Source organism: Amblyraja radiata, chromosome 7 (assembly GCF_010909765.2).
Source record: "Amblyraja radiata isolate CabotCenter1 chromosome 7, sAmbRad1.1.pri, whole genome shotgun sequence".
Classification (NCBI taxonomy): domain Eukaryota; kingdom Metazoa; phylum Chordata; class Chondrichthyes; order Rajiformes; family Rajidae; genus Amblyraja; species Amblyraja radiata.
Genome location: NC_045962.1, coordinates 59,087,537 through 59,159,625, shown reverse-complemented (window position 1 = coordinate 59,159,625; position 72,089 = coordinate 59,087,537). Strand labels below are relative to the sequence as shown.

Here is a 72,089-nt window from a genome sequence, read left to right as displayed (position 1 = left end):
AGTCAGAAGTACATAACGTGATGAACTATTTGCAACTATGTACAATATTTATTATCTGAATGGATTCACATCCACCTTCTTCAAGCCTGTCAAATGCATCTGGTGTACTCGATGTGAAATGGAATATGATATAAAAGGCATGGCATGAAATCTCCCTCTATTCCTTTCTCTTTTCTTATGACCCATCTGCCCTTCTATCTGCTCCTCTCTCTCTTTCCCTCTTTCTCTCTCTATCTCTCTCTCCTCTATCTCTCACACTCTCTCTTTCTCTTTCTCTCTCTCTGTCACAAACTCTCACACACTAATTCCTCTCAGACCCCTATTCCTTCTCTCCCCCCACTGTTCCCAAGTCTAGTTCCACTCATCACTTTCTGCCCTTTGTTGTCTCCACTAAGCACTTCCCACACCTCCCAGCCTCTGGCTCTCTCTCCATCTTCTCTCTCACATCTCTCTCCATCTGTCATCAACCCTCCCTCACCTGGTTCCACCTATTGCTTGCCAGCTCCTGCCTCACCCCTCCCTTCACCTGTTTTCATTGTCTATCTCTCCTTTACACTCTCACTCCCGATAGAGGGTCTCAACCCAAAATGTTGACTGACCTTTTGCTCCACGGATACTGCCAGACCTGCTAAGTTCCTCCAGCAGCTTGTTTACTGCTCTGGATCCTAACATATTTAATCTTTTGTGTCTCCAAATATTGCTAGATCACCTTTCCTTCATTTTAGTATAATTTAAACAGAACATGCATTAATGTCACTTAGCTAAATTTTGCACCATTGGCCTACAAATGAACACACTGAAGGGTGATGTGAATAGGTTTCATTTAATTACGCTGATACTTCGTGTGAGCATGAGAGCTTATATCATGCTGCAGGTTCATGTGGAGCAGAAATATTGTGGAATATGAAACAATAATGTTGTGCAAATATTATGCTATAAAAGAATGTATAACGGCTGCTGGTTAAAATGAACTTTATCAAGATATTACATTTACCCTAAGGCTAACAGAAACCAATATCTTTCATGGTGAATTCAAGAAGGAGTCCTCCATTTGGGTATGTTTTGTGCAGCTTAGTTCAATGCGGACTTCAATCGCACAGTTAATCCAGTAATTTTTAGTACACTGTCACAACCAATTTTCCTCTCAGAGCAATATGTAAAGACAATAACCTGTTGTAAATCAAGTAATCCTCAGTGGGCCAGGCACCATTTCTGGAGAACAGCGACAGAGTATATTTGTTATGCTCTGGCTAAATGCAATCCTGTAATTCAGCAATCTTATTAATCTAACAGGATCTGTCTGCAACATGGCTGAACAATTTGCAGAGAAAGAATGTATGCTACCTTCAAACAAGCTTACTTCTGAAAAATGATGGTACTATTAGGGCAGATTAAAAAAACATTAGGCAGAATCCTATTGAAACAAAATAACCGTTTTGATTAAATGCAAATTAACCAACAATTTAAGATAGATACTCTGAGATTCATATCAGCTGATAGATTTACACTCTTCCACTGCTTGTTGTGTACAATATGCATCTTCTTTCAGCTTTCCTATTAATTTTGTGAACGTGCTAGACTTGTGTATTGGACATATTGAAGAACTTTGGGGGAAATTATTAACAGCTCAGGTATACTTTTAACCATGTGATAATTATTAATGCAATTCCAATCGACCTCTCTGGTTTAGAAGGAGAAGTACAAATATTATTTTGTTTCATTGCAGAACATAATAAATCATCATTGTTAATTCAAATATCATCAATTTAAACATTATTTTTTTATTCTTGTATTTTATTCTTTACTCCTCTTTTACTATTCTTTCTCATAATCCAGTCTATTTATTTCTTATTCTGTAGCAGATGTAGCACAAATTCATTCTGTTTTGACCCCAGCAGTTTAGTTTAGGTTAGATTAGAGTTACAGTGCGGAAAAAAGGCACTTCGGCCCACTGAGTCTGTGCCAACCAACGATCAGCCATGATCACAGTGAATGATGGTGTTGGCTCGAAGGGCCAAATGGCCTACTCCTGCACCTAATGTCTATTGTCTATTGTCTATTGTCTATTGATCCCCACACATTAACATTATTCTATACACACTAGGGGCAATTTACTATTTTACCAAGTCAATTAACCTACATACCTGTACGTCTTTGGGATGTGAGAGGAAACCGGAGCACCCGGGGAAAACCCAGGCAGGTCAAGGGGAGAATGTACAAACTCTGTACAGACAAGCACCCGTAGTCAGGATCGAACCCAGGTCTCTGGCGCTGTAAGGCAGCAACTCTACCGCTGCGCCACCGTGCTGCCCAGTGTGAAGAGCATTGGTGAGTCCAATATCTATAGCCATCTATAGCTGTTATTAATTGTTCTTGAATAATTTTCTTGAATGGCTGCAGTCCTTTTGGTGAAGGCACACCAACAGTGTTGATATTTAGTGCATTTAGACACAATCACAGAGGAAGTAAGCATATTTAATCTAAGTAGTTATTATCATTTATCGTATCTGGTCTGAATGTGGCTCAGGATTTGCTGCAGTTGCAGACTGCTTCATTATCTAAGGTGAATGGAATTGAACAATCATCAATGGATAGATGATAATTAATGAAATCGGTGAAGATGATTTGATGGAGGATACTTCCTTCAAGAAAATATTCAGTGTCATCTTAGTTCTGTAATGATTGGTGTTCAACATACAATACAATACAATACAATACAATTCAATACAATTCAATTTATTGTCATTTGGATCCCTTGAGGTCCAAACGAAATGTCGTTTCTGCAGCCATACATTACAAAACAAAAAGACCCGAGACACAACACAGTTTACACAAACGTCCATCACATCGCTGTGATGGAAGGCAAAAAAAACTTATCTCTCCACTGCACTCTCCCCCCCGATGTCAGAGTCAGAGTCAAAGTCAAAGCCCCCGGCTGGCGATAGCGATTGTCCCACGGCCATTAAAGCCACGCCGGGTGATGCAAGGCCGGACACCGGGTATATTTGAAGTTAGAGAAGTCAATGTTCATACCACTGGGGTGTAGACTACCCAAGCGAAATATGAGATGCTGTTCCTCCAATTTGAGCTGTGCCTCACTCTGACAGTGGATGAGGCCCAGGTCAGATTGGGAATGGGAGGGAAATTGGAGTGCTGAGCAACCAGGAGATCAGGTGGGTCAAGGCGGACTGAGCGGAGGTGTTCGGTGAAACGATCGCCGAGCCTGTGCTTGGTCTCGCCGACCTACAAGAGTTGACACCTGGTACAGTTGATACAGTAAATGAGGTTGGAGGAGGTGCAAGTGAACCTTTGCCTCACCTGAAAGACTGTCGGGGTTCTTGGCATACATCTCCTGTGGTTGCAGGTGAGAGTACCTGGGGGGGGGGGTTTGGGAGGGAAGTGACAAATTGCCCTGGGAGTTGCGGAGGGAACTTACTCTGCGGAAAGCAGAAAGGGGTGGAGATGGGAAAATAAATTGGATAGTTATATGGACGGGAAAGGAATGGAGGGTTATGGTCTGAGTGCAGGTATATGGGACTAGGGGAGAATACGTGTTCGGCACGGACTAGAAGGGTCGAGATGGCTTGTTTCCGTGCTGTAATTGTTATATGGTTATATGGGTCTTGGTGTTAAAGCCCCGGCGGGCGCTCGCAAAGTCCCGCGGCTATTCCAAGCCGCGCAAGGCGATGGTGAGTACCCGCTCCAGGTGCTCTTCAACCCCGCAACTCGGGCGGGAGAAGTCGCCGTTGCGGAAGCCCCGAAAAGCGGTCCCCCAGCAGGGACCCGCGGGCTCCCGGTGCCGCCGTCCACCAGACACGCAGTTGCAGCCTCCGAATCTCCGGGGGTCGGGCCGCAGCAGCGCTCCACCACAGCTCCACCCGCTCCGGACTCAGCCAGCCCCGTGACGGTGAGTAGTCGGCAGCTCCACAGCTGGAACCCCAGGTCGTTCCTGTTGGAGGCCGCTCCACGTTGCAGCCCCAACGACAACGGAGACCCGACAAAGAAAAGGTCGGGTCTCCCGTGCAGGGGAAAGATTTTAAAGTTACCCCCTCCCCCCCACCCCCCCACACACATACCCCAACAAATAAAATAACAAAAACTACATAAAAACGAGACAAAAAATAACAAAACACAGACGGACTGCAGAGGCCGCTGCTGACGAGAGTCGCGCCGCCCACCGAACATGCACAACCAACTTATTTTACATAAGTTATGAAGCCAAACAGTGGTGCATTTTCCAGCTGATTTATATTTACTGTATTTATATTCAGGCTTTATGATACGCACTCAGTCAAATTATGCCTTTCCTTTAAAACCAATGACTCTCCCTCTGGAGCTAACTTCTTGCTACATATTTTGACGTAGACTGTGGTAATGTTTGGAGGCAAGTGGCCCTTGTGTAACTGAACTGATCAGATTAGTGAAAATAAGTGCAATGTGGCAGTATTGTTGAAGACACCTTCCATTATTTTGCTGAAGATAGAATATTGACCAATAAGGCAGCAATTTTCTACACAGCTTGGCAGCTTTCATTGCTATTATATTTTTGAACAGCTCAGCACTTTATTGTTCCAACATTACCTGTCATAAACTGAGATTAGTAAAATTTGTCCTTTAATATTTTGCTGGTTTGGTCTGTTTTAGGAGTATTAAGCTGAATTCGGTGAAGAACACCATTCATTTCCCACACAGTTTATTTAATTAACTGTGTGGTTGTGGTTGGATTGTTGTGGCCTGTGAACTTGTGCCAAGTCCAATAATTTAACTACTATATCTTTGCCCTGTAGTGTGATGTTGCACATTCAATGAATAGCAGCTCAAAGTATTCTTGAGCTGCGAAGGAAAGATAAATTCAACTAATGATACATACCATCAGATGCGCACTCCAGCAACATTTGGTCCATTAATGAATTTTGGAAGAATAAGCATTTGCACCACTCATGACCCATCTGTTACATAATGTTCATGCATAATGTAGTTGCTTGCACGACTTTGCTCTCAGAACTTTAATATAATATTGACCTCTGTCACTGAGTTATTTTGAGAAAATAATTAAATTCAATATATTCAAGACTTTATAATAACTCCTAATATCCCAAGAATGTGTCATGAGAATGTTTTAGTCTTTCTAAGCGTTATCGAAATGGATGTTTATGTTGCTGTTATTGATTTCATATGCATAACAACATAATGTATTTGGTGACAAATACTAATCATGCTTTGTTCAATTTTGCCCAAATCATTAATATAGATGATATACCTGTAGATATCTGTTGGCTCCATAAAACAAAGATGATTGCAGATTTTGTGACAAATTAAGCAGAATCAGTGTGATGATTTAATTTCAGGTTGGGTATTTAAAGGCAGATGGCATTGCATTGGCATTGTTCACACTGAAAACAATGACAGTGGATAGTCTTTTTTTAAATTTATTAGAAGCAAATGTACAAAAATACAACCAACGGCATATAAAATCAGTTATTGTACAGCAATTCTAACTTTTTAGCTTTGAATTAGAAGAGAGGGGAAAAAGCAAGATAGAGAAAAAGTGAGATGTGCAACGATAGAACCCCTAGACTACCAAAGTAGTGTAGCCAAAGAGTGAATAAAAGAAAGAAAGAAGAGTGAAATAGAAATAAAATAAAAGGACAAAAAGAAAAAGAGAGAAAAAAGTGGTGATATATCTGCTTCTCATGCCTCCCCACTCACCTCACCCAACCTGTAATTAGATTTAAATCCAAAGTTGTGTTGCACCATACTATCCTTGTAATAAATCAATGAATGGAGTCCATGTCTTGGAAAAATTATCTGGTTTTTCTGCCAAGACAAATCTAATACTTTCAAGATGTAGTGTGTCGGACATGTTTGTAATCCACATCTTAAGAGTAGGGACTGATGTATGTTTCCAAAATTTAAGTATTAGTTTTTTCGCCGTTATCAGGCCATAATTAAGGAAACGTCTTTGAAATAGTGATAGCTCAGAGCAGGTTTCTGAAGTCCCTAGAGTCATCAGTTCCGTGTCGAGATCCAATTTTATTTTTAGTGTTTTTGAAAATAATTCTAAAATTTCTCTCCAGAAATTATGTAACTTTATACAAGAGGCAAAGGAATGGGTTATAGTTGCTTCCTGAAGAAGACATTTATCGCAAATAGGAGATACATTTGGAAAGATCTTATTTAGTTTAGACTTTGAATAATAGAGTCTGTGCAGTATTTTAAATTGTATTAACGAATGTCTAACGTTAAGCGAACAGTTGTGTATATATGACAGTGGATAGTCAAGGTGCTTTGAGATTCACTGACACCTCACTGGATGCCATACTGAGGATTATAAGGGCATCAATAATCTGTAGAAGAAATCACTTTTCTGGATTTAATGCCACTCTACAGTTTAATGCAACTAATAATCCAAACTATTTATTGTATACTGTTAATTCTATTCCAGCACATATTGCATTGATAACATTCCTAGGTTGTTTCTTCCTTTCTTTATCCCCCCACCTCTTCTTTCTCTTTCTGTTTTCTGACAAAGGGTCTTCGATTTTATCATAACTCTGCTTGCTTCTCTTCCCATAGATGTGACATAGCCTAAGCATTTCCTGTATTTATTTTTTTAATTTTAGGCTTCTGGTACGAAAGGTAGGTAAGTTTTTCACCTGAAGGCTCCATTGTCCTGTCTGTCTGGAACAAGTGTGTGCACAAGTCGAGACCATGTACTCTACGCTTGGCACATCGTGCTAGTGAAAAAATATATAAAACATTTGAAGACTGGAAATCTGGAAACACGTGAAATGCTCAAAAAATTGTATCATCTAGTAGAAATTGACCGGCAACTGACCTGCAAGTAGTGCAGATGGAATATCTTTCATGATAGTTTCAATGCGTGATGTGTGGGAGCTGTTCTATAATCGCAGTAACACACAATCCATCCACTCTCAACACATTAAATGAGCATTGCGTGTACATGAACATGCATTTTTACCAGTATGGTGTTTGGTATGACAATCTTCATCAGATGTATATTGGAGGAAAATATAATCCTTAGTGTATTCAATATACATCAGCGACAGAGATTAATTTTGCAGCACCATTGTGTGAGGAGCAGTGAGCATAGTTTTCGTTCATGTGCAGGTCTGTTTATTTCTATAATCCTTAAATCTGTAATGAAGCAGATATTCATTTATTTAACAGAGCCTTTACATCACTTTGATGTGAGTGAAAAACATCTTCAAAATTCTCCTCTTGCATTGAACTTAACTTGCATTAAAATCAATGCTAAATTCAGTACCTCATGACAATGAAGCAGATATGATTAGTACATATCTGATAAATGGCAGTTGAATGGCATTCAAAAACCCAGTCTCTTCATTCATTCATCATAACACTTCAGTCACTGTTGACAGATTTAATTCTCTGAAGTCACATTGGTGAAATTTCAAATTGTTATTCTTACACAGTTCCAACAAGAACCAAGCCATGATGTTCGGCCATATTTTATTCTGCAGAACTATTTAATTTGGTTCATCGTTTTTATTTCTCCAAATGCTAATTTTCACTTTAGTTTAGTTTAGAGATACAGCGCGGAAACAGGTCCTTCGGCCCACCGGGTCTGCGCCGACCAGCGATCCCCGCATATTAACACTATCCTTCACCCACTAGGGACAATTTTTACATTTATCAACCAATTAACCTACATACCTGTAAGTCTTTGGAGTGTAGAATGTACAAACTCTGTACAGACAGCACCCATAGTCAGAATCGAACCCAGGTCTCCGGCACTGCATTTGCTGTAAGGCAGCAACTCTACCGCTGTGCCACCATGCCACCACTTATTTTAACAGGAAACTTTTATGCATTTCATAAACAAATACACTTTGGCAGTTGGAAACAAATCAACAACAAGACAAATCAAACAAAGATAAAGCTGAAAATTCAGACTCAAGGTATTAATAGTTAACTGTGATTGGAGTATAGAAGTCTAGAAAGTTTATATAATAATTTATAGGGCCCATTGTGATGTTTGATCAGAGTGGAAGGCGGCTAGGGGTGAATAACAGAATGATAGTATAACTCAGGCCTGACATGGATTATTTAAATCCACATATGTAGAAATAGAATTTCACCCTTTCCTGGTGTGATAAATACAGTATGTACTGTGTATGGTGCCAATACGCAATCAGAACCCACTGCAAACAAAACATGAATTTTCCCAAGTACTTTTGAAATAGTGTTATGGTAGTTTACATATAGAATCACTGCATTGAAGAGTACCTGTGAGGTTCCCAATGTCAATTCAAAACTATTTCTAATTTCCATGTCCTGGGTCTGAATGTAGCTCTTCCTCCTGCACAAGCTGCTGCTTTCAGGTTGTTGGGTTGTGCACTATATTGTGCAGCATAGTGAAGTCACTGTACCTACTGGGTTTACACTGCAGAACACCTCTGGATTAGTGCAGGCATTGCAATCTCAATTTGTGGAGATACATTTCATTTTCCATACTATTTCTGGTATTTCAATAGCTTTCATTGTGACCACAGTTAGCAATGAGCTTCCAATCTCTCTGCTAAGGGTGCTAGATTTTAAAGGCACATTTTCCTTGACAGTCAATTATCAGGAACACAGCATGTTTTATAGATTCCATGGAAGAGACAGACTGCAAGGAAGAGGGAGATAAACCTCTGATTATTGACCTGGTGCTCTCATCAGTGAAATAAATGCAGGGAGGAAATTTCTGTGCCCAAGTTTGGAGAGAGGATTGGGGTGTGAATGTGGGGAATGTTGATGGCGGGCAAGAGACAAACGAGCGCCACCAAAGAAAGAGCCTGGCAGGCGATAGCACCAGCTCTCTCCTCTGGCTAACATCAAGCAATGTAGAAGCAGATGTAATCTCCTCACAACATATGTCAGGGTGAGTTACCCTTCATTTCTGTAATTGGATCAAGGATTCATTCAAAGATGTGTTGCGATCAGTGCAGGTGGCTCTACACAGCAGGATGCGGGGGATTACTACGTGTCATTTGAACACTCTCTGCTGTTTACTGACAATCTGTGCTGGTGTTAATAAGGGTTATAGCTCAAAGGAGCTCATTTTGTCTGCATCATGGACTGTGATTTAACTGGCTCTTTATGAAAAGTATGAATCAGAAAATGTGTAATTGACAATGGAATGAATGTCTTGTCCACTCTGATCGGCATGGAAATAGGCACTTTGGCCTACTGAGTCTGTGCTGATAAGCGATCCCTGCACATTAACACTATCCTACACGCACTAGGGACAATTCACACATACACCAAGCCAATTAACCTACATACTTGTACGTCTTTTGAGTGTGTGAGGAAACCGAAGATCTCGGAGAAAACCCACGCGGTCACGTAGAGAATGTACGAACTCCGTACAGACAGCACCGTAGTCGGAATCAAACCCGGTTCCCTGGCACTGTAAGGCAGCAATACCGCTGCACAACTGTGCCACCACTGGGCTCACTCGACCTACACTGCAGGACACCCCTGGATTGATACATGCATTCAATCTCACTTTGCAGAGACAAATAGCATTTTCCACAATATTTCAATGGATTTCAATATGGCCACACTTCGCAGCGGTGAAAGGGCTACAAAATGGTGTCAAGAGTGAAATAGTAGCCCTTGATCACTAGGATTCCTCTATGCAGTGGTGGCCAAGAGCAGCTTCCAGCATTACCGTCTTCCTGGTGATGATCGTATCATGTTTGCTTCCCAGAATTGTGGCATTGATTATGAAGAAAATCTAATGGCATGCAGTCACCTGAATCTTGAGCCAGTGAAACCTTTCTTTTTGATATAAATATCTGGATCATTAACCTGGACTCACCTAACTGCAGTCTATGGCTGCCTGCAGTTGTGGGAAACTATTAATACTGGCAAATCACATTGTCTGAGGTAATACCAGTTCCACACTGAAATCAATAAAATCAACTATATGTGAAAGTATTGCTTGTGTCATGTCCTTAATGCTACTGTGTGCAACATATTTTGAGACATGAAGAAGGATCCTGATCCAAAGCATGTTCTCCAGAGATGGTGCCTGGCCCACTGAGTTACTCCAGCACTCTGTCTTTCTTTGGAAACCAGCATTTCCAGTTCCTTGTGTCTACAGGAATCTGCTGTAGCTGTCTTGAAAGATCCTATGAAGTTGAGCGTCTACATGATCTTGACCACCATGAAGAGAATTGTCCATGTGTAAAAGTCTGGCCAAGAATCTTCCTGCAACGTTTCGTCATGAAAAATCTGAGCCTGTAAATGCATTGATAAATGGAGAAGTTTAGATAGGATGTTGTTTCTCTGAAGACACTTCTCTGAAGAAGTATAATTTATTGACGGATGGGCTCGTGTTTTGCCTTATACCTTGAATTTTGCAATACATTCTCCAGGGCCAATCATTGCCAAAGCTTCCAGTTATAGATTTCTGCCAGCAGTGTCACCAGGAACACATTTAATTGAGTATTTCACCAGCTAAGCACTGTTGAAAACACTCCCTGCCAATTGTAGCACACTCTATAAACATTGGAAGGTATTTGAATAGCTTGCTGTTGGCTCTGAAGGTGCCTCATAAGGACTCCCAATGTGAGTAGGGTACCTTTAACATCAACATAACTATACAAGGTAAACTGGCACACTACTAATTGCATTGTGACTCTTGAACAAAATACATTATTTACACCCAAAAGCAGCCCTTCATGTAGATAATGTTGATTTCCTCAATTATTATAACTATATTTGAGGGAATATGTGATGTGAAACAGGAGGCCATGTGGTGCAAATCTGATTCTAAAAAATAAATAAATCACGTTCACTAAGATAAATTGCACGTGGAAACATGTGGGCATTTTCTATAAGGACTATTTCACTCTGGAATGATCATTGATGCAGTTTAAGTTCATTTATTTTTTGTTTATCCGTGACTTACACCTAAAAATTGGATGCTAATAGATCATATTTTCCGTAATTGTATTCCTTGGAGCACAGGATGATGGGGAGGAGTGGTGGGGTGATCTTATAGAGGTGTACAAGAACATAAGAGGAATCGATAAGGTAAACGCTTTAAAATAAATGTTTTTTACCCAAAATAGTGGAATCGAGAACCAGAAGACAAAGGTTTAGAATTAGAATTTCCTTTATTGTCATTCAGACCTTACGGTCTGAACGAAATGTCATGCCTGCAGCTATACATACAATAATACAATAATAAACAACAATAAACACAAATTAACATCCACCACAGTGAGTCCTCCAAGCACCTCCTCACTGTGGTGGAGGCAAAAATCTTAGGGCTGAAGTCTCTTCCTTCCTCTTCTCCCTCTGCGCTGAGGCGATACCCCACCGGGCGATGGTACAAACAGTCCCGCGGCTCACCGAACCCCGCAAACGGGCCAGCTCAAACACCGCGGCCCGGGGTGGTCGAAGCTGCCGCCCTCCAGTCCAGCGGACGCAGCCGCTGTCCCGCGGCTGAACCCCGGACTCAGGTCACCGCCGCCAGAACGCCGTCCCAGCCACCGGAGCACCGTTCCAGCCCCGAGCCGGATCGCCCTCACGTGAGTGCCGTACCTCCCTCGAGCTGGGCCGCCCCGACGGGAGCGCCGTACCTCCCTCGGGCTGGGCCGCCCTCACGGGAGCACCGTTCCACCCTCGAGCTGGGCCGCCCCGCCGGGAGCACCATTCCATCCTTGGGCTGGGCCGCCCTCACGGGAGCGCCGTTCCACCCTCGGGCTGGGCCACCCGACGGGAGCGCCACAGCCCCTCACGGGAGAGTCTCAGCCCCGCGCCAGGCTGCCCTCACGGAAGCATCACAGCCCCTCACGGGAGCGCCGTTCCAGCCCCGAGCTGGACCGCCATCACGGGAGCGAGCCCAGGGCAAGTCCTGACTGGCTCTTCCTCCGGAGACTCGAGGTCGCCAGCTCCGCCATTAGGCCTCAGCGCAGACGGAGGCAGAGAAGGGGGATACGACAAAAAAGTCGCATTCCCCCGAAGGGAGAGACAGCAAGCCCTGTTTCAACCCCCCACCCCCCCCCCCCACATAAACCCAACCTAAAAACCAAAAACTTAACTAGACAAAACGAAAAAAAAGAACACAAAAAAGTAAAAACAAACGGACTGCAGGCGAGCCGCTGCTGCCAGGGCAGCGCCGCCACTTCCGGATAAGATGAGGTGGAAAGGTTTCATAGGAACCTGATGGGCAACTTTTTTTACACAAAGGGTGGTAGGTATACAGAACAAACTTCCAAAGAAGGTAGTTGAGGCAGGTACTTTCACAATGTTTAAGAAACATTTAGATAGGCACATGGATAGATAGGTTTAGAGAGATATGGACCAAACGCAGGCAGGTGGGACTAGTGCAGATGGGGCATGTTGGTCATCGTGGGAAAGTTGGGCCGAAGGGCCTGTTTCCGCACTGTATGACTATGACTCAATTTCTAGGACATGATCCTTAACTAGGAGGCAATCAACCCAATAGTCAACTAATCTTGTGATACCAATGATTAATTAACTGTAATTAACAGAGGAAATTGTGTCACACTCTAATATGTTTCAAGTACAATTAAAATGATCTAAGAAGCACAGGCTTTAAAATTTACACTGTTATAGTTAATAGACTGATTAACAGATCAGATTAGATTTATTGTTAAGTGATAATCCTCAGATATTCACCCCCCCATATACCCATCTCCCCCACAACCCTTGCTGCCCACTCCCCCCGCGCACACACGCCTCCCCCCCACACCCCCCCATATACACCCTCCACACTCCCCTCCTGCATCCCCCTCCCACACAACCCCCTCCCACACCCCCCCCAACATACCCCACTCCCCCCACCCCCCTCGCCCACACCCCCCTCCCACACACAACCCCGCCCACACACACCTCTCCCCCACAACCCCACCCACACAAACCTCTCCCCCACATCACACCATTGAGTCTACTCTGCCATTCAATCATGGCTCCTGATCCTATTTTCCTGACACTGTTCTAATCAAGAATTTGTCTATATCTCCCTTAAAAATATCCATTGACTTGGCCTCCACAACCCTCTGTGGCAATGTTCCTATCATTATTCTGTAAGTTTCAATGTGGTCCCCCCTCAACCTTCGAAACTCCAGCGAGTACAGGTCCAGTATTGTCAAACGTTCCTATATGGATCTGCAACATTCTGTTGTGGTGTAGTTCTCCATGATAGGCTGGGGGAGGAATTTATCCTCATGCCAGTAAAGCCACTTGTGGAATACATTGGTGTCTGTAAATGTTTTGTTGGAATAAACACATGTATTTGGTGGATTAGACCAGTTTGCAATAAAACTGGATATTGATCAGAATTATGGCTTGTTTCCTGCAGGTCAAAACGGTCAGATTATTATCTAAATGGTGTCAAGTTGGGAAAAGGGGAAGTACAATGGGATCTGGGGGTCCTTGCTCATCAGTCAATGAAAGTAAGCATAGAGGTACAGCAGGCAGCGAAGAAAGCGAATGACATGTTGGCCTTCATAACAAGAGGAGTTGAGTATAGGAGGCCCTTCTGCAGTTGTATAGGGCCCTAGTGTGACCACACCTGGAGTATTGTGTGCAGTTTTGGTCTCCAAATTTGAGGAAGGACATTCTTGCTATTGAGGGAGTGCAGCGTAGGTTTGCAAGGTTAATTCCCAGGATGGCGGGACTGTCATATGCTGAGCGAATGGAGCAGCTGGGCTTGAATACACTGGAGTTTAGAAGGATGAGAGGGAATCTTATTGAAACATACAATTATTAACAGTTTGGACACGCTAGAGGTAGGAAACATGTTCCCGATGTTGGGGGATTCCAGAACCAGGGGCCACAGTTTAAGAATAAGGGGTAAGCCATTTAGAACGGAGATGAGGAAACACTTTTTCACACAGAGAGTTGCGAGTATCACTGATGGGGATGAGTCAGAGCATAGAAGAGAGATCGAGCAACTGTCCATATGGTGCCAGCACAATAATCTGGTCCTCAACACCAGCAAAACCAAGGAACTGATTGTGGACTTTGGAATGAGAAGGATGGGGACCCACATCCCCGTTTATATCAACAGGTCGATGGTTGAAAGGGTCAAGAGCTTCAAATTCCTGGGCGTGCACATCTCTGAAGATCTTTCCTGGTCCGAGAACACTAATGTAATTATCAAGAAAGCTCATCAGCGCCTCTACTTCCTGAGAAGATTACGGAGAGTTGGTTTGTCAAGGAGGACACTCTCTAACTTCTACAGGTGCACAGTAGAGAGCATGCTGACCGGTTGCATCGTGGCTTGGTTTGGCAACCTGAGCGCCCTAGAGAGGAAAAGTCTACAAAAAGTAGTAAACACTGCCCAGTCCATCATCGGTTCTGACCTTCCTTCCATCGAGGGGATTTATCGCAGTCGCTGCCTCAAAAAGGCTGGCAGCAAAGACCCACAACATCCTGGCCACACACTCATCTCCCTGCTATCTTCAGGTAGAAGGTACAGGAGCCTGAAGACTGCAACAACCAGGTTCAGGAATAGCTACTTCCCCACAGCCATCAGGCTATTAAACCTGGCTCGGACACAACTTTGATTATTAATAACCAACTATCTGTTATTTGCACTTTATCATTTTATTTATTCATGTGTGTATATATTTATATTACGGTATATGGACAGATTGATCTGTTTTGTAGTAAATGCCTACTATGTTCTGTGCGCTGAAGCAAAGCAAGAATTTCATTGTCCTATCAGGGACAATAAACTCACTTGAACTTGAGTCTGTGGAATTCTCTGCCTCAGAAGGCGATGAAGGCCGGTTCTCTGGATACTTTCAAGAGAGAGCTAGATAGGGCTCTTAAAGATAGCAGAGTCAGGGAATATGGGGAGAAGGCAGGAACGGGGTACTGATTGGGGATGATCAGCCATGATCACATTGATTGGTGGTTCTGGTTCTAAGGGCCAAATGGCCTACACCTGCACCTATTGTCTATTGTCTATTGAAAGAAATGAGCCATTCAGAACAGAAGTTTTGTAGTTGCAAGATCAATGTTTTGTCATAATTTTCAAAAGTTAAGGACACATATACCAATGGAGATTCCTATTCATGCAAGCCATCAGGAATTCCAAATCATACTTTTGTTGTCCAAATTAAATGTCATCCATTCAAAGAGCCTTTGTTTTTAAAGCATGTAATCATATTTACTGTCCTAGTTGATTTGTTATTTATTAGGCAATGAATCTGAAGAAAAAGTTGAATCAGAATGTCAATAGAAAAGCTTTATAGTGCTGTTGTTGATTATGGGAAGTAAAGTAGAAGAAAGAACATAGAAAAATAGAGTGCAGAAAAAGACCCTTGGGCACACAATGTCTGTGTTGAACATAATGCCAAGATAAATTAATGACATCTGCCAGCACATGATGCACACCCCTCTATTCCCTGCATATCCATGTGCCTAGCTAAACACTTTTCAAAGCCGCTATTGTATCTTCCCCCACCACCATCCCTGGAAGCGCATTCCAGGCAACCATCACCCTCTATGAAAAATTACCTGCCCCACACATCTCCTTTCAACCTTGCCCCTTTCATCTTAAAGCTGTCCTCTAGCTATTGACAATTCCATCCTGGGAAAAAGTTTCTGACTGTCTACCATATCTACACCTCTCATAATTTTATATACCTATCAAGTCTTCCCTGAATCTCTGGCATTCTAGAGAAAACAATTCAGGTTTATACAACCTCCTCTTGAAGGGATTAGAATGTTTTGTTGTTAAAGCCAGTATTTACTGTACTTTTACATGTAGGAAATAAATCACCTAAAATGTCTGAGAATAATAATAAAGTATTATGACAATTACATAATTACCAAGAATAAATATGTTGCTCTGCATCTGAAAGGTTAGATTGGACTATTGATTATAAATCTCTGCCAACCGCCTTCCATTTTCTGCCTAATATTTGTCCCCTAAAATGTTTAACCTTTACTGATGCCATCACATTCTTATTTCTGGAACTAGTGTTATAAAATTAAATAAATTTTTACAGAATGTCAAGAAAAGATGCAAGGTGCAAACTGTAAGTGATAAAATGTTTAAGACAACTTTTGTTGTACACATTATTGATTGGATTTTGTGACCAGCCCTGCGATAAAAATGTATCTCAAGACTCAGATGATTTAAAAAATTCCAATGCAGCAAAAGCTCAGAAATGCTCTCTCAAATAAGCTTGCAACAAAATGTGGCAAAAGCATTTTCCAGTCCAATTGTAAGTTTATATGAAATTGTCAAATTAAAATGATAAACCTACTCGGCAGATGATATATCATCTTATTCTTTTTCTTCATAGATTAGACAATTTGAATGAGTGGGAAGAAGCACAAAAGCCCTTCAATAGCTGTGATGGATACTGCATCTGCACTGCCAAATAGCGATCAAGTAAACAAGGGATGGTTGTTCATATCTCATGAATATCATACGCATATTCTTCATGATAGGCAACTATCAAGCAGTCCTCAACTACTTTAGTCCTCAACTACTAAGTGCTCGGACTTTAATGGCTTTATTTTGCACTAAATCTTATTCCCTTATCATGTATCTTTACACTGCGAATGGCTCGATGTAATCATCTTTTGTCTTTCTACTGTCTGGTTAGCACGCAACAAAAGTTTGTTACTGTACCTCGGAACACGTGACAATAAACTAAACTGAAACTGATGTCCAGATGTTTATTACCTCAAATGTGCATCAAACAAAAGGTTGGATTTAGAGTCATAGAGTCATAGAGTGATACAGTGTGGAAACAGGCTCTTCAGCCCAACTTGCCCACACCGGCCAACATGTCCCAGTTACACTAGTACCTCCTGCCGTTTGGTCCATATCCCTCAAAACCTGTCCTATCCATGTACCTGTCTAACTGTTTCTTAAATGTTGGGATAGTCCCAGCCTCAACTACCTCCTCTTGCAGCTTGTTCCATATCCCCACTGCCCTATGTGTCCATACATCCAGCGCCCTTTCTTCTTCATATTCTTCCCCTTTTAGGAAAAAGCAGTGTTTTGTGAACACTAGCACAACATTGGATAGCCTTTCAGATGAAGGGTCATTGACTGGAAATGTTAACTTTGTTTCTTTCTATCTGCAGATGCTGCCTGGCTTGCCGAATGAACACTGCACTATTTTTAGTTTCTATTTAAGAAAAATATTGATGTTAACATGAAGTGAGTGCTTTATTTAGAATCTCAACTTTGTATATCTAGTTGTAACTGTTACTGAAAATCTTTGTAATGTAAGAAAACTTGCCAAACCTCCAACATGCAAACTTGCTTCATTTACTTTAGTTCCATCTTGTGGAAGGTGAAATATTATGATCCAGAGTTCATCATTGAAACAACCAAAGACATCTGCAGTGCTGTTAAAATGGTTCCCACTGGATTAATAGTTGATGAATGTCTGCACACAAAAATACTTTTTATGAATTACTGGATCTCACAGGCATACTGAAAAGAAATGCAAATAAATACTCTGATCAGCATTCTCTGTGAAACTCATAGACTGTTAATGCCTATTAACTTGGATATTATACCGAGGATATTTCTCTGGAGGATATTTCTCTGGAGGTTATAACTACAATGTGGCTAAAAGTTGAAGAAATAGGCCTGGGTTGGTAGAACGGTGGAGGAGAAGTCCTGTTCTTCTTAGCTCCCCAGACAGTAAATGTTGAAAATGTTTCTTACCTTTCATGAATATCTTCAGTTGTCTTTTCAAAGTCTGGACGTCAGTGTACTTAAGGCTGGAATCTATACCAAATCTGTTAATTCCCTGGCTTCCAAAGGCAGCTGGAAGACATGGGCATTTTAAACATTGTACTTTTTATACATCCCATTGGTACTTTTCTTCACTGGGAAGAAGACAGAATGGCTGAAGGGAGGGGGTGATGGCTTCATTAAATTTGCAAACTAGTAAAATTAAAGGGGTCATGTCCAAGTGCGATTAATTTTGTGATAGAACATTGGTAGTGAGATCTGAGAACCAGAAACGTATGGCAAAGAGAATTGGAGAGGATATGTTCAAATAAGTCATCCTTGGAGGACACAGGGAAAAGGATGGCAATGTCAGTAACAGACAAGCTCCCAGAATTATCATTCAGTCCTACCATGGTCTGCGCTTTGAAAATTTGAACCAATGAGAGACCAAAGATAACTTTGTTTTCCTCGCCACCTATATTGTATCACCTGATGAATGCTTCAAACATTCCAACTTCTCTTTTAGAATTGCACATTTATATTATTATTGCCTTTTCTCACTATTCTTGTATAAAGGTATTGCTTCATACTTCTCTGGAATAAATTTCATCACCCGTATAGCTGCCTTTCCAACAAGTGGTCTAGGTCTATGTCATCTTAAAGCATATAACACTACTTATTATTGGCCTGATTTCTACATTTTGTATCACCTACAAATTTTGACATAGTGACCAATATGACTCTGTGACTAAAGGTGGCATATAACGATGCCATGAGAACACTGCTAAGGCAACCTAGATGGTGTAGTGCCAGTAATATGTTTGTGGCTGCAGGAGTCAGTACTTTAGAAGCTATCCTAAGACACCACATGTATAAATTCATTTGCAGGATAAATGACTCTAAAAATGTGCTTATTGTGGCTTTGACAAACATAAGGGTTAGCACTACACGCTACGAATCCCAGCTGTGGAGACACTGGTATCGTTGTCTCGTTGTAGGACATTGATCATCTTTTAATCTGGATTTTTAACTTAAGCATTGTGTTTTTTTTAAATATAAATTATGATGTTTTTATAAGTGATATACCAAGATTTTATATGTATTTATGATATTTGATATGCAATGCATTTTTAATGTAATGTTGCCCCTTGTCTGGACCTTGAGTCCGTAATAAAGTTTATTATTATTATTATTATTATTATTATTATTATTATTATTATTATTATTATTATTATTATTATTATTATTATTATTATTATTATTCTCAAGTCCAAATTATTGATGTGCATCAGGCAAAGTAGTGATGTGATATAGATTTTTGGAGGACAGTACAGCATACCCTCTTGCGTGGACAGTCACCAAGAGTCCTTTTCTTGTCCTAGCCTCAATTTGTATCTGCGCTATCAGTGGCTTTTTTATTTAATTGCCATGTCAGCACAATTAATGACTGCTCTGTGACACTTTATCAAATACCTTTTGAAAGTCCATACAGACTGCATTGATTACATGGCTCTCATTAATCTATATTCAAAAAAATCAATCAAATTAGTTAAGCAGAATTTGCCTTTTTTCAAATCTATGCTGGGGTACATTTATTAATCTATTATTGTGCAAAGAGCTATTACATTTGGCTCAGGTTATTGTTTCTAAAAGCATCTTCACCATGGGTTATGGTGCCGTACATCCCAGCGACTACACATTTTTCGTGTTAGCTTTGCATCCTATTTTTAACTGAGGTCAACTATTAGCAATTTTCTTATCCTATGGTTCAAACCAGTATCAGAGAAATATTGGAAGGTTATGGCCTGAACCTCTGCAATTTTGTCAATCTAAGAAGCAACCCATGCAGACCTGATGGTTTATCATATGATGTATACCTCAATTATAGCTAACCTATCTAGCCTCATAAAGTCGATGGTGATACTGAAAAAGGATTGTTTTTCAGATTGATGGCATGTGGCCAGTGGTGTGCCACTGTAATCGGTGCTGGCTCCACTGTTGTCTGTCATATATATTGATGATTTTATTGAGAATGTAGGTGGCAAGATGTTGGTGGGACCATACCTGGAAAACTGTGCAGTTCCAGGCACCAAACTCTAGGAAGGATGTGATTAAGCCAAAGAGGGTGCAGAAAAGCTTCACAAGGATCATCCGACTGGTGAGCTTGTGTTATCTTTTGTAGAGACTTGTGGCCGCCGAGTTACTCCAGCATTTTGTGTATATTTTTGGTTTAAACCAGCATCTGTAGTTCCTTCCAACACATGGAGACTTGATTGACTGGGTCTATTTTTCCTGGAGCAAATAAGGCCTATAGAGGTTTATAAAGTCATGAGAAGCAGAGGGTTGTTAATGTCTTTTTCTCAGAATAAGTGAGTATAAAACAAGAGAACATAGGTTTATATCGAGAGGGGAAAAATATAAAAGGAATGCGAGGGGCAAGATTTTTACATAGCAGGTGGTGGGTATATGAAACTAGCTGCCAGGGAAAGTGGTAGAAATTGTGACAATTAAACATTTAAAGCCATGTGGACAGGTTCATGGATAGGAAAAATATTGAGGGATGTAGCCAAACATAGGCAAATTGGACTGAAACTAGTTCAACACTGACCATTGTGATTTGTTACATCTTGGCAACCAGAAAAATTGGGTATTTAATGATCATAAAAATAACTTAAACACTCTTTGACAATGGTATTGCCACTGGATCTGCCACTGAGACTTGTCATCGTTCATGACCTGTTCCAGCTATTCTAAATGTTCTAAATGTTATTCCCTTATCATGTACCCTAAACGTTATTCCCCTTTTCCTTATCATGCATCTATACACTGTAAATGGATTGATTGTAATCATGTATTGTCTTTCTGCTGACTAGTTAGCAGCAACAAAAAGCTTTTCACTGTACCTCGGACCACGTGGCAATAAACTAAACTAAACTAAACTAAACTGAACTGGTGCAGCTTCAGATCTGCAATCAATTTATCATGGAACCACAAGGTTGAGTGCAGCTGCAAGTAAAGCTTGAGTCAGGCAACAAGAAAAACCAAACATTATTCAGCCCATTAGATACTTCATGTACTTTACAAAGAGCTGATGTGGTTGATATCTGGTTTAAGCTTGGTTTAATATCTCATCTGAAACAAAAACACATCTGATCATTCACTGCTTCTCCAGTACTGCACCTAGGTAATAGCTTGGGAGAAACATGGAAGTGCAACTGCTGGTTTACCAAGGAAAGGCTCAAATGTTGGAGTAACTCAACTGGTCACGCAGCATCACTGGAGAACATGGATCGGGTGACTTTTCAGGTCTGGTACCTTCTTCCGAATGATTGTGGGGGTAGGAAATTTCAAATGGTGGAGGGGCAGGACAAAGCATGGCAGGTCATGAATATGCTCTCATGTTTCAGGATGAGAGGTTCAATTCAAAATCTTCTAACCACTCACCTCAATGAATGCTGTCAGAAAACAATCTCCACACCTTCCATTTATCCAAATCTGATTACCATCATTCCTAAGAAGAGTCCAGACATCCAGCAACATGGAGAGAATAGTCAATCACATCAATGGATTCTCTCGGACACCAAACTGGAAAGTAAAAACAAAATCATCCTTCTAAATTATACTTTACGCACACATAAAAGTTTGGAAGTTTATGATAAAAGGTAAAAAAATCATAAGCTAACTATAAAAAAATTGTATTTTGAAATATTTACCTCGGGGAATCGCAAGCTAAATAAAATTGCTCTTTAAGAGCCGGAGAGGTTGCTAAGCAGTGAAATGACTGTATGCTATTAAAAACACAATTTTGTTTCATACAACAGAGGCCATTTAATTTAATCAGCAGAACCATCTATTTCCTTACCCCTTGTAGCTTCTCGTAATTCCTTTTATTTCAGTATATTAAAAAAGATACATACTGTATGATGAAACAGCTGAAGATGTTTGAGCGTAGGATGCTGCCCTGAGGAACTCCTGCAGAGACATCCTGGGTGATTGATTACTGACAATGGCAACCATATTTCTTTAAGTGAGAAATAACTCCAAGCATTTGCCAGTTGATTTCAGTTTTACCAGAAACCTTCATGTTATACTCAGTCAACTGCTGCCTTTAAGTCAAGGGCATTCACTATTACTTCTGGAATTTGGCTCTTTGATCCATAGTTACACCGCATGAAAACAAGGCCTTTGGCACAACATGACAGCACTAATTATCACACACCTATCTACATTAATCCTAAATTTCCTTCCACATCTTCACCTCCCGCCACTTAAGAAGAAGACTAAAGGGCCTGTCCCACTTGGGCGTCATTTGCGCGTCACGCAGGTGACGTGCGAAGATTTTGTTAATTCCAAAATCCTGGGGCGCCGTGCCTACGCCTCCACGCCTCACCACGCGCCATGCACGCGTAATGCACGCCATGCGCGCATCGTGCGTCATGACGCGTAAATTATGTCGCGTAAATGATGCGCAAATGACGGCCAAGTGGGACAAGCCCTTAAGAAGAGCATAACTCTCAGGTGGAGAAGCAAAATGTAATGATGTGCGGGGCAAGTTTTTTTCCCTGAGAGGTTGGTGAATGCATGGGACATGCTGCTGGGGTGTTGGTTGTATACGATATAGTAGTGGCATTTAAAATACTTTCTGGATAGGCATATGAATATGCAGGGAATGAAGGGATATGGGTTATTTGCAGGTTGATAAGTGATGTTCCTGACATCATATTCAGCACAGACATTGTGGAACAAAGGACCTGTTATTCACAGGATATTCACAGGATAATCACTATGAGCAAGACTTGATAATACCAGCAGAAATCATATATACATCTAGTGTTGGCTGAATTGCACAACTGTTATTATAGATACAAAACTCAGCTGATATGGACCTTGAAACTTGCCTGTCCATTCATTGAAAAAAAAAACACCATTGTCCAGCAGAGCAGTAAGCTGCTGCTGGATCAGGGTTGGCAGAGCTCTGGAGAAGTGGACATGTGCTTTACACCTGCTTGTTCAGGCACTGTGTTCCTGTGCTATGGTAGAGAAGAACAAAACATGCCCAAGGTGGAAGTGAGAATCTCCTGGCTCTGCACGAGTTTCCAAATGAATGTGGACACGCTATCTTCCATTCTCCAAGAACTTGTGGAATGGGTCAAACATTGCTCAAAACATTTTACTGCTTCCTTCACAAACTAGTGCACTCTAAGGAGGGAAGCACAACCTTGCATCAATATGCTTTTTTTTACAAGCATACAACCAATTACACTCAGAATAAAAGGACATACCTTTAGAAAGGAGATGAGAAGGAATTTCTTTAGACAGAGGGTGGTGAATCTGAAGAATTCATTGCCACAGACGGTTGTGGAAGCCAAGTCCTTGGGTATTTTTAAAGCAGTTTGACAGAAACTTGGTTAGTGAGTCAAAGGTTATGGAAGGAAGACAGGACAATGGGGTTGAGAAGGAAAGATTGTTCAGCTATGTTTGAATGGCAGAGTAGCCTCAGTAGGCTGAATGGCCTAATTCTGCTCCTATGACATATGAACAAATAGACAATAGACAATAGACAATAGGTGCAGGAGTAGGCCATTCGGCCCTTTGAGCCAGCACCGCCATTCAATGTGATTATGGCTAATCATCCCCAATCAGTACCCCGTTCCTGCCTTCTCTAATTAACTTACTGTTTCTGGGATGCAGGTCTCTCCCAGGATATTCACAATGAGCAATCCTTCGGGCTAGCTTCGGGCAGTCTGGTTTACTCCCAAAGATGCAAACACTGATGCGAAGCTATGGTCTATTTCTGTGTAAGGCAGATCCAGCTCCTTTGTTCTCAGCAGGCACGGACCAGAACAACCCTTCCTTCCCTCTGTTCAGAAACCTTGTAAACAAAAGGAATACAAATTCGGGAACATCGCTGTATTTTTTTGTGGAACTGATCTGCGATGTGAAGATGTTGCTCTTTGCAGCAACTAACTGGTAAAATTCTACCAGTAACATTTGTAATTGGTCTTGGCAAGTAGGAATATTGAACAGGTGTTATTGACAAATCATCCCATGTGGCTCTTACTGAAGCTGGGAACATATTTCCCACCCTAGGAAGCATTGCAGCGACCATATGAACATAATTGGCACTCTCCAATACTGGAAGAATGCTAATGGTGTTATGCAATTGTGTTGTTAATGGTTGGTTGATGGCATCTCAGCCATGGCATCTCAGCCATCTGAGCAGACAGTTAGAACAATTCAGCAAGATCTTTTCAATAACCTCTCTGAAGTTGAACAATTAAATGTTGCACATAGCAGTCTGACTTTTGCTTTATTCTGCAGAATGTAATATCACAATCTTTCTGGAACTTCTTAAAACTGCATCAGGGAGATGCAAAGCAGTTTTAATGTCATAGTAATAGCAGGAATGTACCTCTTGATCCTTGTGCATATTTGAACGGAGAAACACAATTAAATGGAACGCATTGTAAATTATTTTTGGAATCACAAATCAAACATCCTTTTATTGACAATATGTTTCCAATTTATAACATTTCTGCTCTGTTCGAAAATGTTGGCTAAATAAATTATTTCAATGCTTTTCAGAGTAATTAGATTACATTTTGTTAGAAGCACCTGTAATTAGTCATTACTGGAAAGAACATGTTTTGTTACTTGTCCTGCAAATGCATTATCACTAATTAAAATTCTCCAGAAGGTCCTGATCTACTGTGAGAAACATGACCTATTAAGCCCACAGTTATATTTGTTACTTATCTGCATTTTCTGGGTTTTGAGCTCTCAATCTCCTGTGCCATTCCTGGTTCTCCACCATAACCTTCCAACAACCAGCCTCAATCTTGGGCGTCCTGGTCGGCATGCATGAGATGGCTGTAGAGCCTGTTTCCATGCTCTATAACACTATGACTCGAATCATAATCTTGTGACCTAGACACTGATTTGCAATTGATTGGGGTGATGGTTATTGAGAGCAACAGAGGGTGAGGGTGATGGTTATTGAGAGCCACAGAGGGTGAGGGTGATGGTTATTGAGAGCAACAGAGGGTGAGGGTGATTGTGGTTAACGGAAGGATGAAAAGTAAGCACAGGTCTTGCCTTTAAAAAGGACCAATCTAGTCTGATAGTGAAGGTCAAGATATCCCAGGCTGATCAACAATGATCATTCCGATAGCAACCTTCCTTAAGTTCTCTTAAAGAAAGATTTCACAAAAAATGAAATCATCCCATGGTTCTACTCCAGGAATTGCTTAGATAAATTACATGAAATGACCCAGAGAGGATCAGAATTGTATTTTGCTTTGGAAAATGAAATGGCATTTCATGTGCATAATGACAGAAAGGAGAAAGTATTCTGCAATTGATTTTCTGGCAAAATTGTTTGTTTCAAATGGCCAATGGTGAATTTCTAAGCAATTATCTTAGGCTTTATATATAATTGTATCGTCATACTGGGAACTCCAAAATCTCCTTCATTAAAATCTTGGTGTTTGATACAGTTTTCTTTCTGCTTTTTCATAGTTAATCTTGCCATCTTCTTTGGATGCAATTATAAAATGCCTGGTGCTTTGAAAAAATACAATATCAGTTGTTCAAAATTCTCGCAGGATAATTGGAAAAAAGTGTGAAAATGGAGACATTGATCTATTTTGAAATTTGTTTGCAACAGTACAAAACGTAATCAATAACTTTATAACATACTTGGAATCTTGAGTCTTATAATCGGTCTCAACTAGACCAAGGTCCTCCGCTAACATGCTCCAGGCACTCAGTATATTCGTTCAGCCTGAGCACTGATGGCACTGAGCTGAAGACTGTCGATCACTTTAAGTACCTGGGCAGTGTCAACTCTTCTGATGACTCTCCAAACATAGAAATAGCAGCTTGAATCAGTCAGTCACTTGGTCGCCTGCATGCTGGTGTGATGAACAACAGAAACGTCAAGCTGTCGACCAATATCAAAGTGTGCAGAGCAGTCGTACTCATAAGGCTTTTGTATGACTGTGAGACTTGGACACTTTACAGGAAGCATGTCAACCAGCACAAGTGTTTCCTTGTAAGATCCCTGCAGTTACTCATGGACATCAAATGGCAGGGCAGGGTTATAAACATGGATGTTCTGGACAGGGCTGGCTTAATCAGTATTGAGACCCTGACCCTGAGGATACAGTTTCTCTGGACAGGCCACATAATCCACATGGACAACTCTCATATGCTATGCCTGCACCTTTATGGAGTTTATAGACAGCGCCACCAGAACAGATGTCCAAAAAAGCAATACAAGGTATCAAAGATTGCCTCAAAAACAGTGATATCCCTGAAGAGAATTGGAATCTTATGCCCAGTCTGAACAAGGTTTGCGTGCTTTGACCTGATGGGCCTGAATGAACTTGAAATCAGCCGACGAGATCAAGTCACCAGAGGCAGATCATGCAGGAAGGCTTCAGCCATTGTGCCTGGTACAGTGTTCAAGAAGGAACTGCAGATGCTGGAAGATCGAAGGTACACAAAAATGCTGGAGAAACTCAGCGGGTGCAGCAGCATCTATGGAGCGAAGGAAATAGGCAACGTTTCGGGCCGAAACCCTTCTTCAGACTCCAGCATTTTTGTGTGCCTGGTACAGTGTCTGTTTTGTGTCTATCTTCGGTTTAAACCAGCATCTGCAGTTCCTTCTTACACACAGTGTCTGCTTTTATGCCTCCGCTGTCTGCCTTCAGAGTTGGTCTTCTCAGCCAAACCCAGGCTTCCCAACAAAGATCGCACGACTGACATCATCGGACTTGATGGTCAATGATCTTATGGTGCATTTATATTAAAAAAACACCAACTAACAGTTTTATATGTGTTAAAAATGGCGAGTCTGAGAAAAGTGTGAGAATCTCATTTTATGTTGTAAAGACATTTTTTATTAACTTGGATCAGCATGCGAACACAAGCATTCACAGTGAGAAATACTAATTAAAGGCTTTAAATCTTTAAAACATATTTCTGAAGGTCACTATGCTTGTAGTGCATGCAGCTGTTTCAAATTCTCACAAAAATGTCTTATTATCTTATACCTCCTGAAAAGGTTTATCTGATAAAGATTTTCCTTCAGTTTTCAACTGCATTCTGTCTGCTACAGTATATGATGGGCTTCATTCATTAACTGTTCTAACATATTCAGATTTTTTGTCTGACCTATTTTACACTTGAGCTTGTAACATTATGCAAAAATACATTTTTCTGGTTATGTCAGATTAAATTAAAATGATTTCAGTTCCATTTCATAGAACACAAAGTGCTGGATCAGGCAACATTGGGTCAGGCAACATCTCTGAAGGGCATGAATAGGTGATTCTTTGGACCAGGATCCTGAAGTGTGAAGAAGGGTCCCAATCTAAAATGTCACCTATCCATGTCCACCAGAGATGCTGTCTGACCTATTGAGTTACTCCAACACTTTGTGTTCTACACTAGATTCCAGCATCTGCAGTTCTTTGCATCTTCCATTTCATTTCCTCTAGTATAAGGTTTTATGTTCCAAGCTCTATTTATTCTTTGGTGGTTTCCTTGTACAATTGTTGGCCGGGCACCAGAAAACAGGATACACCTCATTTAAACTTGAGGAGAGGAAGCTGGGAAATTATGGTAACGGTTGAACAGTCAGATGCTCTTCTGGGGGCTTTCATAAAAGGGTTATTATGACTGTCCTGGGCCTTTAAAAGGATGTTGGAGGACATTGAAAGTTACCAAATAGTGAAAGACCTGGATGGAGTGGATGTGGAGAGGATGTTTCCACTAGTGGGAGAGTCTAGGAACAGAAGCCATAGTCTCAGAATAAAAATACATACCTTTAGGAAGTAGATGAAGAGGTTTTTTTAGTCAGAGGATGGTGAATCTGTGGAGTTCTTTGCCACAGCAGGCTATGGAGGCTGTCAATGCATATTTTTAAGGCAGAGATTGATAGATTCTTGGTTTGTGCGGGTGTCAGTGGTCATGGGGAGAATGGGTTGAGAGGGAAAGATAAAACAGCCATGATTGAATGGCAGAGTAGACTTGATGGGCTGAATGGCCTAATTCTGCCCCTATCATTTATGAACGTATAAACATATGAACTTTAGTCCAGTATGCAATGTACTCTTACATGGTTAATTCATTCATACAACCAATGCAATTATTTGAAGGTGTGTAGTAATTATAACAGATTCAATCATTGCTCTATATGAGCCTACATAGTATATTTGAAAATATATTGATTGAACCCTACCTGTTACTTTCTTCCATAACTTCAAGTTTCCATTGTGATAGGAATGCTGAAACGCCTACACTAATATATTGTATCTGCCATAAACATTTCAAAATGACCTATCCTGCAATTGGATCACTTACAGAGCAATCCACTGGTGGATTTTAGATCATTTGTATCTCCAACAACTTTATTGTTGCCACTATATTTTCTGTTATATCTTAACATCAAGAAAAGGTGGAGAGTATGTTTTATCCTGTGGAAGATTATTGATTTAACTTTACACCTGCTGAGTGAACCTGGCTGCAAACAGAGGCTTCGTAGAGTTCACTCACAAATGGTATATCCAATATTAAAACAGTGTCATAAGGTAAGCCTCCAGAAGCACCATAACCTCTGCTGGCTTAAAGGTGAACAATCGTTTTTATATTTCCCCAGCCTTAATCCCCAAATGAATCAATATTAGCTAAAGAACTCTAAAAAAGATATCCTCATTTTGGTTGAGTGGCTGACCTCATGGAGGATTGTTTTCTGTCCACTCTCACAGCCAAACTGTCCAGATGATCCATCTTCATCCATTGTCACTGTATTCCTATATCAGCAGTTGTTTCTGGCACAGGAACATGACTGAGGACATCTCTTTTTTTCCATGATATTGACTGGTTATGAAAATAATAATATATTCATATGCTCTTGAGGACAAAGGCCAGCTCTGAACATCTGGGGAAACATCCTGACACAAATGCTAGACTGAGATTCAGACACAACCATAAACAAGTATTCTATTTGATTCCTGTCATTACATTCATTTGTAATTTCCACAAATCCTCATGGTTCCAACATATTCAGAGTATTTAACAGGATCAATGATTTTCTCTTTGCAAAACCTGCCAATTTCTGCCTCCAATTTTGATTTCAGTGCTTGTCATTGACCTTGGCATGCAGAACCAAGTGTAGCATTGGCATCAACATGGCTGTTGGTTGGATACCCTTCAACCTGCCCAGATCAGTCCCCTCGCACATTCTGAAATATTCCAGCCTCATTCAACTTAACATAATGAACATTAATCCATTCCAGGGAAACTTCCTTCAGTCAGCCTCTTCCCAAGAGATTTAAAATACAACTACTATTGATCTACTACCAGTAGGTATGTTGCAAAACTTACCTTCAACGGTGCTGCAGTTCTGCCGCTGCCTGTGTGCGCGACTTTGGCGCCTTTGAGAGGGGGGCGGATTTAAAACGCGATTTTCTCTAAGCTATAGAAATCGATGTTGTTCAGCCTACTTAGTTGCTGACGAAAAATCGCTGCGAAATTCGTTCACTGCAGGTATTTTTAAACTAAATTGGGTTATTTAATTGTTAGAGTAGATTAAAAATCATCCTCTAAAGCCGCGAACCCCGACAACGGGACGGATCTCATGTAGGGGACAAGGCAAGGTAGGTTGTTTATTTTTACATTAAAAAGGGCTTCTTAAGATCCCTTTATACAAAATGTTATGTTGCGAGTAGCTGACTTGGGGGCCCATTCAATCCCGCACTGTTTTTCATGCCATATGGGCTTCTAATTCACCGCAATGGCAGCGTTCCAAACCAGCGCGTTCCACAGAATTCCACTTGCAAGCTGATTTAAATGGCCATTAATTTACAGCAATTGAACACTAAATCCCTTCCATTTGGCCTATAAATTAATGTTGAGATTTAAAAATCATGTTTTATTGTGAATTCTTGTGTGAATGTTCTTTGGACACATAGGCTATTTAAAAATGTTAATCTTTCCTTAAGAAATGGATAGATGTTTAGATTTAATAATTGAATTTTGGAATTAGCTACAATTGGGTAACTAACTAATTATATGCTTTAATTTCAGGTCATCCAAGTAAGATTGTTTAATATTTGTTTCAGAATGCTTCAATCTATAATAACTGGAAATTTCTTTCAGTTCCCTTAATTTTTAATAAAGTTATGGTCATTTCACTGTCCTTGATCACAGCTTTTGTGTTAAGTCAATGGAAAATCAATAGGGAACAAGATGCTAATTTCCGAGTATGAAAATGCCATAACTTTTTTAATACTGAAGATATGAAAGTGAATTAGGTGTCAAATTAAACTTCTTTTAATGCTTTATCTGATGGGATAAATTGCAGACTTGATTTGTAAAATCTCAAAATGTTGTAACATTGCTACTACTAGTGGTAGAAGTAGTGGTCACAAAACAGCTACTAGTTGGGCCTGCAACAGCGAGTTTGAGCTTCCCGTTGCATATAGTTTCAACTCACTTCCCCATTCCCAAACAGATCTGTCTATTCTCAGGCTCCCCCACAACCATAGTGAAGTCAAAAACAAACTAAGTCAACAACACCTCATATTAAAAAAAAACACAACGTGCTGGAATAACTCAGTAGGTCAAGTAGCATCTGTGGAAGACATGGATAGCTGATGATTCAGGTTGGGACCCTTCCTCGCCTATCCATGATTTCCAGTCAAGTTCCTGACCTGCTGAGTTACTCCAGCACTTTGTGGGGTCAGCATCTGCAGTTCCTAATGTCTACACTTCATATTCCACTTGGGTGGTCTACAATTGAATTGGATGAACATCAAATGTTCCAATTTTGGGTATCCCATACCCCAACTATTCTTTTCCCATTCCTACCAGTCTACTGTGGTTCTCTCTCCCTTTGCTCACTTTTTCATCCCTAACCCACCACACCTCATCACCTAGGATCATTATACTCCCCCACCAGGTACCATCTCCTTATATGGTTTCACTCATTACCTTCCAAACTTAACGTCTACCTTTACTCTCCCCCTCCCCTGTGTCCACTTGGCTCCATCTGCCTATTTTTTCCCTTATCTCTTTCCATCTAGAGAGTAAATTGTAGAGACCTGGGAGACCCTTTTCACACAGAGGTGAATGGAATGTATGGGTGTATGGAACAAGCTGCCAGAGAGGTAGTTGAGGCTGGAACAATCCCATTGTTCAAGAAACAGTACATGGATAGGACAGGTTTGGAGAGTTATGGACCAAGCGCAGGCAAGTGGGACTAGGGTCGCTGGGACATTGTTGGCCGGTGTGGGCTAGTTGGGCCAAAGGGCCTGTTTCCACACTGTATTAATCTATGACTATGACTCTACAGGTGCATGATTCACTGAAAGTGGTGGTTCTCTTACAATCTCTACTCTCTCACCTTAAGCCTTTGCCCTCCTGTTTTAGAATCCTCTACCCTAGGATAAAAGTCCACATAAATCACATCTACTATCCACTCTTGTTGACACACTTCATTCCCTCTGCAAACAATTTAATCAAATTGGGACTGGAAATCATGTTGCAGATTTATAAAACTTTGGTTTGGCCACATTTGGAATATTGTGTGCAGTTCTGGTTATCCCATTACAGGGAGGATGTGGAGACTTTGAATAGGATGCATAACAGGTTTGACAGGATGCCCTTAGGATTAGTGGGCATTAGCTATAAGGAGAGGTTAAAGAACCTTGGCTTGTTTTTTTTGGGAGTCCTGGAGGCCGAGAGGAGATTTGATAGAAGCTAATAACATTATGGGAGGTTTAAATAGGAAAGACAGTCAGAACAATTTACCCAGGGTGGAAATGTCATATACTAGAAGGCATAGCTTTAAGGTGAGAGGGATAATGTTTAAAGGAGATGTGTGGGGCAACTTTTTTCACAGAGAGTATTAAGGGCCTGTCCCACTTGCTGATGTTTTCGGCGACTGCCGGCGTCATTGACTGACGTATTAGGGTCGCCGAAAGATTTTGAACATTTCAAAACCCAGCGGCTACAAAAAAAAATGTTGTGACATCTGAGGAAACACGGCACGTCATCACGCTGCATCACCGCCGCAACTTTTTCGGTGACCTGATACATCAGTCAATGATGCCGGCAGTCGCTGAAAAAATCGGCAAGTGCAGGGTGCCTGAAATGTGCTGCCAGGTGTAGTGATCGAAGCAGATATGCTGGTGGTGTTTAAGAAGCTTTTAGATGGACCCATGAATATGCAGGGAATAGAGGGATATGGGTCACATGCAGACAGAAGGGATTGATTTAATTTGGCATCTTGTTCAGCACAAACATTGTAGGCCAAATGGTTTGCTCCTGTAACGTACTGTTCTATCTTCTACATTCTATTTCAGAAGACAGACTACATTCAATTTATTTTTGTCCACGTAATATGAGAAAATGGCTGAGCACACAAAAAATATAGGTCTCAGTAACGTTTGGACTATAGGGTGAAGACTTATGTTGTAAAATCAGTCACACCTCTATCCAAGCTATTTAAATGTTCTGGCACATTTCCAGCAAAGTGGAACATGGCTTACATTTGAACATTTGAACAAGGCTATTACAATCTGGCCAGTTATCACTGTCTGTCAATGCTGTCAACAATCATGTGATGGAAGGGTTTGATGACACTATTATGTGATATTGAATGTTTGCAGATTTTTAAAACAGACAAGTCAGGTTAGCAGCTGAACATTAAAAACTTACTCCAAATCTAATATTACTCTTGAGCGGTATCATGGGAGAACAGTTTGTACTCACTGTATGCAACACAGCTAGAAATAAAATCTTCACCTTTGATAAATAATAGAAAATGCTTCCTTCCAACCAGGAAAATGCATACTTTTACTATCATTCCAGAGTGTCGTGTGGTAAGACCTGTAACATTTTACATTATTTCTTAGACGCAGAATAAAGACTGACTTGGCACGCATATCAGCAGTTCATTAACACCAAGTGATTCCGTTGTCCATCGTAATGAACTACAACCTGCCCTGAGCTGGTTCGTTTCCTACCTCAAAGATAGGAGTTTCTCAACCAACATCGGCAACTCTTTCTCTTCCCCAGTTAGCCTTTTCTGCGGGGTTCCACAAGGCACCATCCTAGGCCCCATTCTCTTCTCTCTGTATATGCTCCCCCTCAGCCAAGTCATTCAAAAGCACGGCATTCCACTGATACACAGCTCTATCTCCCCCTGAAACCCAACAACCGATCAAATCTACTCAGCCTCATGCACTGCCTCGAGGATATGAAGTGTTGGATGGCCCAGAACTTCCTCCAACTAAACGAGAGCAAGTCTGAGGTCATCCTACTCGGCCCCTCAGACTCCATCAAAACGATAGCAGGCAGCCTTGGAAGCCTAACCTCCTTACTCAAACCGCACGTCAAGAATCTTGACGTGATATTTGATTCTGCATTAAAGTTTGACAAACAAGTCAATGCTGTAAAAGCTAGCTTCTTCCGGCTTCGCACGATATCTAAAATCAAACCATTCCTCCAATTCGACGACCTTGAAAAAATCATCCAAGCATTCATCACCTCCCGCCTTGATTACTGTAACTCCCTATACACTGGCATCAGCTAATCATCCCTGTCCCCGCCTGCAATTGGTCTAAAATGCCACAGCGAGACTTTTGACGGGTACCCGTAAAAGGGACCACATCACCCCGATTCTGGCCTCTGTCCACTGGCTCCCAGTACGGTACAGAATCAACTTCAAGCTCCTCCTATATACAATACAATACAATACAATACAATACCATTTATTGTCATTTGAGCCTCAGTGAGGCTCAAATGAAATTCCGTTTCCACAGCCATACAAACAAAGACAATTTCCTACAGGCATAGACACAATTTAATTCACACAAACATCCATCACAGTGAACCTACTGTGATGGAAGGCAAAGTATTTTCTCTCCCCTGTTCTCCATTTTTCTCCCGATGTCCAAGCCCCAGGCGGGCGATGATAAGTCCCACGGCCATTTTTAGGCCATGCCGGGCGATTTACGGCCCCGCTTCCGGTCTAAAAGTCACAATGTTGGAGCCCCCGGCGGGCGCTGGAATGTCCCATGGCCATGAAGCCGCGCCGGGCGATGTACATCCCCGCTCCGGGTCGTTCCAACCCCGCGACACGGGCTGGAGAAGTCGCGTTGCGGGAGCTCCGGGAAGCGGTCTCTCCCCCCGGACCCGCGAGCTCCCGATGTCCCAGTCCACCGGACCTGCGGCTGCGTTGCTGGAGCCTCCGAGCCCCAGGAGTCGAGTCGCAGCAGCGAGTCACCACCGCTCCCCACGCTCTGAGGCTGGCCAGCCCCACGATGGTGAGTAGTCCGCAGCTCCGCAGTCTTCCGAGCCCCCGGGTCGTTCAGGTTGGAGGCCGCTCCACGGTGCTAAGCCCCAATGACAACGGAGACCCGACAGGGAAAAGGTCGGGTCTCCCGGACAGGGAAGAGATTTTAAACAGTTTCCCCCCCCCCCCCGCCCCCCACATATACACATTTAAAACCAGTATTAATAAAACACCAACACTACATTTAACTAGACAAAAAAAAAAAAAAAAAAGACAGACTGGCTGTAGGGGCCGCTGCAACGGGTGAGTCGCGCCGCCGATATGTATACAAAGCCCTTAACGGGCTTTCCCCCCCCTATATCAAAAATCTTCTAACCCACCATTCTACCTCCATGTCCCTCAGGTCGGCCGACTTGGGGCTACTGACTATCCCGCGGTTCAGGTTTAAGCTCAGGGGCGACCACGCTTTTGCGGTTGCAGCACCTAGACTGTGGAATAGCATCCCTCTCCTCATCAGAACTGCCCCCTCCATCAACTCCTTTAAGAAGGGGATGAATATTCTGCAGCGTGACTTTAGAGAGCTCGGAAAAATGCTGAAAAGCAGGACCTCCGGGGTTGTTATCTCCGGTTTGCTTCCAGTTCCTCGTGCTGGCGAGAGCAGGAACAGGGAGATACGGGACCTGAACGTGTGGCTGAGGAACTGGTGCACGGGGCAGGGATTTAGATTCTTAGATCACTGGGATCTGTTTTGGGGTAAGGGGGAACTGTACAAAAGGGACGGATTGCATCTTAACAGGTGTGGGACCAGCATTCTGGCAGGCAGGTTTGCCACTGCTACACAGGTGGTTTTAAACTGAATAAGGGGGGTGGGGTGTCGAATGGGCTAGTGGAGGATGGAGTTAAAGGGAAAGGGTTTCTTAAATGTGTGAGCGTAGAGACAGAGGGGTGTAAAATGAGGGTAGAAGCAATAGGTAGCAAGGTGAAAAGTAAAAGTGGCAGGCCGGAAAATCCAGGGCAAAAATCAAAAAGGGCCACTTTTCAACAAAATTGTATAAGGGGTAAGAGTGTTGTAAAAACAAGCCTGAAGGCTTTGTGTCTCAATGCCAGGAGCATTCGTAATAAAGTGGATGAGTTGAATGTGCAGATAGCTATTAATGACTATGATATAGTTGGGATCACGGAGACATGGCTCCAGGGTGACCAAGGCTGGGAGCTGAACATCCAGGGATATTCAATATTCAGGAGGGATAGAGAGAAAGGAAAAGGAGGTGGGGTAGCGTTGCTGATTGGAGAGGAGATTAACGCAATGGAAAGGAAGGACATTAGTTTGCAGGAAGTGGAATCGGTATGGGTAGAGCTGCGAAACCCTAAGGGGCAGAAAACGCTGGTGGGTGTTGTGTACAGGCCACCTAACAGTAGTAGTGAAGTTGGAGATGGTATCAAACAGGAAATTAGAAATGCGTGCGGCAAAGGCAAAACCGTTATAATGGGTGACTTCAATCTACATATAGATTGGGTGAATCAAATTGGCAGGGGTGCTGAGGAAGAGGATTTTTTGGAATGTATGCGGGATAGTTATCTAAATCAACATGTAGAGGAACCAACGAGAGAGCAGGCTATTTTAGACTGGGTATTGAGTAATGAGGAAGGGTTAGTTAGCAGTCTTGTTGTACGTGCCCCCTTGGGCAAGAGTGACCATAATATGGTTGAGTTCTTCATTAGGATGGAGAGTGACATTGTTAATTCAGAAACAATGGTTCTGAACTTAAAGAAAGGTAACTTTGAGGGTATGAGACGTGAATTGGCCAAGATTGACTGGCAATTAATTCTAAAAGGGTTGACGGTGGATATGCAATGGAAGACATTTAAAGACTGCATGGATGAACTACAAAAATTGTTCATCCCAGTTTGGCAAAAGAATAAATCAGGGAAGGTAGTGCATCCGTGGATAACAAGGGAAATCAGGGATAGTATCAAAGCGAAGGATGATGCGTACAAATTAGCCAGAAAAAGCAGCATACCGGAGGACTGGGAGAAATTCAGAGACCAGCAGAGGAGGACAAAGGGCTTAATTAGGAAAGGACAAATAGATTATGAAAGAAAACTGGCAGGGAACATAAAAACTGACTGCAACGTTTTTATAGATATGTGAAAAGAAAGAGATTAGTTAAAACAAATGTAGGTCCCTTGCAGTCAGAAACAGGTGAGTTGATCATGGGGAACAAGGATATGGCGGACCAATTGAATAACTACTTTGGTTCCGTCTTCACTAAGGAAGACATAAATAATCTGCCGGAAATAGCAGGGGATCGCGGGTCAAAGGAGTTGGAGGAATTGAGTGAAATCCAGGTTAGCCGGGAAGTGGTGTTGGGTAAATTAAATGGATTAAAGGCCGATAAATCCCCAGGGCCAGATAGGCTGCATCCCAGAGTACTTAAGGAAGTAGCTCCAGAAATAGTGGATGCATTAGTAATAATCTTTCAAAACTCTTTAGATTCTGGAGTAGTTCCTGAGGATTGGCGGGTAGCAAACGTAACCCCACTTTTTAAGAAGGGAGGGAGAGAGAAAACGGGGAATTACAGACCAGTTAGTCTAACATCGGTAGTGGGGAAACTGCTAGAGTCAGTTATTAAAGATGGGATAGCAGCACATTTGGAAAGTGGTGAAATCATTGGACAAAGTCAGCATGGATTTACAAAAGGTAAATCATGTCTGACGAATCTTATAGAATTTTTCGAGGATGTAACTAGTAGCGTGGATAGGGGAGAACCAGTGGATGTGGTGTATCTGGACTTCCAGAAGGCTTTCGACAAGGTCCCACATAAGAGATTAGTTTACAAACTTAAAGCACACGGCATTGGGGGTTCAGTATTGATGTGGATAGAGAACTGGCTGGCAAACAGGAAGCAAAGAGTAGGAGTAAACGGGTCCTTTTCACAATGGCAGGCAGTGACTAGTGGGGTACCGCAAGGCTCAGTGCTGGGACCCCAGCTATTTACAATATATATTAATGATCTGGATGAGGGAATTGAAGGCAATATCTCCAAGTTTGCGGATGACACTAAGCTGGGGGGCAGTGTTAGCTGTGAGGAGGATGCTAGGAGACTGCAAGGTGACTTGGATAGGCTGGGTGAGTGGGCAAATGTTTGGCAGATGCAGTATAATGTGGATAAATGTGAGGTTATCCATTTTGGTGGCAAAAACAGGAAAGCAGACTATTATCTAAATGGTGGCCGACTAGGAAAAGGGGAGATGCAGCGAGACCTGGGTGTCATGGTACACCAGTCATTGAAAGTGGGCATGCAGGTGCAGCAGGCAGTGAAGAAAGCGAATGGTATGTTAGCTTTCATAGCAAAAGGATTTGAGTATAGGAGCAGGGAGGTTCTACTGCAGTTGTACAGGGTCTTGGTGAGACCACACCTGGAGTATTGCGTACAGTTTTGGTCTCCAAATCTGAGGAAAGACATTATTGCCATAGAGGGAGTGCAGAGAAGGTTCACCAGACTGATTCCTGGGATGTCAGGACTGTCTTATGAAGAAAGACTGGATAGACTTGGTTTATACTCTCTAGAATTTAGGAGATTGAGAGGGGATCTTATAGAAACTTACAAAATTCTTAAGGGGTTGGACAGGCTAGATGCAAGAAGATTGCTCCCGATGTTGGGGAAGTCCAGGACAAGGGGTCACAGCTTAAGGATAAGGGGGAAATCCTTTAAAACCGAGATGAGAAGAACTTTTTTCACACAGAGAGTGGTGAATCTCTGGAACTCCCTGCCACAGAGGGTAGTCGAGGCCAGTTCATTGGCTATATTTAAGAGGGAGTTAGATGTGGCCCTTGTGGCTAAGGGGATCAGAGGGTATGGAGAGAAGGCAGGTACGGGATACTGAGTTGGATGATCAGCCATGATCATATTGAATGGCGGTGCAGGCTCGAAGGGCCGAATGGCCTACTCCTGCACCTAATTTCTATGTTTCTAAGTCTAAACTTAAAACCTGTTTCTACTCCCAAGCGTTTCTTGAGGTCCTCTGAGGGAGCGCTGTAAACAGTTTATGTATGTATTGTTAGATCTGTGTACCATTGTATGTAGCACGTTAGTACCTGCACTGATGTAAAGCACTTTGGTCAACGAGAGTTGTTTTTAAATGTGCTATACAAATAAAATTGACTGACTGACTGACTGACTTCTGTAATCCAGTGTTTGACTCTAAAATAAATTCACATCCTTTAAAATAAAGAGGCCATTTATGTTGGTCAGGGTGAACTGTTGTTCTTAAACTTGTAAACTGTTCATGACTTTTGTTGGATGCTATGAATGCTGATTTGTCTTCAGTTTATTATATGTAGTCCATACGCATGGATTGTGCAAGTTGCACCAAATACCACATTGGGAAGAGTGCTACCCCTTGACAGAGATTCATGGAGCTGTACAGCATAGAAACATAGAAACAGGCTCTTCTGCCCACCTTGTCCATGCTGACAAAGTTGGCATATTGGGCCATTTGCCATTATTTGCCCCCATATCCCTTCCTATTTATTCTAAGCCCCATTGATGGTCTTGACATGTAAATGTGTAGATTAAGGAGATTGACTTCAATCATGTTGCAAATGTGTTTCACTGTGCTTCCAAATTGGACAACGATAATTCACATTGCATAGCTCACATAAAAATGCAGATGCTGCAAATCTGGAATAAAATCTAAACGGTTCCTCTTTTCACAGATGCTGCTGGAACTGGTGAGTTGTCTGGCATTTATGCAGCTTATGTTAAACAAATCTTGAGCATCATCACGAGCAAGAAAGACTCCTGCCCACAATATTTAAAGGGGTATCATTCTCCTGCATGTTAATTTTGTTCATTTGTTTCGATGGAGTGTTGGGCTGATTGAATTAATGCGTTCAGACTTTAGAGCTGAGAAAGTTTAAAAGAAATGGTATGCTGTGGCCCAAGAAATTTGTATGATGTGCAAACTTCCACAATGTTGCTTCCAAACTTGACTAAGTATCTCACCAGCATCTTACATCAAACCAGCATCTGCAATTCCTTGTTATCACACACTGACTGCTCCACTGCAACTTCACGGTATGCCAACTTTTAAGAAGTTTTTGTCAAAATGTTATCCACTCAGGCCCGCAGTTATATCCTCATCTCTAGTCTTTGCCCAACAATTTGCCTATCAAATAATCCCCTCACCTGTGTTCACCTAATAGTAGCCCCTCCTCTTTCCAAGCTTGTATTCCCCCTCCCCCCTCTGTTCAATGTCTGAAGAAGGGGCCTGTCCAGAAACATGACCGATCCATCTTCTGCCTGGCCCTGCTGCGTTACTCTAGCATTTTGTGTCTATCTTTAACTATTAGCCTTCCCTGGGGATGGCAGGGAAAATGAAGAGTCCATCTGGAGGTTTCACAGTGAGGAAGACCATAAGCAAAAGGCCATATCGAACATTAAATTATTCTTTCCGATGAAGGAGCTAGGACCCAAAATAATGACTCGCTTTCTCATTCCACTGATACAGCCTAGCCTGCTGATTGTTTCTGGCAATTTTTTTGTTTTTTATTTATGAATTTCTAAACATCTGGTTCTTGTGTATGGGAAAGATATACTCTGTTCCAAAGTGGCAGGATATAACTATGTTTCTCTTGTCTGCTCCCCCTGCTGCTCTTAGAGGATATTTTATCAGCACTCTAGGTTTCCCAGTAGTTCATAGTATCTGTGTTTGCATTATTTTTATTACATGAAGGCCCTATTGATTCTGCTCATCTCCCTGAATGCACTCAAGCAATCCTTTCAGACTTCCACAGTACAGATTGCTAGATTGCAGTAATGCCCTTAAAGACTCTGTAAACATTGCTAACTAGATCTGCTATAGCAGCCATATGAAATTTCACTGCAGCACACAGGGTTTGGCTGCTGCTACTTTAGCAAAGCAAGCAAGATACTGGCCATCTGTACAGTTTAGCTGGCTCCAAAAGTTTGCTAATGTGTTGTCCACCACTTCCGTAATGTAAAGGATAGCTCCAAGTTGTGGTGCAATGCTCCATGCATTTCAATGTGCTTGCTCATTAACACTGGCTGTCACATGGAGTTTAGAGTTTAGCTTAGAGTTTAGTGTTTAGAGATACAACGTGGAAACATGCCCTTCGGCCCATCGAGTCCACGCCAATGAGAAATCATTCGTACACGAGGGTTAATTTACAGAAGCCAATTAACCTACAATCGTGCATGTCTTAGGAATGTGGGAGGAAACCGGAGCACCTAGAGAAAACCATGCAATCGTAGGGAGAATGTATAAACACCCAATGTCAGGATCGAACCCGGGTCCCAGGCTCTGTGGGGCCGGAACTCTACCACTGCACCACTGTGCCGCCCTGTGCTCTACCTTTTTCCAAGTTCTATGATGCAGGATTCAATTGTGACCTTCCCCCCTTTCTTCCCTTTCCAAATGCTGGCCACTTACTGGCAGCTCACAATAGGTAGATCATATAATTCCACTCTGCTCCCAAGTACTTAAGGTGCCAGTGTCTATAATGGTGATCGCAAGCATTTAAAAATGTATGGTGGTGTGTCTTCTTCAGATTTCTTTACTTCTAACACCAGATGTGGTCAAGTTACAGGTCGAGGGCGGGAGGGTGAGGGGTGATTATGAAGAGGATTGTGTGAACAATTTAGAGAAATTAATGAATGAATAAATGAACGAATGAATGTTTATTGGCCAAGTATGTACACATACAGGGAATTTGCAAGAAAGTGTGTGTATTTAATATTTGTACCTTGTAAATCAGGAAAGAATTTAGAACGGAGTGGGAGCGTTTTGTAAGGAGAATTGGGAACATGAATCATGTCATCCTTAACAGTTTTAGCCACATAATTTGTCTGCCCCAATCATTAAGTGCTGTCTGCGGACTTGCCCCAACCTGTTAACATTTGTCAGTGCCAAAAATACACCACCTTCTCCTACAAAAAAAAGGGACATTTATTGTCAAATGCCCTGCAATGCATTGGGTGATGTAATGGTTATGGTTAAATAAATGGCTGGCAGTGTATAAGCTGCAATTTATGATAGTGAATTTTGTAGCATCACTAAATGTGGAGGGCAGGGCGAAGCTATGGATGGTTGGCCTGCAACGTAGCTTAGAAGAGTACCGCACAAATAACAGGCCAAAAATATCCATGCCAAATATGATAGTAATTTAAACTAATCTCCTCTGTCTAGTGCTCAATTGAAATTACAATGTTGGCTCTTGTACTATTGGTAGTTCTGATTTACCATAAACACTTGATGACATGTATCTAGTCTGACAGTCTCAAGCAGTACTCAGAGTTGGCTGCATGTTGTAGGTTCACCATTCAGATGAGATTTTAAACCTGGGGGCCTTAATTCTTAGGTGCACATAAATGATTCAACAGCACTATTTTGAAGGGTGGCACTGTGGCACAGATGTAGAGCTGCTGCCTCACAGTGCCAGAGACCAGGATTTGATCCTGACTACAGGTGCTGCCTGTACCGAGTTTGGTTAACAAATATTAATGTGAGTCACTTACATACTTAGGCAAGACAGGTTATGTTGGAAATAATGAATGGCAGAGAAATTAAGCTCTTTTTTTATCTGCCTTGATGGAAGGCATAAAAATGCTTCTGTGAAGTATCTCTTTGCTGTGATTGATTTTGCAATTCATCTAGCTTTCTATTATACGGCTCTTTTAAAGGGAGCTGGGATGACTTGCAGTGGACAGCTATAACAAGGAAATGATAAACTCTGTACATGCATGAAAAAGTATGAAACAAAGGCATAGTGGAGGAACAGTAGAACTTCTGCTTCACAGTACCAGAGGTTGAATCCTGACTGTGCTGTCTGTGCAGAGTTTGCATGTTCCAACATTCCAAAGACATTCAGATTTGCAGGTTATTTGGCTTCTGTAAATTGCCCCTAGTGTGCAGGAAGCACAGGTAAGATAACACAGAATTAGATGGTCAGCGTAGACTTTGTGGGCCACAGGCCCTATTTGCAATCTGTATCGTTAAATAAAGAAAATCATTTGAAAAATAATATCAAGGTGTCCTGACCAATATTTATCACTCGATCAACATCACCACAAATTGCTACAGTACAACAATTACTTAATCCAAAAGTACTGCTTTGGTTGTAGAGTGTTTTGGGACATTCTGTGAACAATGCAACCTAAATCCATATGATTTTGTTATTCAGTATCACTCTACAAGTTGGAGAGATGTTAATGACGATTGCCACCCACATGAATTGCTCCATCAGGATCGAAGAAATGATACATATCAGTAAAAGAACATATATTCCAATCATTGAGCCACTTCACTGATACGGATGTTTTCTTGCAATGTCAGGGCTTGAGCTGATTCAAATTCTGTAGCATTGCAATTAGGAACTATATTTTCAATAAATATACAGACACTTAAAATTTTTAATTATATAAAAACACCCATTCCTGTAATTATCCATTTAATTTTCTTCCTTCATCTGTGAATAGTTTGAGAAGGAGAAGGCTTAAGTAATGATACCACCACCAGTAACTACAGCTTAATATTATGTATCAACGTGACACTTCATTTCCCACACCAATCACCCACAGATTAAAATTGTCAATTAGTGCTGAATTAAGAGTTTTTACTGTGCTACAGGCCTATGTTCATGCAAATTAGATTGAGACTATGTAGATTAGATTAGTAGTTTTGACATGAAAAGCAATATGAAACCTGCAACAACACCCAAACTCTATTTAGATATGTAACTAATACTTCAGCTAGCTTCTGCTTTGATCGAAATTGCTCAGTAAAGTGTACAAACATGAAATATTCAGATTATTATCAGTGTGGAAGCCTTGCAAAGCAGGGATATTCACTTCAATTGAAAAATGGTATTCTATGGAGACAGAAGAGACGGCAAATGCCGTAATCTTGAACAAAAAACAACAAAGCGCAGAAAGAGCTCAAGTGAGCCACACATCATCTGTGGAGGGAATGGACAGATGACATTTCAGATCTGGACTCTTCTTCAGACTGATGTTGTGGGAAAGGACAGTTGGAAAAGAAAGGTGTGTGTGATGCAAATCCTGGCAAGTGATTGGTGGGGGTGTGGGTGGGGGGCAGGGGGATTGATAAATGGTTAGACCAAGTGAGAAATAATGGAGGTGAAAAAGGGACAAAAGGGTGTCAGATAAGGAAGGAAGAGAGTGAAATGTAAAAACGTCAGGAGGGAAATCGGTAGAAAGGACGGGGGGAGAAAAAGTGGAGAAATAAAGTAGAAAGGAAACAGGGTGACCAGGGTGTTGGAAAAATGTGTGCACTGAGGAGGGGTGGGAAAAAGAGAGGGGAATGTAGATGGTATTACTTGAAACCATAGTGAAATATAAAATACTGCTCCCAGTTTGAATGTGGCCTCCCATTGCCAATGGAAGATATGTATGGGAAGGAAAGTCAAAATGTTTAGTAACAAGGAGATCCAGGAGGCTTTGGTGGACTGAGCACGTGTTCAGTGAAACAGTCGCCGAGTCCATGCTTGGCCTCAGTGGTGTAGAGAAGGCCATATTGAGAGTACTGAATTCATAGACAAGGTTGGAAGAGATGCAAGTGAACCACTGTCTCCCATGGAAGGAATGCTGTTACCAGGTTAGAATTGGGAGAGAGGTGTAAAGGCAGGTGTTACATTTCGTGTGGTTGCAGGTAAAGGTGCCTGGGGAAGGGGTGGGTTGGTTGGAAAGAGATGAGCAAACAAAGGAGTTGTGAAATGAGTGCTCTCAACAGAAAGTAGAAAAGGCTTGGGAATGGGACAATATGACTGGTAGTGGTATCTTATTGAAGGTTGTGGAAATGACAGAGAGTAATGTGCTGGATATGAAGGCTGATGGGTTGAACAGAACAATGAGAAACAGAGGAAACATGGGTAAGGAGTCCATCCACAAGAGCACGGAGAAAACCATGTTTACTGAAAAGAAGGCATTTTGGATGTCCGGGAGTAGAAAGCCTAATCTTGGGAACAGATGTGGCAGAGGCAGGAACATTTGAAAATAAAGGATGGTGTCCTTGCCTAAGGTAGTGTGGGAGGAGGTGTGGTTAATTTTGTTGTGGGAATTAATGGGTTTATAGCAGCCATCAGTAGATAGTCTGTTCCCTGTGATGGAGACAGAGAGATTGAGAAAGGAGAGGGAGGGACAGAGATAGTCAAAGTGAATTTGAGGGCAGGATGGAAGTTGGTTGTGAGGTTGATGAAATCAATGAGTTCTTCATGAGTACAGGAGGCAGTCCCAATCCAATCACTGATCTAGCGTCTGAATAGGCTTCTGACCTGAAACGTCATCCATGCTTTTTCTCCAGAGATGCTGTCTGGCGTGTTGAGTTACTTCAGCACTATGTGTCTATCACTGATCCAGCAATATAGATATTCTGTGTTGTTTTAACTATTCGTTTATATTTATCATCTTGTTACAGCGGGCATGTGGTTTGTACTTTAATTATCATGGAGCAAGGCTGAACAACCAAACAGAATTGCGAACTAAAATACTTTATTTTATATTCGCATTTTTACTCATGCCGTTAGCCCATGTGAGAACTACCTCCTCTGACAGCTTGTTCCATACACCCACCACCCATTGTGTGAAAAAGTTACCCCTCGGATTCCTATTAAATCTTTTCCCCTTCACCTTGAACCTATGTCCTCTGGTCCTCGATCTATTCCTCTCATGCTTTAGTATACCTAAGATCTCCCCTCATCCTCCTGCTCTCCATGGAATAGAGATTCAGCCTACTCAACCTCTCCCTATAGCTCACACCCTCTAATCCTGGCAACATCCTCAGAAGGGTTTCGGCCCGAAACGTCGCCTATTTCCTTCGCTCCATAGATGCTGCTGCACCCGCTGAGTTTCTCCAGCATTTTTGTGTACCTAACATCCTCATAAATCTTTTCTGAACCCTTTCAAGCTTGACAATATCTTTCCTATAACATGGTGCCCAAAAATGAACACAATATTCTAAATGCAGTCTCACCAACATCTTATACAACTACAACATGACCTCCCAACTTCTATACTCAAGACTCTGAGTGATGAAGGCCAAAGTGATAAAATATTTTTTGACCACCTTATCTACCTGCAATTCGACCTTCAAAGAACCATGCACCTGTACTCCTAGATCACTCTGATCTACAACACTACCCAGAGGCCTACCATTTACTGTGTAGGTCCTGCCCTTGTATGACGTCCCAAAATGCAACACCTCACACTTCTCTGTATTAAATTCCATTAGCCATTCCTCCCCCCACCTGGCCAAACGATCCAGATCCTGCTGCAATCGTTCACAAACACCTTCACTATCTGCCAAACCACTAACTTTTGTATCATCAGCAAACTTGCTAATCTTGCCCTGTATGTTCTCATCCAATCTTTCCTGTATCTTCAATAAGCAATAATTAATATCAGTTATTATCGATTCACCATGCTATAAGTTAAGATCTGAAAAAGAATAGAAGGAGCAAACTTTGCCTTTTGGAAAATCATTTTTTTAAATGATTGAATTGTTACATTACAGTATCCTGAGCTATCAAAAGACTCGTGAGGAATCACAAGAACATTATATTAAGAAATTGCATTGTAAGCTCTAAAGAGACTACAACTAAGTTGATTTGAAAGCAGTTGTTCCCAGTTGCTTGTAATATTAAACCTGCCCCAATATTCCCCATGGTGGTGACATTACTGCTTGAAGAGGAAGGAGACAAACCGATGAAAAGCTTTTGCTGTCATTGTGCATTAACTGAAATGGATGGGCTGGAACACAGCAAAAATCATTTTAATGCAAAGAGAAATTGCATCATATTTAAGTTAAGATTTCTTACATTCGTCAATGCCAATTTTCTGCCCTGGTAGATTCACTGTTCCTTTTAAATATAAAACAGAATTTTGTTCTATACTTTTCCTGGAAATTGAACTAGGATCGCTGAGTATGTTTGTTTACTCCACTGCAGGAATCAAGGTTAAATATGCTTATTCTGTGCCTCTATCACCTGATCCCAAGGGACAACTTTAATAAGATAATGGATTAAAAATATTAATGCTTTTCTGAACGTTTGTTATGAATATTTTATTACCAACCAATACAACACCGTCTATATTTAACCTCTTCTAATCCAGGATTTGAGCAACATTCACAGACCTTTACAGTTGTTTTTAGTAGATATGAATAATGTTGGCTTGGTGAGCAATGAGCATGTTAAAAGAAATAGCAAAATAAATAAATTTCAACAATTCATGCACCTTAAGTAAAGTAATAGGGTATTCTGTCTGTGAACACGAGCATTGAACACAACAATAAATCTGAACAAAATACACTTAACAATTCCATTCAACGTTTGGCAGAAACCCTTGGTGTGTATGCAAGCAGATTCTGATGATGATAGATGGGGGATCCATTCAGTCATGACTATCGTGATCTGTTTCATTAGATTTAAACTGTAAGTGAGCAAAACCTAATGAGACTAGAAGGTTAATAAGCTGAATGTGGTATTTTACAATGAGATAGGGCAGACCTCTTTGAATTGTGTATCAGTGCTTAATAATCAGTAATGGTATGTGTTCCCAGCATCTGCTGCTGAGGATTTGATTTACGTTCATAAAGGCCTTGTAAATGACAATATTTTTTGTGTATTTTGCAATCATCGTCTTTTTTCGCCTTCTTTATCCTATAAACCAATCTGTGCCATGCAGAAGTTATCAAGTGTAAATTTGAAATGCCGAATTATATGCAGGAATATAAGAATCTGAACAGCATTCAGTTATTGTTCACAGCCAAATAGACTACAATATTTATTCTCCACCAAGTAATTGACACAAAGCAAAATATCTATGTACAGGAAAGGTTTAAAGGGATATGAACTAAATGTGAGCAAATGCGACTAGCTTTTAGGGGCATCTTGGTCGTCATGGATGAGTTGGGCAGGAGGCCCTGTTTTCATGCTGTATAATTGCCCATGATGAAATCTCTCTATTAGTAACTTATTTTCAATCTCTACAGGGGAGTAGAGTTTAGAAATATAGCAAGGTAAACAGGCCCTTCGGCCCACCGAGCCCACACCGACCATCGATAACTGGTTCACACTAGTTCTATGTATCCCAGTTTCTCATCCACTTCCTATACACTGGGGGCAATTTATAGTGTCCAACTAACCTATGGACCCTAGATAGACACAGAAAGCTGGAGTAACTCAGCGGGACAAGCAGCATCTCTGGAGAGAAGGGTGACGTTTCAGGTGGAGACCCTTCTTCAGACCTTTCTCGACACGAAACGTCACCAATTCCTTCTCTCCAGTGATGCTGTCTGTCCCGCTGAGTTACTCCAGCTTTCTGTGTCTATCTTCGGTTTAAACCAACATCTGCGATTCCTTCTTACACTTAATCTATGAACCCTCATGTATTTAGAATATCAAAGGAAACCCGAGCAGCTGGAGGAAACTCATGCAGTCACTGGGAATCAGCTAAAACAAATGAGGTTAATATAGGATTGGTATAAAGGTGTGGTTGACAGTCAGGTCTTGGTTGGACGAGGGGCCTGTTTATATGCAGTATCTCTCTGTGCTGCTGTAACTCTATGACAAACAGAAAGCGAGCTATTAGCTAAACCTATTTTGCTTTGTGGGAATTTCTATTCCCATTATCTTTTTTTCATGTTGCTGTTTGGTTCCATTCTCGATCAAAACCAACCATCAGATTCACATGACCAAGGGAATATAAATGTTTTCACTTTTGTTCAGTGCATTTATACTCATGTATACAGGTGGCCATGAGAAAACAACCTTATCCCAAGAGTGAAGTAGAAGAAAATAAGGTGTGTGAAATTGCAGCAAGAATACCAAAATATCATACATAACTTCTAAGACATTGGGTTTATTCCTACCTTGTTCGTATTGAAAATGAGTATGCAATTGCGTAATGAATGCTTTCCCCTTATAATTCAAGCCATTTTTCCAGGACTACATTGTTTTTGGGAGAACAATAGCAATATCATATCTACTATAGGAGGATATTTCAATTTTCATGCAATAAATCCATGCCTGCCCATTTTTTGCCCATTACCGCGCAGCTGCACTTCTGCTAACTGATCATCAATCAAAATTCGGTGTGCATGTCATGCTTCCATAGAAGGAGATTAGCAATTACAATGGCCTGTCACTCCCTGGGGGGGAAAATTATATTTTGGTGGTCAATTGGTGATGGTAAAAAGTTTTGTTGCACCAGAAGGAGTGAAAGTTGCTGAGTGGACTTTGCACGTAAATAAAATCAGTCTGACAAAATGGACCCAACATCCAGCCATATCTACTGTTGGTAGGTATGTTACAATACTTACCTTCAGCGGCGCTGCAATTCTGCCACTGGCCGTGTGTGCGATTTTGGCGCGTTTGAGGGGGGGGGGGGGTGGGGTTAAAACACATTATTTTTCCTACCTTGTCCTGGATTATATTTGGTTGGAGTGCAAGCTTTTGCTGAAGAATCGTTCCGACGGGCGTTCTGTCTATTTTTTTTTTTAAATCGCCCGACTCATTCAGCGCTGGAGTCATTTTAAAATCAGCTTCTAAAGCCGTCAACGCCGACAACGGGGACGGATTTCTTGTAGCTGACAGGTAAAAGAAAGCTGTTTACTTTTATGTATAAAAGTGGTCCTTAAGATACCTTTAGTTCACATTTTAAGTTGCGAAACGGTGATTTAGTCCCCCTACGAACCGGCATGCCGATATGGGGGTCTAAATCACTGCAAACCGCAACGTTCCAAATGGTCGCGTTCCAGAAAAACCCACTCGCAAGATGATTTAAATGGCTATTAATTTACAGGTATTAAACATTAAATTCCTTCCATTTGGCCTATCAATCCATGACAATGAGATTTCAAAATTATGTTATATTGTGAAAAATGTTTTAAAAATGTTAACCTATTCTTAAGAAATTGATAGATGTTTAGATCTAGTAATTGCATTTTGTAATTAGCTACAATTAGGTAACTAACTAATTATATGCTTTAATTTCAAGTCATCTAAGTAAGATTGTTTCATATTTGTTTCAGAATGCTTCAATCTATAATAACTGAAAACTTATTTTAGTTCTCTTAATTTTTAAGAAAGTTATGGCCATTTGACTGTCCTCGATCACAGCTTTTGTGTTAAGTCAATGGAAAAGCAATAGAGAACAAGATGCTAATTTCCGAGTATGAAAATGGCCATAACTTTTTTAATACTGAAGATATGAAAGTGAATTAGGAGACAAATTAAACTTCGTTTTATGCTTTATCTGAAGGGATAAATTACAGACTTGATTTTTAAAATCTCAAAATTTTGTAACATTGCTACTGTTGGTGGGATATGTGGCTGGAGGGTGGTGGAGACATCTACAAACCATCATTCATCAACCTGAAAGGTAAAATCCTTACCCCATTGTAGTTAAGTTTGTGTGGGTGTTCTTCTTAAACTAGTGTAGTCTCAACAAAAAAGCCTTGCATTTAAAGACAAAAAAAAGTATTAATCAGCTACATTGCCAGTTGCAACACGAACAAGGTATAAATGATACCATTGACTTAGAAGTTAAATGTCCCACATATATTCACTGTTGTCAGCTTGTGTGAATGTAATCACGCCACTTTCAACCTCGTTTTCATGAATCAAGTAAGCACTCAATATTTTTCTAACCTCAATTCTACCAAAATGGTGATTTCTGCCCAACTGAAATTTCTGATTTGTGTAAACCAGAGGAGAGCATCCCTTCCAAAAAACAATACATATTTACCATCGGTAGCCCTCATCTGCAAAATCAACAAAACGGTTCAACCTGCTGTTCTTCAGAATGGGATTCTTTATTTGTTTTTAGATTTTAGAGATACAGTGCAGAAACTGGCCCTTCAGCCCACTGAGTCCACACCGAGCAGCAATCCCCACTCATTAACACTACCCTACACACACTAGGGACGATTTGCATTTATACAAAGCCAATTAACCTACATACCTGTACATCTTTTGAGTGTGGGAGGAAACCGAAGATCTCGGAGAAAACCCACGCAGGTCACAGGGTGAACGTACTAACTCAGTACAAACAAGCACCCATAGTCAGGATTGAACCCGGGTCTCTGGTGCTGTAAGGCAGTAGCTCTACTGCTACAACACCTTGCTGCCCCATGTTGAAACAGATCATACAGGGAAGCATATAACATGGTACTGCAAGACAATATTCAATTGGTCATCTTCATTTGGGGATGTTAGCAATCAATTGAGTTGGTCCTTGACTAATCACCCTGTCTTCATGGCAATAGTAGCAAATGACCAAGTGAAACATTTTAATGACAAAAACAAGAAAAAAGAATAGTTGATCAGAAACTCATAGCTTCAGTTCCCAGTACATTCTGTGCAAAAGTAAAATTGAGTGAATTTGTGTTGTTTTGGAGGGAGAAATATTTTAGGACATTTCATTTCACAAAATACAAGAGTATATTATATATTAAGAAGGAACTGCAGATGCTGAAAAAATCGAAGGTAGATAAAAATGCTGTAGAAACTCAGCCGGTGAGGCAGCACCTATGGAGCGAAGGAATAGGTGATATTTTGGGTCGAGAAACTTGCTCAGACTGATGTGGGCGTGGTGGTGATGGGAAGAAGAAAGGAAGAGGTGGAGACAGTAGGCTTGTGGGAGAGCTGGGAAGGGGAGGGGAAAGAGGGAGAAAGCAAGGACTATCTGAAATTGGAGAAGTCAATGTTTTTACCGCTGGGGTGTAAACTACCCAAGCAAAATATGAGGTGCTGCTCCTCCAATTCATGGAGGGACTCACTCTGGTCATGGAGGTGGCACAGGACAGAAAGGTCGGATTCCGAATGGGAGGGGGAGTTGAAGTGCTGAGCCACTGGGAGATCGGGTTGGTTATTGCAAACTGAGCGAAGGTGTTGGGCGAAGCGATCTCCAAGCCTCCACATAGTCTCACTGATGTAGTGCAGCTGACACCTAGAGCAGAGGATGCAATAGATGAGGTTGGACTGTAAATTGCTTGTTTCAAAGCTTCCCCCAGTCTAGTTTCAGTAAAAACACTGAATCAAGCACTTGAAACAACTAATCTTTATTTTAACAAAAGCGCAATTACAGTTCAACTACTGTACCTATCCCACCATGGGTTCGATCCTCGTATCTGCCTGATCAAGCCAACTAGGCCTCGCTCAAACAGAGACACCAGAAAGTCATGCAGTCTCAAGCATTCTCCCAGAAGATCGACGCTGGACCTCGTGGTAGCGGACTTTTATACGTCCCGGGACCTCTAGGGGCCGATCCACATGGGGGAGGTCTCTTAATAATCCAATTACAGATATTGATTAACCTCATACATAACAGACATTTCCCTAACCCAATAATACAGCAGCTCAATACATTGTATTCAAACCAGACTTTGCATGGAAGCCAACTTAGAAACATTTACCCTGATCTACAAGAAACCTAGACAAGGCTCAATACCTCATCCAATCAACACCCGGCAAAGTTGAATCCTGCAACATTATTTACATTTATTTTCAAGGTGTATGGCTGGTTTGCAGCTATCCAATCCATTCTATGCATTTTTCACCTAATTGACAGGGTCTGCAGCTGTTCTTATTTTTTTCTTGAAAATTGTATCTAGGGTCGAGACACACTGGCACCACTCCACTGCTTGTCCCAGATCTGCAGAGAGCAATTCCAAATAGACCAAATCTCCACCCCTGAAGTTTTTACCCCATTTTGAAGTCCTAGCCTCTCCAATTTAGCCAGGGTTAACAGGAGGAGGTGCGGGTGAACCACTGCCCCACCTGGAAAGATTGCTTAGGTCCTTGGATGGAGTCAAGTGGGGAGGTAAAGTGGCAAGTGTAGCATTTCCTGCGGTTGCAAGGGAAAGTGCCAGGGGAGGGGGTGGTTTGGGTGAGAAGGGGCGAAGTGACCAGGGAGTTATGAAACCTTTACCCCCATTTTGAAGTCCTAGCCTCTCCAATTTAGCCAGGATTAACATTCCTTCCTTGTTATCATATATGATAACCCATCATTTATGATAACCAAATAGCTCAATAATCAGCTAACCAGATATACATAAGTGTGTCCTTTACATTTCCCATCTATCAGCAACACAAGATGATGATATTTCATCCCAGAATCTTGCCAAGCGTCCTGAGTTTTCATGGGCATAACTTCACAAGTTCCATCTCATGAGTCTTCACCTCCCGAGTTTTCGTGGGCACGAATTCCCTCCATCCGTGTTGCTGCCCAGTCTTTCATCACCTTCCACAGTCAAACCTAAAACCTAAATATCCTGAAAAACGTGGGACAAAGCAAGTTACCATCATGCACTCATGCTTTCCCATCCATTCTCTATAGTTCTGCAATACGATCCCTATTCAATCTATTATATTACCCTATTACTAGATCCCTATTCCTATTCTGTTCCCTAATATACTCTTTATTATTCTAGGATCGACACCAATCAGCCTTCTTCAGACTCACACGATGTTATAATATGTATATCTGATGACGGGTAATCATATAAATTTCAGCTGGGTTCAGTCCAGATTTCCCTACAGGTGTGACTCTAATTTAAAGCAAACCATGATAAATGTTCCAATTTAACTAAATTGGTCTCAGACTTTAATTTACTATTTCAAATTTCAATGTCCATCTCATCCTTTTCATTCCACAGCATTGTTGCCGATAATACAATTCTCAATTCCTGTTGAATTCCCTGCTGTTCAAATTTAAACAATCAATTCCCATATGCTATCATTTTCATCATAAATCCAATCAAGACTGCCGAATCCAGGGACAATTTATTTCCGCCTTAATAATAGAAGCCGCTTTACCTTCAAGGGTTAAACAACTCAACTCCATTGGGCAAATATGTGTCGGCTCTGCTATTCTCAATACCTATTCAAGTTTCCCTCTAATTTACTAAGTCTCTCCTCCAGTACCTCTTCTTATTTATGTGTGACTCCTCACTATGTTAAATTGTTGTATTGATTCTCTACTATGTTGACTCTTTCCTCTATTGGCTCTTTACTATGTTGGCTTTATTCTCTGTCTAGGGGTTCTTGCTTTTATTCTATTGGCTTTGTTCTTTTTATCTCTAAGTAACTCTTCTGGATGGTTAGTATTGATTTTCCGAGGGGAATTTATCAAATTTTCAGTCTCATCATTGTATACTACCATCTTACGTTTCCAGGGTATGTCTTAATTACTGATATCTGCTAGGGTCTGTCCTTTCCTTGATAGTAACTAAATAGTCCAGTCCCATCTTCGATTATCCTCCTATGGGTGAGACAAGGGAAGAATGCCAAATTAACAGTCAATTCTCTAACAATTTTAAGACTGTATCCCATAAGCCCTCTTTAAATTAATTTAACTGTAACTAAATTTTGGAACAAAGTGAGTATTTTGCCCCGAACCACTGAGAAATTCCTTTTTTATTCAGATTCAATTCTAAAGAGGAGCTATCCCAATAGTCATTACGAGTTGTCAGTGTTGTTTATAGATGATTAGAGTGTCCTTTAAGAAGGAACTGCAGATGCTAGAAAATCAAAGGTAGACAAAAATGCTGGAGAAACTCAACGGGTGAGGCAGCATCTATGGAGCGAAGGAAATAGGGAACATTTTGGGTCAAAGAAGGGTTTCGACCTAAAAAGTTGTCTATTTCCTTCGCTCCATAGAAGCTGCCTCACCCGCTGAGCTTCTCCAGCATTTTTGTCTACCTTAGAGTGTTCTTTACTCTCCTTCTTTTTCTTTCTCCAATAGCTAGGTGATATTAAAGTTGGGCACTAGGGTAGTTCTTTATCTACTTCTTTTCTGATGGTAGTTTCAATGGAGTAGGGATACTGAGGAGCAGATTGCTCTGTCTGCTGGCTTTCCCAAATCTCTTAAAGGGGCAAGAGCGTATCTGTTTCTTCTGCTGGTCACCTGTTTCTGGGGAGATACATTACCTTTTGCTGTCTTCTTCCCGTTCTTAAGGGGTCTGTGCATTCTTTTACCTCACTCCCCAGATAGTGTCTTGTCGATATACTGCCCTGCAGGCACAAACTGAGTAACACACTAATATAATATCTTCTTTCCCCACTCCCGTTCCTCCTGCACAGCAAGTTTGTTTCTTCTCTCCCTAGTGCCATTTCCATTCCTTAGTTGTCATCCCTTCTCCTGCTAGCTACTATGTTCCTTTTCTTACTTTCTTTATCGCCCCTTGGTTTTTCTTCAATCCTGCTATGTTCTGCCTTCTCGCTGGATACTCCTTGCTCCAGTGACCTAATTAGGTGCAGTTGAAACAAGCTCCTTGATTTACAATCTTCTTTGTTCTAAGTGGTTTTCTGGGGTAGTCATAAGATGGTTTATAATTTTCTTCTATGAGATTTTCAGCTTTTACTACAATATCCAATTAGTTCATTCTAGTAAATTACTTGAGGGGGGGTCTAGAGTAGGGGTCATGTCTCCACGCCCACACTTCCAGGGCGGGTTGGTGAGTCAGGACTGAGAAAATGGGCTACATAGAAACATAGAAACCTAGAAAATAGGTGCAGGAGTAGGCCATTCGGCCCTTCGAGCCTGCACCACCATTCAATATGATCATGGCTGATCATCCAACTCAGTATCCCATACCTGCCTTCTCTCCATACCCCCTGATCCCCTTAGACACAAGGGCCACATCTAACTCCCTCTTAAATATAGCCAATGAACTGGCCTCAACTACCTTCTGTGGCAGAGAATTCCAGAGATTCATCACTCTCTGTGTGAAAAATGTTTTTCTCATCTCGAATGAGAACATTAGCTTGAGTAAACGGTGTGTGACTTCTCAGTTCCTGACATTCGGGCCATCTCTCCCTCTGGTTTCTTGGGTCCCAGTAGTTCAGCAATCGCTTTTTCCCCAACTAGCCATTCTCTTAACCACCTTATTCGCCTTTCATTCCTCAAAATATTTTCTCCATAACCCTATTAATTCTTTTGCACCTTCGTTATTACTATGCTGCCAAATAGAAACATAGAAACATAGAAACATAGATGATAGGTATCTATGTAGATGATCCGTTCTATGTATTTTATCTCTGTTACAGTTCTAATGCCCCCTCCCCTCCCCCCCCCCCCCGGTGGCCATAGCTTGTTTCCTAATTCCTTATTTAATGCTCCTGATAAATTTCTTAATTTCTCTGCCTTGTGAGGAAACTCATTACACATTAGTTGCAATGGGCTCTTTTCCTCTTCCGTTACATCTCAATCTACATTATTCCCCATGCTTCCGAACACCTGAAACAGAATTTTTAAACCTTCCTTTTGATCCCTAAATTTACCAAGCTCGCTCCTAGTCAATGGCAAAGTGATCACAGCCTTGCAACTTGTTACTCCTTTGCTCCACCAATCCTATTCTCTTATTCAAATTCTTCTATCTCCCACAAGTCCCCACCCTTTCAACCTTATAACTTTCTCAATCCCCAGTCACTCAAAAATAAGAGTACTCCAGGGAACAATCAAGCACATCCAAACACAATCAAACACACTCCCGCACTCATTTAATCCTCAATCACAACAGCCAAAAATGATCTTCAGACACGTAAGTAACACCGTCCACAAGCAGGATAACACGCTACCTATCACTGTCAGGCACAACCACACTCATAAATAAACCACAAACATTTGTTTATTATTAACCACCCACTCTAAGAAATCTTCCTCGTGGCGCAATCAATCAGCGGAATGACTCCTCCCCGACGCAGTAATCGAAAGATTACAACCCCTGATCGATCCACCCTGATTCATATTCATACAATACGATCTTAAACAAATACAAATAGTTAACTCAAACACACTCTTACTTCAAGTTTCTAAATCCGTAAACACTAGCACAAGCAGCAACACAAATGATGGTCTGCGGACTTAACACGATCTAAATCTTAACTTTTAATTCTTAATATACTCTAAGTTTATTTACATTCACAGAATATTTACAAAATCTGGATCCTATGACAATCCGAAAAGCGAGATATTTACAATTTACAAAATGATTTAAAGCACTAGCGCACAGTTCACGAACACTCGATCTCGACGCCGCATCACGCTGTTATCACGCAACGAACCTCTCCCTCTGATACAGAAGATTTTCCTCTTCCTAGTTTACTCTTTGCTGAGGGGTACTAATCCTCAAATGACTACTTTTCCTCCTGAATGTTACTATCCCTCTGCTAAGACTGGACTTCTATAGGGGGACCTCTATCCCTCCTCTCTAAGTTTGACAGAATTAAGAGTACTCTTCGCTATTCGGATTACTTTTCATCAAGTAAATCAGGTTCCTGTCTCTCAGGTACTCTTCGCTATCAGGTACTGGTCAACAATCGACCAGAGGGTTACTATTCACTGTTGATCTGCCACTATTCGAAATCGATCATGGACATGCACTAACTCCGAAGTTCTATATACAGGAATTCGAATTCCACCTTACTGGCAGAACTTCAATATGAAATTCAGTATTTGAAAAATTGGCTTTGATGTATCAGACCATAATGCCATATACTTAACAATTCAAATGGACAGTAGAAGGAAAAACACAGTGTGGCGATTAAATGTTGGAATACTGAATGATAAAACAACTGTTAATGATATTAAATTGGAAATCAAAACTTATCTAGAGGAGAATGACAATGGGGAGGTGGACCCATCCATACTATGGGACTGATTTAAGGCTGTAATACGAGGTAGGTTAATATCTAGGGCATCACATACTAAAAAGGCCAGAATGAAAACATTATAAGTTGATATCAGACCTGAAGGATTTAGAACAGAAGTACAAAAATAATAAAGACCAGAGAACTTATAAAACAAATAGAAGATTTGAGGGGACAAATGGATGGAATATTGGGTCGAGGTGGAGAAAAAAGCAAGATTTGTAAAACAGGCACATTATGAGCTAGGCCCTAAATCCACTAAAATACTTGCCCGAAGGCTACGCAAACAACAGGCTGACAACACCATACACAAAATTAAGGACCCCTGTACAGAGAAATTGAAGAGTGATCCAAAAGAAATAGAATATATCTTCCAGGAATATTATAAATAATTATATACACAAACCTCTACAGTAGATGGGGAATCAATGAGGACTTTTTTAAGTACAATAGATCTGCCCTGTATTGGAGAGACACAAAATAAAATAATCACAGCAGAAATATCACTGGAGGAGTTAGAGTAGACAATTGGTAGAATGAAAACAAACCAGGCCCCAGGCAGCGACGGTTTCCCTATAGAATGGTATAAAATATTTCGGAATGAGCTGAACCCACTTCTTCTGAGAACCTTAAACTGGATTATCAAAGAAGGCAAGTCACCCCCATCATGGAAAGAGGCAATTATAATATTAATCCCCAAAGCGAACAGAGAAAAGGAAAATTGTACCAACTACAGACCGATATCAATTCTAAATGTGGACTATAAATTATACTCTGCAATTATCTCCAAACGATTTGAAAAGTTCATGCCAGATTTAATTGATGAAGACCAGACTGGTTTTATAATAGGCAGACAAGCACAGGACAGTATTAGAAGAACCCTACATATAATACACAAGATTCAAAAGGAAAGTACGCGCGCTGTCCTGATAAGCCTAGGTGCGGAAAAGGCTTTCGATAAGGATCACTGGGAATTCTTATATCAAACACTAGAAAGATTTGGCTGTACCGAAGATTCAATTCAAGTTATTAAAGCAATTTACCAGCAACCTACTGCAAGAGTAAAGGTGAATCCCTGAGATGGCAGGACTGTCATATGAGGAAAGATTGAAAAGACTAGGCTTGTATTCACTGGAGTTTAGAAGGATGAGGGGGGTTCTTATAGAAACATATTAAATTATAAAAGGACTGGACAAGCTAGATGCAGGGAAATTGTTCCCAATGTTGGGCAAGTCCAGAACCAGGGGCCACATTCTTAGAATAAAGGGGAGGTCATTTAAGACTGAGGTGAGAAAAAACTTTTTCACCCAGAGAGTTGTGAATTTATGGAATTCCCTGCCACAGAGGGCAGTGGAGGCCAAGTCACTGGATGGATTTAAGAGAGAGTTAGATAGAGCTCTAGGGGCTAGTGGAGTCAAGGGATATGGGGAGAAGGCTGGTACGGGTTATTGATAGGGGACGATCAGCCATGATCACAATGAATGGCGGTGCTGGCTCGAAGGGCCGAATGGCCTCCTCCTGCACCTATTTTCTATGTTTCTATGTCTATGTTTCTATGATGGGTCCTTAACTGAGAGATTTGTGTTAGGAAGAGGAACGAGACAGGGATGTTGTCTTAGCCCTACCCTGTTTGCTATATATATTGAACCATTGGCTCAAGCGATTCGTCAAGATAGGAAACTGAGGGGAGTAAATATAAGAGACAGAGAACATAAAATTGGCCTTTTTGCCGATGACATAATGATGTATCTCACGGAAGTAAACAACTAATTTCCAAGGATGATGGGGATCATAGAGAAATTTGATTTTTATGCAGGATATAAAGTGAATATTTCAAAAACTCAAACCCTCCTATTTAATTGTGCTCCTCCAGAAGAAATCAAGCAAAAGTGTAATATTAAATGGGATTCAAAATCAATCAAATACCTAGGGGTACATATAACAAAAAATATATCAATGTTGTATGGGGCCAATTATAATCACATCAAAACATAAGAAAGGATATAGAAAGATGGTCCGCCTACCCATTGGATTTTAGTAGTAAGATAAATGTGGAGAAAATGAATATTTTGCCAAGGCTATTGTACTTGTTTCAATCTCTGCCAATAAAGATACCATTAAAACAATTCACAGGATGGGATAAATTAATATCTAGATTTATTTGGGGAGGAAAGAAGGCCAGAATTCGATACACTACACTCTAGTTGCCAAAGGACAAAGGTGGAATGGCACTTCCAAATTTTAGGATATATTTCTATGCAGCCCAACTTCGACCTCTAATTACTTGGTGTGAGGACAGCTATATAGCTAGGTGGAAAGAGATTGAGACATATATCCCTGACTTCCACATCCAAACACTCTTGGGAGAAAAAGCGCTTCCTGGACATATCAGGAGTATAATTGATCCAATAATGATATTTACTTTAGAAACCTGGTTCACTCTTACCAGACAACTTAAACTGAATAAATGACAAAAAGTTTTAAGATGGATAGCTTTGGATAATGAATTTAAACCAGGGATGTGTGACTCAACATTTAAAGAGTGGATGAAGAAAGGAATTACTGCATTTTGTACTGTTACTGAAAATGGAGACCAAAGAAGTTTTCAAGATTTGAAGGTTAGATTTGCACTTCGGAACCAAGACTTGTTTAGATACCTCCAACTGAGAGATTATTACAATAAAAAAGTAAAAAGGGAGGCACTAAAAGAAAATAATCCAGTGATAGAAATTATAGTTAATGTGTATCATCATAAAACATTAAGGATTATTTCTAAACTTTATCATGGTTTAATGGAATTTCAAGATAAAACTACATTTTATGTAAAATTTAAGTGGGGAAAAAGAATTGAACATCACAATCTCAGAAGAAGAATGGAATCATATGCGTGTAACACTACAGACATCCACTAATTCACAAATGGAGAAAATTTAATTGGAAAAATTTGATTCATTTCTTTATTACGCCTAACATAAAAAGCAAGCAAATTCTAAGGCAGCAAACATGCTGGAGGCAATGTGGCCAAACAAACGCAAATCATGCACGTATCTTCTGGAGTTGCCCAAAAATAGAACCATTTGCACTGCACTGTTGTACGTTTCACTGCATTGTTGTATGTTTCATTGTTATATTTATGTTTTATTTGTGTATGCATAAAAGCAATAAAGACTAAAGTGAAAAAAAAGAAAATTTGGCTTTGCAAATATAGACTCGAAATCGAACTCCTAATTTTAGTGCGTATCTCTTCTACTATGCAGGCTACGCAGTTGAATTCTTGAATGGACTGGAGTATTCCGGCCAATCTATACTCTGTCCGTCCAAGCCCAGAACCTTTACGAGGTTCTTCGTTCGTCACTTCAGGGAGATATCTTCACACAGACACACCTCTCTGCTAGGCACCGAGGATTCAGCGTGAAGTCACTTTGAGCTGTGAGTTATCGATGCCGATTTTCAGAGCGCACCTTTTCAATTTGCGCTCCTGGCAAAGATCCGGTTGAAGGTCAGACCTGTATTTTAATACCCCACCAATTTGGATACCAAGTCTAACCTTGGGCCACTCCTCGCCCGATGAAACGTGCTTGGCTATCATTAAAGCAGCTGCTTTCTGCCAACTATGATCAAAGTTTTGGGCATCTAACCCAGAAAAGGGACTCTGAAGGGCCTGTCCCACTTGGCCGTCATTTGTGCACTATTTACGCAACCTGGTAGTGTGTGGGTAGCGTGTGGGTAGCACGGAATGGGCGCATGGAGTGGCGTGGAGGAGTGTGGAATTGCGTGCGGTATTGAGCAGCGCGCCAGGATTTCATGCAGCACGAAATGTTCGCGCGCCACCGGCCTGTCGCGTAAATGACGGCCAAGTGGGACAGGGTGACGTTTCTGGTCGAATGGGTGACATTTCTGGTCGAGACCCTTCTTCAGACTCAAACATCATCCATTCCTTCTCTCCAGAGATGCTGCCAATCTCGCTGAGTTACTCCTGCATTCTGTGTCTATCTTCAATTTAAACCAGCATCTGCAGTTCCTTCCCACAGATTAATTTGGTCTGCAGCTTGCTACTTTTCATTCACCTCTTTTTTTGAATAGGTGCATTACATCTACAGTTTTTTCAATTGCTAGCACCACTCAAGAAACTGGAACATTTTAGAAAATCACCATAAATATCATAAACTGGATAAATATCATAAACTGGGTATTCAAATGACGTCACACGCTCCAGACGGCTATGCGGATGCATGAAGACGTGCGCGACAGTCACTACCGGCCCGTCGCGTAAATGACGGCCAAGTGGGACAGGCCCTTAACTCAACCCCAGCAGGGTCCCTAACCTCAACCCTGGTTTTATGGGCCCCTAACCCAAAGGCGGGATCACCACTCCCCCGTGCTTGCTAGACTCTATTCTAGTTATCTCAATTAGACCCTTTCCCAAGCCCGCAAATGATCGATCCACTCCGATTAACGAAGTGCCAAAAATCAATGCGAAAACCGCACTGTGGGCCCAATTTCTGCACTCCCGATCAAAGCAGGTCCACACCCTTGATCGTAAAGTTGTGTTTGGGGGTCTTTTGAGATCCCGGACGAGCCCCCAATGTAAATTGCTCATTTCTAAGCTTCCCCCCAATCTAGTTTCAATAAAAACACTGAATCAAGCACGAAACAACTAATTTTATTTTAACAAAAGCGCAATTACAGTTCAACTACTGTACTATCCCACCGCGGGTTTGATCCTCGTATCTGCCTGATCAAGCCCTCTAGGCCTCGCTCAAACAGAGGCACTCCAGAGAGTCATGCAGTCCAAAGCGTTCTCCCAAAAGATCAATGCTGGACCTCATGGTAGCGGACTTTTATATGTCCCGAGACCTCGAGGGGCCGAACCACATGGGGGTGGTCTCTTAATAATCCAATTACAGATATCGATTAACCCCATACATAAAAGACATTTCCCTAACCCAATAATACAGCAGCTCAATATATTGTATTCAAATGGACTTCACAAGGAATCCAACTTAGAAACATTTACCCTGATCTACAAGAAACCCAGACAAGGCTCAATACCTCATCCAATCAACACTCAGCAAAGTTGAACTCTGCAACATTATTTACAATTATTTACAAGATGTATGTCTGATTTGCAGCTATCTAATCCATTCTATGCATTTTGCACCAAATTGACAGGGTCTGCAGATGTTCTTATTCTTTTCTTGCAAATTGTATCTAGGCTCTAGACACATTGGCACCACTCCGCAGCTTGTCCCAGATCTGCAGAGAGCAATTCCAAATAGACCAAATCTCCACCCAGCCCTGAAGCTTTTACCCCATTTTGAAGTTCTAGCCTCTCCAATTTAGCCAGGATTAACAGGAGGATGTGCGGGTGAACCACTGCCCCACCTGGAAAGACTGCTTAGGTCCTTGGATGGAGTCAAGGGGGAAGATAAAGTGACACGTGTAGCATTTCCTGCGGTTGCAAGGGAAAGTGCCAGGGGAGGGGGTGGTTTGGTTGAGAAGGGGCAAATTGACTAGGCAGTTATGGAGGAAGCGGAATCTGCAGAAAGCCGAAAGGGGAGGAGATGTGAAGATGTGGCCAGTGGTGAGGTCCCATTGGAGGTGGCGAAAATGTCAGAGGATTATCTGTTGTGTGTAATGGCTGGTAAGGTGGAAGGTGAGGACAAGGAGGACCCTGCCCTTGTTATGAGTGGGGGGGATGGAGAGTGAGAGCAGTGCTACGGGGTATAGAAGAGACCCTGGTGAGAGCCTCATCTATAGTCGAAGAGGGGAACCCCCGTACCCTAAAGAATGAGGAGCAGCACCTCATATTTCGCTTGGGTAGTTTACACCCCAGCGGTATGAACATTGACTTCTCCAATTTCAGGTAGTCCTTGCTTTCTCCCTCTTTCCCCTCCCCTTCCCAGCTCTCCCACAGCCCACTGTCTCCGACTCTTCCTTTCTTCTTCCCACCCCCACCACCACTACATCAGTCTGAAGAAGAGTATATTATATATACTTCCTTGTTCACATAAACTCAGAATAAGCAGCATACATAGAGTAATTAGTATGGGTGTCGGTGGTTATGGGAATAAGGCAGGAGAATGGAGTTGAGGGGGAGAGTTAGATCAGCCATGATTGAATGGTGAAGTAGACTTGATGGGCCGAAGGGCCTAATTCTGCTCCTCGGACTTTTGAACATAATGATAAATAGAACAGTAAATAGAACAATGGGCGCTAAACAGCAGATGCCGCAAAGATTCCAGTGCAATCCAAAGTAGAACAAAAATATTTAAGTACAATAATTGAATCTTGAATGAGGTTGAATTGAGAGTAAAAAGATGTGGCAGCACTATAGAGGAAAGGGATGTGAAAGATGAGAAGGTTTGGGAATCTGATAACAGTGGGGAATAAGCTGTTCTTAAGTCTGGAATCCTAGCTTTCAAGCTATCTTCTCCCGAAAGGAAGAGAGAAAAGGGAATGGCCAAGGTGCAGGCAACCTTGACGATACTTCCAGCCCCTCAGACAAAGTTTAATGGAATCTTAGTGGACATGCCGAATCTGCTTAGATGCCACTGGAAAGTAAATTTGCTGATCTGCTTTCTTAAGTGGCAAAATTGCTTGAGTTGTAAGGGGAAGGCACTCATTATACAATTGCATACTCATTTACAATATGAACAACATATAAACACCTCAGTGTGAAGAGACCAGGTTAGCTTGTTAGTGATATGGATTCCTAGTTTCTTGATGCTGCTTTGGTGATGTTGATGAGAACAGGGTTGTGTTCATCCCTTGCTTCTTTAGGCACCAATGTTCTTTCATCTTGCTGATGTTAAGGACTAGATTGCTATTCCAACACTATGACACAAGGTAGACACAAAATGCTGGAGCAACTCAGCGGAACAGGCACCATATCTGGATAGAAGGCATGGGTGGCGTTTCGGGTCGAGACCCTTCTTCAGACTCAGGGGAGAGGTAGAAACAGAGATAAGGAAGGATAAGGTGTGAAAATAAGGCATGGAAAATAAAGGATAATATAGAATACACCATTGTTAGCTCGAAAGTGACCACGAAAGTGACCACGAAGCATACGGAGATAAAATTTAATCAGAGAGACAATCAGACTGGTCGAAAAACCAGGAATGGGGAGGGTGGAGAGAGAGGGAAAGCAAGGGCTACATGAAGTTAGAGAAGTCAATATTCATACCGCTGGGATGTAAGCTGCCCAAGCAAAATATGAGGTGCTGTTCCTCCAATTTGCACTTGGCCTCACTCTGACAGTGGAGAGGCGCAGGACAGAAAGGTCAGTATGGGAATGGGAGGGGGAGTTAAAGTGTTTAGCAACCAGGATATCAGGTAGGTTTAGCCTCCACTGAGGAATGATCTTATTGAGGTGTATAAAATTATGAGGGGAATCAATAGGTCTTTTACCCAGAGTCTCTTACGCAGGATAGAGGAATCAAAATCAAAAGGGCTCCATTTTAAGTTGAGAGGGGTATTATTTAACATGAACATGAGGGGCAACATTTTCAGCCGGAGAGTGGTTGGTACATGGAACGAGCTGCCAGAGGAGGTAATTGAGGCAGATACATGTTCTTTAAATATGTAAATAATGCTTGAAGAGGTACATGGACAGGAAAGATTGAGAGGGATATGGGCCAAAGGTGGGCAAATAGGACGGGGCATCTTGGTCAGCATGGACAAGTTGGGTTGAAGGGTTTGTTTCCGTGATGTGTGACTATGTATGGGATAAAGCCAGTGGGGAATGGGGGGTGCGCTAAGGTGAACTTTGCCTGTTCAAAAGGAGCAATTAGATGTAGTCATGTTTAGTTTTGCTAATGTAACAACGTTTTTAAAATCGGTATCTGTGTGGTTCAAATATACAATCCACGTTGACATTTGTGTGCCATATTGAAAGAACGCTGCATTTTATTGCAGATTCCAAGTTTCCAATAAAACCTTGATCCAAGATTAAGTAAGTTTTTTCCCATTTTTCAACTGAGTATCAAAGATCCCACAACACTACTTGTGCAGTGTGTAGAGCCCGTTTGGATTTCTCATTAACATTTCCACCTCAATCAATACCACATTCCGCAGATCAATGGCCATTCATCTTTTTGCTCCTTCTGCGACTGGCTGATGCAGGCACTTCTCTTAAAACATACCTCATTATACAGAAATTAAAAGCATAGAAATGTGAAGAGGTCTTTCAACCTTTTTATGCACACTGAAATGCATTTTGAAATGTTACGGTGTGAGAAAGTACAACATAAATGCAAGCATTGCATTATTACCACTTACCTTTATTTTCTCTTGGGCTTTAAACAATTTAGATTCATTTCCCTCATTGCAGAATCCAGTTTATGCATAATATGTTGAGTTTCAAAAGTAAAAAATGTTAATAGCAAAGAAATATCAGTAATAGTAGAACAACCATACTCCTTTGCGGATTCCATTTTTTGAACATGAATATTAACAAACATTGGAAATTATCCTGCACTGACATTGTATCCAAGACAGTGTTTGGATACGTGTATAATTCTGCCTTTATATTTCTAGATCTCTAGAAGAGAGCTCTAAAAAATATACTGGCCACAGTAAAATAATTAAGATCTGGAACAACGTATATTACCTGAACTGGTGAAAATGAAGAAGCTTATCTTATCAGCAGATTTTGTTCTTGTTGGAATACTTGGCTGGACTCTCTGCTGCAAAATAAGTCATTAAACTCTAACCTAAACTCTAACCTCATATTTTTTGCTGGTAAAAATAACTGTATGAGTGCACCTCTGATTTAGGCAATTACTATCTGGCTTTATTTTTACTGACTCATTCAAAACATTTGCACTTGGACATCCCTAGCACTGTAGAATTTATGATTTGGTTGCCAATTTTCTACTCTCAAACTGAAATTATGTCGTTTATAGCATTTGATAAGACTGTTATGAAGGAAACATTTTCCCCCTACGCCATAAAATAGTTTTTCACAACATTTATGAATCACTTTATCTCAATAAATCAATATGGATGACAATCTAAGGATTGGGTGGCCTAGCAGCTCCAAGTTCATTAGTACATCCTAAAATTCAGAACAACCCAATTAGGATTTTATTTTGTTTCAGTAATCACAATGATCAGAAAAAATTAGGTTTTTACAAATAACTTTTCCTCCTTCTACCATTCATTGTGGCAAAGGAAAATAAAATTCTTCAATTGTAGATATGCTAATTATTAGGGGCTTTTCCCAATGGACTTATATTCACTGGAATTTAAAGGTTTTAAAGGTCAAAGGTTTCAAAGGTCTATTTATTGTCACATGTGCCAATTAAGGCACAGTGAAACTCGATTAACCATATAACCATATAACAATTACAGTACGGAAACAGGCCATCTCAGCCCTACAAGTCCGTGCCGAACAATTATTTTCCCTTAGTCCCACCTGCCTGCACTCATACCATAACCCTCCATTCCCTTCTCATCCATATGCCTATCCAATTTATTTTTAAATGATACCAACAAACCTGCCTCCACCACTTCCACTGGAAGCTCATTCCACACCGCTACCACTCTCTGAGTAAAGAAGTTCCCCCTCATGTTACCCCTAAACTTCTGTCCCTTAATTCTGAAGTCATGTCCTCTTGTTTGAATCTTCCCTATTCTCAAAGGGAAAAGCTTGTCCACATCAACTCTGTCTATCCCTCATTTTAAAGACCTCTATCAAGTCCCCCCTTAACCTTCTGCGCTCCAGAGAATAAAGACCTAACTTATTCAACCTTTCTCTATAACTTAGTTGTTGAAACCCAGGCAACATTCTAGTAAATCTCCTCTGTACTCTCTCTATTTTGTTGACATCCTTCCTATAATTGGGCGACCAAAATTGTACACCATACTCCAGATTTGCTCTCACCAATGCCCTATACAATTTTAACATTACATCCCAGCTTCTATACTCAATGCTCTGATTTATAAAGGCTAGCATACCAAAAGCTTTCTTTACCACCCTATCTATATGAGATTCCACCTTCAAGGAACTATGTGCGGTTATTCCCAGATCCCTCTGTTCAACTGCATTCTTCAATTCCCTACCATTTACCATGTACGTCCAATTTTGATTTGTCCTGCAAGGTGTAGCACCTCACATTTATCAGCATTAAACTCCATCTGCCATCTTTCAGCCCATTCTTCCAAATGGCCTAAATCACACAACCACGTAAAGCACACAACCATGTAAAAGTTAACATAAACGTCCACCACAGCGGATTCCACATTCCCATCTGTGATGGAAGGCAATACAGTCTGATCTTCTTCCCTCTTTATTCTCCCGCGGTCGGGGCAGTCGAACCATCCGCAGTTGGGGTGATCGAAACTCCCACAGCGGGCGCAGCTCTTGCGGTTGGAACTCCAGAAGTCGATCCCTAACCAGGGACCGCAAGCTCCATGATGTTAAAGTCCGCAGGATGATCAGCCATGATCATATTGAATGGCGGTGCCGGCTCGAAGGACCAATACTCCTGCACCTATTTTCTATGTTTCTATTTTTCTATATACAAACATTCTACCAAAGGCTCTGCTATATATGTTTCCATAACACAAACTGGATAGAATGCGAGAGATGAATAGGGAACACTATTTACATTATGCAGGCTAAATTGGCTATCAGGTGATTTCGATCAGGAACTGAAAAAATATTTTAAAGTTACTTTGGAAATTGATACCATTTTCCATAACATGAGGCTTCTCAGAAGCATAACTATCGTCTTATAGCAGAACCACCTGTATTTAAAACAAAATAGCTGTAACATCATTGACCATTCTGGAGTATGTGCCCTCAATTGATGAAATATATATTTCACTATAATGAATAACACATCACTTGCCACCCAGAGGAATACATGTACTAAAATGGCAATTATTTATTTCATCAAGTCTTTTCAATTTACAAAATTTTGCTTAACAAAATATTTTCCAAGAAAGCAACACATTCTTAAATCGATGACACCATGTGCTATCAATACCACTAAAGCTGTCTTTGTAAATCTTACAAATTCCTCCAGGACAAGTGAACCAAGGTCACTGTGCTATCCTTGGCTAACATTACCAATAATGAGCCCCTGTTTACAGCTAGTTTTAATGTTATAAGGGAATGTAGGAGAGATAGAAGTACATCAGAGCAAAATCAGAGAAATTACCGTTAACTGAAAGGAGAATCCTAAGAGATTCGATGAGTATATTAAGAGCAAAATTTTATCGAGGTGAAAATAAAGATCAATATGATCACCTATGCATAGAGCCAAAGGGGATGGTTGAGTGGTAAATAAATACTTTTCTGTGTTTACCATGGAGAAGGTCATACAAGCTAAGGACTTAAAGGAAATGAATAGTGATATATTGAAACAAATCCACAGTTTCAAAGAGGAGGTGTGGTACTGGTGGCATTTAAGTATATTAAGGAGGATAAATCCCTGAGGCCTTGACAAATAGGTAGTAGGAAGATAGGGAAGATATTGCAGGGGCCTTGGGAGTAATATTTGCAACATCCTTAAACATGGGTGAGGTATCTGGAGACTGGAGCTGATCAATGTTGTGCCTTTATTTAAGAAAGACTGCAAGAACAAGCCAGGAAACTATAGGCCAATAAGCCTAACGTGAATGGTGGGAAAGTTGGTATTTTGAGGGCAGCATTTGGAAGAGTAAGGGATAGTCATCGTGACTTTGCACATGAAAACTCAAGTCTTGATTGAGAAAAGGACGGAATTGTTTGAAGGGATGACAAAAAGGATTGACGGAGGCTGGATAGTAGACATTGGCTACCTAGACTTTAGCAAGGCCTCTGACAAGGCCCCACATAGGGAACTGATCTGGAAAGTTCAATCACATGGGATCTATGGTGAGCCACCAATGGATCCAAAATTGGCTTTGTGGCCAGTCAGAGGATGATAATGGAGGATTGTTATTCAGACTTGAGGCCTGTGACCAGTCGTGTGTTGCATGGATTGGTGCTGCGTCCACTGTTGTTTGTCGTTTACATTAATGAATTGGATGATGATGTTGTTAACGTGCTTAGCAAGTTTGTGGATGGCACCAAAATTGGTGATGTTCTGGGCAAATGTACTGAGAAAGATGATTTAAGATCGCAACATGATCTAGATGAACTGGGGAAACGGGCCAAGAAATGGAAGCCACATTGTATTTTATTAGGTTAAACTAGGACAGAAGTTACACAGTAAATGGTAGGGCCCTGGGAAATGTTGTACAAAAGAGAGACTGAGGGGTACAGGTAAATAGTTCCCTGAAAGTGGTAACATAAGTAGAAAGGAAAGTGAATTATGTGTTTGGCACATTTGCCTTCATTGGTGAGGATGTTGAGTACAGGAAGATAGACACAAAATGCAGGACAGGCAGCATCTCTGGAGAGAAGGAACGGGTGACAGTTTGGATCGAGACCCTTCTTCAGATTGACCCAAAATATCGTCCATCCCTTCCCTCCAAAAATGCTGCTGAGTTACTCCAGAATGTTGCGTCCCTCTTTGGTGTAAACCGGCACCTGCTGTTCATTCCTACACATATTAAGTACAGGAGTTGGGACATCATGTTACAGTTGTACAGGAGATTGGTGAAAGTACATTTGGAGTATTGTGCGCGGTTCTGATCACCCTACTAATGGAGGGATGTCATTAAGATGGAAAGAGTGCCGAAAAAGTTCGCAAGGATGTTACTGGGACTAGAGGGCTTGAGTTATAATATGATCCTTGTTAGATGGGATTGTTTTCCCTGGACCACAGGAAGCAGTAAGGTGATCTGATAGAGGTATACAACATAATTCCCTCATCAATTAGTGCACTGAGTGCAGGAGTTAAGACATCATGTTACAATGTACAAATTGATGGTGAGACCATACTTGGTATAACGTGTGCAGTTCTGGTTGCACAGTTCTAGGAAGAATGTTATTAAGCTGGAAAGGGTGCAGAGAAGATTTATGAGGATATTACCAAGACTGGAGGGTTTGAGTCATAATAAAAGACTGGGAGTTTTTTCTCTGGAGCGTAGGTGGCTGAGGAATGACCTTAATATAAAATCATAAGGGGTATGGGTAAGATTTTTTCCAGGGTAGGGGAAGTTAAACTAGACGACAGAGACTTAAAGTAAGAGGGGAAAGATTTAAAAGGCTTGAGGGGCAACTTTTTTACACAGAGTGTGGCAGGTATATGGAACCAGCTGCCAGAGGCAGCTACAGAGGTGGGTATAATCACAACGTTTAAAATATATTTAGACAGGTACTTAGATAGGAAAAGCTTGGAAGGATTTGGGCCAAAACTGGCAAATGGGATTAGCTCTGACAGATGTCTTGGATGGCACGAACAAATTGAGCAAAATTCCTCTTTCCATTATATTTAACTGTGACTCTATATGATAGGTGTAGATTGCTTATCATTTAAAATGCCTTAGTTGCTTTTTCATTCATACAAGAAGAGATGTAGATTGGCTATTGCATGTTAGCCAATCAGAATGCTTAGTAATTATAACTCCGCCTAATGCATGCTTTATAGTGTAAGAACTCGCCTACTGTCTTTCAGTAGCTGCAGTAGAGTGAACTTATGATGTACTGCCTAGATGATGATGAACTGAACAATAAAGATGCTGTGCTTCAACCTGTGTGAGACTAAGCTATTTACCCAAAATTGTAAATTTTTGGCAGAGATTGCCAAATAGGCATAGGAAAGGATTCATAGAGGTACTCAAGCCTTCCTTGAAGTGCAACATCTTTACTGTCTCCTAGGAACCTCTGGCCCGCGACCACTCAAAGTAGGGGCGGAGTATTCAGAATGGCATTGAGAACTCCAAGGCCACAACAGGAGCACCCAGAACATTGTGTATACAGTGGAAGGAGCTTGCCAACTCACAAACCACCCAAACAAACATCCTGTCAGCCACTCTCTGTTTCGCCTGTGTCTCTAGTTTCCAGGTAGGTCTCAGTAGCCAACTCAGAACCCACAAAACTGGGGTCAAAGTCATTCATCCTGAATCCCTACCCACTGCCTAAGAGGAAGGATAACACCATTCATTAAGAAAAATCAAATATAATTCTACAAATAAGCAATTGGCAAAGAGAGTTCCATTTTTCGGGTGGAAAATTATGACATTTTCTTTTGGATTCTATTAAAATGTAGAATGACGAGAATGATATGGACCAAATCTAGAACATTTCGGTTTCAATCATACCTCTGAATGAAGGGAAGCCGAAAGCTACTCCTGCACATTAGCTGGAAATCATTTACAAAGTGGTAGTGACAAGAGTTTCACGCAAGACAACGACTTCTAATAAAACCAACAAATGTGGTTTTCTGTTTTATTTTACTAAAAAAAGATGAAGAGGAGATGTTGCTATATTCTGGAATACTGCTGCTCTAATCCCCTGTGGTGGGATCAGAACGGTGTTATTTCAAGTGAGTTGTCAAGAAAGAACTAGCTGCTTTCCCGCAGACAGAGAAAAAATTAAATAGGTAGGATAGATCCCTCATTGCATTTATTCAACATCTCCTTGGCATGTACAGAATGATTGAAACAAATAACTTGCCCAAACCTTCAACTAGTGAGAAACAAGTTCAGTTCAAAACACTTTTTTGAGCAGTTCCCTTCGCAGCAGTTCCCAGCCTTGCGGTTTCCATTATTTTTTAATCGGCCAGTTCTCTTTTCATCTCCCATATTTTTATATCATGCTTACACTTCTGTAAATAGATAATTGGCATGGTCCTGATTTTCTCAGTAAATTACATTTTGATTACAGAATTAAGGCAATGTGTTCTCAGCATTCATTATCAATAAATACATTTGCAGTCAGCACAGAAGTCTTTGAACTTGTATGGTTTCCCCAGGATTATATGGTGAGTGAAATGGGACAGTTGGTGGGGTGCAGCAGAATGCTCCATGGCCCTGGGCATGAAACGTTCTGCTGCTTTTTCACACCAGATGGACCAGTGCTGAGTAATTGCTATTTATATAAATATTAAATTGGGTCGAGAATGTAGTGTTCAACAGGAATGTCTAGAGTCTATCAGAAGATGCTCTAACTTATCTTTGGTTGTCTGCGCTGATCACTATCAACATTAGTGCTACTCATTTTATAACTTTGCACCAATCCAGGGAAGGAAAAGGGCATGAAAAATAATCAAGAATATAGAAGTGGTGAAAGCACGTAAGATATTTTGCCTCTGACCATGGACATGAATTGATTGACCAATTGAAAATAAAAATGTGTTAAGAACTGATGAATTAACAATATGTAGCATCATTGCTCAAACAATGCAGTGATAAACACAAAGTGCTGGAGTAACTTAGTGGTCAGGTAGCATCTCTGGAGATAAAGGATGGGTGACGTTTTGGGTCAGGAC

At 41.2% G+C, this 72,089-nt stretch overlaps 1 long non-coding RNA gene across 1 annotated transcript; it reads left to right on the top strand.

The window, feature by feature from the left end:
• Positions 1–60,422: 60,422 nt before the first annotated feature.
• Positions 60,423–70,321, top strand: LOC116974855. The gene is made up of 3 exons (XR_004412466.1): positions 60,423–60,432; positions 66,729–66,735; positions 70,115–70,321. It is a non-coding gene; the product is annotated as an uncharacterized LOC116974855 (long non-coding RNA).
• Positions 70,322–72,089: the final 1,768 nt, after the last annotated feature.